The sequence below is a fragment of the Amblyomma americanum genome, chromosome 7, assembly GCF_052857255.1.
Source record: "Amblyomma americanum isolate KBUSLIRL-KWMA chromosome 7, ASM5285725v1, whole genome shotgun sequence".
In the NCBI taxonomy this organism is placed as follows: domain Eukaryota; kingdom Metazoa; phylum Arthropoda; class Arachnida; order Ixodida; family Ixodidae; genus Amblyomma; species Amblyomma americanum.
Window position 1 is genome coordinate 172389418 of NC_135503.1, and position 72089 is coordinate 172461506.

Below are 72089 nucleotides of genomic sequence, written 5' to 3' on the forward strand. Positions count from 1 at the left end.
CATTCGAGTGAGAGCGGAAAGCAGGGCAACGTCATTGACGCTGGCCTCATAGCGACTGTTCCAGCCATCGCACACGTAATGTGTGAAGCTATCGCAAGGCTTCACTGAGGAGTTGATGGACTCTTGCAGCCGCTTCGAGTAGGCGGCGAATGCCAGCGTGTCGCAAGTCTCGTAGTGACGCTCATGGGAGGGGGCTGGAAATGTCAGAAGCAACGTCATGATGATGGCCAGTAATACGCAGGATGTACCGGCGCAACATTTGATGCAAATGTTCCTCTTGGCGACATCAGGGCTCTGAAAGGGTGCGCCACAGCAGAATGAATTAGGCCTGCTCTATTTCGTACTCAAGCATTTTGTGCGTGCGAAATGTGAGAATGCACATGAAGCAGTATAACGGAATACATTTTTTGCTACACTGCTGCTTCATTCTTAATGTACACCTGACCAGCAAAATGTTCCGGTCAAAACGAGATCAAAAAAGGGAGAAGTGATAAATAAATCCAAAAAATAAAAAGATATTAAAAACAAAATAAATAATTCCAGGCGTATTTAAGTTTGAGAATTAAGAATTTGTTGCCGCTTCCCCATTTAAGACTGTATGAAACATGAGTCATATGAAATACATTTTAATGATAATCGAACTTTATATAGGTGTTTAACGTCCCAAAGCGACTCAGGCTATGAGGGACGCCGTAGTGAAAGGCTCCGGAAATTTTGACCAGCTGGGGTTCTTTAACGTGCACTGACATCGCACAGCACACGGGCCTCTAGAATTTCACCTCCATCGAAATTCGACCGCCGCGGCCGGGATCGAGCCCGCGTCTTTTGGGCCAGCAGCCGAGCGCCATAACCACTCAGCCACCGCGGTGGCGAAATACATTTTAATGCTGCAGGCGACTGAATGCTAGGGGAAGAATTGTAATCAAATCTAATCAGCACTTCTCTCTTGTCCCGTGTTTTACGCTGTTCCATAAATGAGTAACCAACATGCCCAAGCTGCTGTTCTGGCTGATTTCATTATGAGGGGCGGGTGGTGCAAAACTGAACGTGAATATGCAAACCGTTGCCATGTTTTCATCATTCTCTACCATACCGTTCACCAAATATGAAGGGCACTGAAGGAACACAGTAAAATATAATTAAACTTAAAATTTCGAAATGTTGAATTTTGCCCCACTCTACGGGGCAAAATACAGCAATGCACAGGACCAACTGAGTAAAATCGCCCCATTACTTGCAATGAATTAAGACATAGGGATTTGGCTCCATTGAGAGCTAGAAAATCTTTTATGGCCTATTCGAGCGATGGCCTGTGTACTAAAAGCCAACCCGGCGCTGTTTCTTTCCATCGCCCCACTGTCTACGAAGTTCTACCGCCGAGCTCTGCATGCAGCCTGGGTAACGCGATGTTTTTGAGCTTCGTTCCTTCAACGCATATAATTTCTATTAATGCGAAAGCGCTAATCCGGAGGTTCATACAAGAAGAGCTAGACAAAGAAATCACATAAATATCTACGACTGGGAGTCGAACCCGCGCCAGCGCGAACAGATCAGCCTCAAAGGTCGCTGCGCGGTACCACTAGGCTGTTAAACTACACCGTACTCTCGCGCTGTGCATTGAAGAACGTCGTCTTCATCAACTTCCAACTGCTCCTTCCCGCGGCGCGGCCCATTTATAGTCTTTTACGTAACAACAATCCGTGGTTTCGAATGTTGCAAACTTCCTGTGTAGTTTTCGAGCAAGAGCTCCACTACGTCATTTTTTGCCGAGGTCATCGGGTGTTGCAGTTCGACCTTCAGCAGAAGGAATGCCGTAGGAGGGACTGTGGCACCAGAACACGTGATTCGCCGCAGCTACTGCGCCGCTGCCCCAACACCGCCGCGCCACTGCTGTGGTGCTATAGTATAATCTAGGCACCAGAGCGGCGCGCTGCGCCGACCGCCGCTAGGTAGGGCGCTAGGGTGTCTTGATGCTCGCGCCCTTTTTCTCGGCGGCATATGGGAGCGCGCGAACCGAGGCACTAAAGTGCACTTCACCCTAATTGACGCTTCGCCAGGTGTGGTCATGTGACTATGCACGTGACTCTGCGTTTGCTTAAGAAGAAGGCGCCGCTCGCGCATACAGTTTCGCCATGGGCGGCTGACAGTGTGCCTGAAACTCCTTTCGAGCGCCTAACCAAGCGTAGCCAAGAATAATGTAGCTTTAACTCTGTCTATCTACGTTTAGAACAGTTACACCACTGCCAATTTTTTCCCGAACCTTTTTCTCAGTAGTTTCAATTCATGGTTACATCCTCCACAAAACTATTCAAACTTGCCACAAAACGGCAATGCAAGACTGCAGGACTATACTAACCAATTCTGAAAATACGCAGCTTCAGCCCACAATCTACTGGCAGCAAGCGGCAAGAGTGGGAAACAACAAAACCAGAAGATGTTAGGGCCTACGCATTGAAAGTGATCTTAGCCTATGTTTAAGTGGGCTCATTATAATATCATGGTGCTCCGTAAGCCTCCTTGATGAAGCGATAAGGTGCAAATTTTCAAAGCAATATTTTGTGAGGTCATGAACATATTGCCTTCACCGTAGAAAATAAACCTCACCTCTTTCAAATACAACAGCCTCTCCGTAGCGCTCTTTTTTGGGCTCAATGGGGTTCGTGGTGCAAGAAGCACAGCGCTATAGGCACGTCACCACTCATGAGAACTCATTGAAGCCTGTGCCACATTTTCCGGTGCACGTTGCTTACCATCTTTCGAAAACGCGAAGGCTTCTTCCCATCTTCAGGGCGCTCCACGGTGGGCTCGGCCTGCGTGCTCTGGGTGGGACCTTGGGTTTGACTGGTCTGCCGGGCAGCTTGGCTTGGTCGCTTCCTCAGCCTCGACGCCGGCTTGGACTCGATTCGCTTTGCGTATTGTGCGCGTCGTTTGATGCGGTTCTGCGTCAGCCCTCTGGACTTGCTCAACTTGAACGGTGATGAGGTCACCAGGAACGCCGCTCGGGGCAGCAGCTAAGCCGTCGCTCACTGTTGGAAGCAGCGCTTGCCCCTCGCTCGAAGATGGGATATTGTTACCCCCTGTATCCGTGAGGCCGAGAGGTTGGATTCGGCTCGCGGTGACGTCGCCGCGCTCAGTAGTCGGGAGCTGGGACAACGTTGGCTGCTCATCGGTTCTGGTGGTACCAGGAACAGCTGCTGCTTTAATTGGCGGTGCTTCGGCGAGGGCTTCATGCGGTCCTTCCTGGTCAGACGCCTGTTTTTGCTCACCGGCGACTTCTTGGGTTCTTGTGCCGCTGTGACGCTCGGGTTATGTCTCTACGCCGATTTTTCGCTTCTTACGCGATGTTCTGGATGAGTCCTTCTCCCGTTCCGTGTCTTTAGAATGTTGGGCTCCTTTCTTCTTCGCCTTCTTGGAGATTCTGGACGCCTTTGATGTGTTCGTGCTATCCATGGCCGTAGGGTCGAGGTAGATGCTGTAGGAGGGCTTCTTCTCCTTCGGCTGTTGTTGTTGTTGTTGTTGTTAGCCTAGCAAAAGATGGCCCATACCCACACTGGGGGTCAGCCAAGAATCGGGTGGCTATTCACCTGAGCGCAGTTAACAAAAAGGAAAAGCACATGGGAGCGCAACACCGGTGAATTTTTCGTCATGAACTGAAAAGGGATGAGTGTTTCGATTTTAAAATTTTAAGAAAAGTAATAAAGAGAGGGATTAAATATTAATGATTTAGTCAAAATGTAATAATTGATAGAAAAGAAAAGGTTGGAACAATTAGCAAGGCAGTCGGTGAGATTCTATCAGGAAATTTAGGACAGCGGTACAAACAGATCTGTGGCTGAACCCAAATGTGGTGGCGCCAAATGATAGCAAGAGCGGGCTGCTCAAACTAAGGCCAAGATGCTGCAAGGGCTCTTCCAGCAACCTTTTTCTCAGAGAGTTGAATCGGCGACAATACAGCCAAAAATGTTCAATAGATTCAGGCTCACGGCAAAATGCACAAAGGGGAGAGAGCGCCAAACCTGACTTGTGTAAATAGAAATTTAGAGGGGGGATGCGGCAGCGCAGCCTCGTCAGTGATACTTCAAGCTGCCGAGAGCAACAAATTTTCCTGTTCCAATAATATTTAAGGTGCTCATAATCCGCCGATGTGAAAAGTGATGTGTCTTCGGCTGCTTCTCCTGCGACGCTGTCTTCTTCTTCTTCTTCTTCTTCTTCTTCACCCCAGGTATATGGCACATACCCACGCGGGGGGATTGGCCAAGATGTAGTTGAATAAACAAAGTTTGCATGGAAGATGATGACAAAAATGTAGCACCAATCGTGAATTTTGAAAAATCAATGAATAAAAACAAGAGAACAATATTGACAGTTAAATAACAGACAGCATTTTGGTAAAAAAAGAAGAGCTCGTAGAACTTTAAAAGAATTAGCACATCAACCTACCAGTTGCAATTATGTAATCGTGGAGAAACCCACAAATAAAACCCAATGCAAATCCCTTGGCGTTCGCACCAAACGATAATAATACTGGCAAAGATAAAGGGAGCCCTAACCTAGAGAGAGGGACCTCCAGGTAAATCTTTCTCTGAAGTGCGAACTTTGGGCAGTAGAGGAGAAAATGGTCTAAAGATTCAACTTTCCCACATGCGTCACAAAGGTTCGTCGGTGTCAACCCACACCTGAATAGATATAAATTCACACTTGGAATCCTGCAACGCAACCGCGTCATTGTTACCTCACACAGCCTGGATTTACTCGAACGGACGTTGCAATTATATGCTAAGTGCTGATAGTCAGTGGTATTTAGTAAGGGATCTCGTAACCTGGCTGATATATGTGTCGGAGGGCTGCTTCTTCTTCGTCACGTGCGAATGTTTCTCGTGCACACGCATTCTTTTGACCGCGCGCTAAGGTAAAATAAAAAACAATGCCAAGAAAACGTACAATTCTAGATTGGCGCAATGCTACAGGTGCTGCAGAGGAGGGCATTTGCAAAAAATTTTTCCATACGGAGTTAACCAAGACTGCGTGACAGCAACGGGCGAGGCGAAATTAAAATGCTGCCCATGCAAATCTGACGATGATGAAATCACTTCCTGTGCTTGTCCGACAAACATGGAAAGCTCGGATTAGCAAGGGCAGGGTGCCGAGAACAAAGCGCACTGTTGTTAAGAACAGATATGTTGCTACGTCTCAGGAGCTCTACAGGAAGATAATCGTTTGTGTCCACTCACAGGTTATACAGGGTACCAGTGCCCTTCCATCTCTGATAAAAGAGCAAGAGCAGAAACGGAAAAGCCAGTAAAAGCTGCCGTCTATATTGGGGCCAACATTTACAAACGCCACTTGACCTGAGCAAGTGGAGAAACACAAAGCAGGAAGTAGCTACCTTAGTCGCGCGCCTAAATAAAACGCCACTGATACTAGTGTCCGTGTGCGCTCAACCCAGAACCACAGCAAGGAATCTTGGATAGGTTAAACATATTCTTCATTCACCCCTTGGAACCCCGATACTAATAGGTGGAGATTTGGACGCTCCGCACACTCTTTGGGGATATGATTATGATTCCAACAGGGGTGATCAAGTTCACATTGCCTTTACAGAAATGGAGTTTACACTGCTTAATCACCGAGGAAGCGCAACACTGCCTGCCACACAAACATACTCGCCAGATCTGACGTGGTAGAAGGGGCCTGGGGCACTATAAAGGCAAGCAAAATTAGAAGCGTGGAGTAGTGACCATGCCCCAAATAGGATAGGTTTTATTTTGGGACAAATGAACATTCGACGAAGACAGGCCATCCTAACGTTAAAAGACCGGAAGCGCGGGCAGAATGGGTGAGGGAACAAGCGCGGTTAAATGACATCGTAGTCGAAATCAAGACGAATAAATGGGATTAGGCAGGGCATGTAACACGAAGCGAAGATAACCGCTTGTCCTTAATGGTAGTGAAGTGGAGTGAAGCGGGGTGGCAGAAAGTTAGGTGGGCGGATATTAAAAAAAAATTTCTGGGAGGCCTTAGATATCTCTTAACTGCGGGAACGCGAAAGCCGTTTGCGACTCATTGCGCTGATTTCAATTTGCCCTACTTGAATTCATTTCACGACCGAGGAGAAGAGCAGCTTACGCGAGCGTGGCGCCACGTGACTTAGGTCACGTGAGCTAGGTGGCGATGTAACGAACGGATGGTCACCGCGACCTTTGTCACGTGACCTAAGTGGCGATGTAACAGATGGACGATAACCGCGAGTGTGAGCCATTAAACGTTCTTGCCTTAAATGTTTCCTGGGATGCGGTGGCTGCAGCTGGAAAAGGACAGGGTTAATTGGGGAGACATATGTGAGAGGCTTTTTCTATTTAGTGGGCGCAGTCAGGCTTATGATACACTGACGCAACATCACAACCGCAATTCCCAGGCATCCACACGGCCGCCATCTTGGACGCAGGCACTTCCTGAGGAGCAGCAATGCTCAGAACCACGACACCACAATCGCTGAATGCCTGGCCATAGCTATTTCTATCACACAAAGCTGCACCCTGCTCACATATCGCACTACAGTACAGACTCATAAGCAGCATAGAGACTCCTCAGTAAAGGCACCTTTCCTTGATCTTCAGCCCATCTACTATCTATGCTACCAGCACCACAGAAAAAGATCGCCGTAGATGACAGCATCCCCGGATGAGGGCATTCCTGGAAATAAGTGCGTTCATGCATTTACACGCTTAGCGTCCAGGCGCCGGTGGATGACCTCGCCAACCGGCAAACATGCACTGAGACCAAAAACGAGACCACTCCACACAATACCACTTGCAGAGCACAAATTGGCGAAAATTCCAACGTACACATTCCCATCCCCTCAGTTCGCTCACTTGTTTCAACCCATCCACTTTCCTTCATACTTTACCACCTGCGGAGGTAGTACCTCCCACCACTCTATCACAACATCTGGGCTTGCCCATATCGCATCTACGTACCGCCCATTCACACAACCAGTGCAGCCTCCTGGGAGACCGCCCTTCTGGCCACACGATCTGGCAAACAGTGCAGACTGATTGACTGGACTAGGCTGTAGGGGAGGCCAGAGGGCTCATGGCCTGAGGATCCTTCCAGGGAAGAGCCATCCATCCATCCATCCATCAGTCCGTTCAACCGTCCGTCCGTCTGTCCGTCTGTCCGTCTGTCCGTCTATCTATCTATCTATCTATCTATCTATCTATCTATCTATCTATCTATCTATCTATCTATCTATCTATCTATCTATCTATCTATCTATCTATCTATCTATCTATCTATCTATCTATCTATCTATCTATCTATCTATCTATCTATCTATCTATCTATCTATCTATCTATCTATCTATCTATCTATCTATCTATCTATCTATCTATCTATCTATCTATCTATCTATCTATCTATCTATCTATCTATCTATCTATCTATCTATCTATCTATCTATCTATCTATCTATCTATCTATCTATCTATCTATCTATCTATCTATCTATCTATCTATCTATCTATCTATCTATCTATCTATCTATCTATCTATCTATCTATCTATCTATCTATCTATCTATCTATCTATCTATCGTCCTTCCTTCCGTCCATATGTCTGTCTGTGTGTCCATCCATCCATCTGTCGGTCTCCATCCATCCATCCAGCCATACACCCACCAACCCACCCACCCATCCCATCGCATCCCATCCCATTCCATTCCATTCCATCCCATCCATCCATCCATCCATCCATCCATCCATCCATGCATGCATTTATCCGTCCGTCCGTCCGTCCGTCCATCCATCCATCCTTACATCTATCTATCTATCTATCTATCTATCTATCTATCTATCTATCTATCTATCTATCTATCTATCTATCTATCTATCTATCTATCTATCTATCTATCTATCTATCTGTCTGTCTGTCTGTCTGTCTGTCTGTCTGTCTGTCTGTCTGTCTGTCTGTCTGTCTGTCTGTCTGTCTGTCTGTCTGTCTGTCTGTCTGTCTGTCTATCTATCTATCTATCTATCTATCTATCTATCTATCTATCTATCTATCTATCTATCTATCTATCTGTCTGTCTGTCTGTCTGTCTGTCTGTCTGTCTGTCTGTCTGTCTGTCTGTCTGTCTGTCTATCTATCTATCTATCTATCTATCTATCTATCTATCTATCTATCTATCTATCTATCTATCTATCTATCTATCTATCTATCTATCTATCTATCTATCTATCTATCTATCTATCTATCTATCTATCTATCTATCTATCTATCTATCTATCTATCTATATATCTAATCTATATATCTATCTATCTATCTATCTATCTATCTATCTATCTATCTATCTATCTATCTATCTATCTATCTATCTATCTATCTATCTATCTATCTATCTATCTATCTATCTATCTATCTATCTATCTATCTATCTAACCACCTACCTATCCACCTATCTATCCATCTATATATCTATCCACCTACCTACTACATGCCTATCCACCTACCTAACTTCCTTCCTACCTGTCTGTCTGTCTGTATGTCTGTCTTTTTTTCTGTCTATCTGGCTCTTTGCCTATTAATCACAAATTATCTACTAGAATAAGCAGGCTCAACCATTTTGACAAACATTCAGTGAAGTTTTTTTTCACTTCACCCAAATCCCCACAACACCAGAGTCAAGAAGCCACAGGAAGGAATCACAAAAGACGGCAACGGTGCGAGGGGTTCATGTGCGTGACTGGCGCACATTGGAACGCATCGGCAAACTCGGCGACGTGCCGAAACGCCTTGTCGCACTGCCCGTCGGTGAAGCCCGGAGGTCCGCTGGCCCTCACACAGCGCACGTAACACGCGGCCACGAAGAAGAGCTGCTCTGGGGTCAGGAACTCGAGGCCCCGGACACGCACGTCCGTCGCGGCGTTGCGCGCCCGGAACGCGTACAGAGCAGTCTGTAGAGAGAGGGGCTCCAGGTAAGGCGCGTATGACTTCTGGTCGATCTGCGAGAGGGAGCATTCAAGCCAGAAACTTTGATGAAGCTCGGAATGTTACGGCCGACGTGACGGTGCAGACCACGTACAGTACATACGAGCGCACGAACGACGGCAGGTAAACACGCAAACAGAAGCTGTCTAACAAGAGCGCGTGTGCTGTCTACGTCTTTGTCTTCGTTCGTGTGCGCTGGTACGTGGTGTGCAATGCAACACCAACTAGCCCACCAGTCTGTACTTTTGACATTACGGTAGACAGCTGCTATAACATTTACTGCTCATTTACATGTGATTAAGAGCGCATGTCAGATATTCTCAGATAGAACAGCAGTAGATATCCACCACATTTGTGTGAGCACAATAGCAACAGGAATATCATTGTCATTATTAAAGCAAACCTTTTGTTGTCGTTTACAACACACAAATTAAGCAGCAGTTATCAATAGGTTAAAAACTATGTGAAAAAAAAACTGAAAGCTAAAGAAGCTTGAAGCTTGAAGCCTAATGAAGACAGCTTTCACACAATATTTCGTCCTTAGCAAAACTAAACCGTCAGAATTGTTCCTTTTTGCCTCTAAAGGTTACACCTACCATTTAGCTTTCCATAGCACGCCTTGCTGTAGTCAGGTAAACTAAATTGGTTTTTGAGGAAAGGAAAGAGCGCAGTAGCTGTCTCACATATTACCGTGAACGCGTGAACCGGGCCATAAGGGAAGGGAGGAAGGTGGCAGTAAATGAAAACAAAAAGAGGTGCTGTGGTGGAGCTCCCCAGAATAATTCCGACCACCTGGGGATCTAACGTGCACTGACATTGCAAAGAACAAAAACGCCTTTCCACAGACAAAAAATACATCCTCCCGCCCGCTACACTGTTAATAAAAATACGCCAAACTGGCAGTAAATGGCTTGTCCTCTAGCGCAAACCCAAAAGGAGGTCTTATTTACTCTATATAAATAGAGTACTTTGTTTACTCCCTTATTCAAGCGAGGTATTTAGGAATACCACAGGGTTATCATTTACTACCCACAAAAATGCAGCCCAAAAAATCCGTCTTACTCATTTATCCTCATTCAGCTCAGTCTTAAAGCAGTGCCAGTGGCGGAAACGGGCAGTAGCTGCGGGGACCACCGGCAACCCAACTTGGGGAAACTGCTCGGCCCTAAATTGACCCCGCGGCGCGCGTTCTTTTCGCCGTCTGCAAGCCCAGCGGCGGCGTAGGCGGAGACGGCAGGAGTCGTCTGTTTGCTATACGGGCTTGTCTGGCTTGCTGTGTTCGTAGATAAAGGAGTGTAATATTAGAATCAATAGTTCTAAACTCAAAAGTACTGGCGAAGTAGTTTTCAAGGTCATTTACCACGCTATATTCGACTAAAGATCTGAGCAGAATAAGTTGAAAATGTAAACACCCAAGAAGGTATTTCGTTACGGCAGTGTTTCCTTTCATATTCACTTCTCTAAGGCTTGCCATTTCAAAATAACTGCGGAAAAATGTAGACTCATCAGCTCAATCAAGAGCTCAGCACTAAAATTATGTTCTGTCGAAGTTCCATGTTCATATAACGCAATACAATCTGCTGCAACACACCTCGAAAACCAAACTGAAAAAAGTTGGGAGAATCAGGCCTAAGCGGGGGCTCTAGCGGGATGGCGCCACTAACAAACGAAGGTCAGGCATGGTTAGAGCCCTGGAGACTCCACAAGAACAGGTCAATTACATAGTTTAGTGTAGCCGAAAACGGCGACAAGCCGACAATCTTGTACTGCGACAGGCGCCCGTGAATGAGCAGTAGTGAGTAGAGATCCAGTGACGATGGTAACAAAGGGGTCGTCATCGCTTTTCTCAGACGACTAACCATAAGCAGGCGAGACGCTAGTGTGACGTTCCTTGTGTGTGCTACGAGGGTCCGCGTTCGACGGCGCGGCGTAGACGGAGCCCCCAGTGGCGGCAAAAGCACTCAAGTGAAAGCAATTCAGCTGGAAGAGAGGAGATCGGCGACAGCCGGTCTCGTTTTGGAAGCAGCCAGCACACATGTTTCTACTGTACATGGCTGCAAGCAACTTGAGTGGGATTGCTTTCGGGCCTGCCGCCATGGACCGCATGGAGAAGACCCAGGTGACAGCTGCGTCCAATTACCGAGCCATACTCGTTGAGAGTGAACGACCAAAACGAAGGGGTTTAAGCACAACTGGACCCCCTTTCCATAGTGTCGGCACGTGTCGAACGCCGCCGCCGCCGCCGCGGGGAGACGGGCGTTATCTTCCCCAATCGCCGCGACCGTGCCGGGGACAAAGGGCCTCGTTTCGGTGGGCCTGGCCCCGTGACAAGACGGCGGGCATCATCACCAACACTCCCGAGCACTTCCTAGGACAAGGGACCACTTTCCCGGCCTTTTAGTGACCTCGCGTTCCGGCCTTGAGTGGCGAGTGTCATTTGATGGAGAACGGAGGTCGGTGACCCGCGGGAACCGTCAGCGGGCCAGAGACCGTCTACCACAGCCGACGCTACCTCGACGACAATCTTCTTTCCCTCGGACTCAACACGTGACGGGGGCGAGACCATAAGTGCGGTGGTGTGTTTGTGCGCCCAAGTGAAAGCCCTAGGCCCCTCCCACTCCGGCGTGGGCGTCCTCAGCCTAGGGAATGTGGGGAATAAGGATATAAAAATCGACAAGGAGTACGGAAGAAAGAACGCTCAGGACGACATCGTTCGCCAAGGGGGCCTTCAGCGCCGAAGCCCGACGGCGTGCCGCTTCTGCCAGCAACCGGTCGAGCTCAACTCCAAAGCCCCTCCATCGTCCCCATGAAGTCGTCGGCACGTAAGCTCGGACACCCCAGCCTCTGATGTATAATCATAATCTTGTATAATTATTGAATATATCTGTTTGTTTAAACTGAGCCATACGGTGTCTCTTTGCCTCTCCGTCCCGTCTGGACCTGCGCATTATGGGGGGTCGTCACACTGGTGTCAGAAGTGGGGTCTCAAAAGCAAATGTCCTCTGAATGCTGCGACATTCATGACTTCAAAATTGTAATCAAAAGGGAATCACGGGACTGATTGTGGGACTTTTACCCCCATTTGAGAGGCTTGAGGCACCGGAGGGCTTGAGCGAAAATGTCTGTATCTGAGGGAGCTCCCACTCCACAGCCGTCGCTCGGAGCAAGCATGCTGGCATTAGGAAGCGTCATTCCCACGTTTACGGGAGATAAGACAGGGGTTCCAATCTGCGATTTCTTTTCCATGCTAGAAGAGATTGGGAAAATGGGGGGATGGTCCGATGCTGAAATGCTGGAAATGGCGAGGTGTAAGATGGCAGGAGCTGCTCATGATTTTGCATGGCGAGACGAAAAAGTAAAATCCACAAAATCATTTGCGGAATTTAAGAAGCTCGCGTTTGAGCATTTCGACACTGAACCACGTCACGTGCAGGTACAGAGGTTCCGTGACGCCGGACAGATGGTAGGGGAGGACGTGCGAACGTTTGCGTCGCGGCTTCAGCGCCTAGCACGCGATACGTTAAGCAGGGAGGAGGAAGGAGACCAGCTAAAGAAGAAATACGCGGAGGATCTACTTAAAGAGGAAATGAACGCTTTGTTCGTGGCTGGTCTGCAAGACCCCGTGCGCTGGTTCGTGCTCTCGCGCAAGCCGAGCAGTTTCGACCGAGCCGTGGCGGCCGCATTGGATGAGTAACGAAATGGGGCGTTAACAACAGCCGCAGCGAGAGTACGCGTCATAGAGAGAGCGGTGCTCAACCCTGAGGTCGCTTTCTTGACAGAGCGGTTAGATCGCTTAGAACAGCTGCTATCTCAGCAGGTGGAACGCCAGGTTGAAGCGCGCGCTCAACTGCGCCCATTCGCTGGAAACCGGAGACCGCCACAAAGCTACAGGCGCGATATGCGAGATTTTGAAGAAATCGTATGCTTCGCTTGCCAGGGTCGCGGACACATCGCCAGGTTCTGCCAAAACGTGCGCCGTGGGGAGCCACAAAGAGAAGCAGGCGAGACACGCCCTAAGAAAGCCTACAGCGGGGCTCCAGATACCGAGACAAAAAACTAGAGAGTCCTCCCCATCCTGAGGTGCGTGAGGAGGGAGTAGTTGATGATGAGGTGGTGGTGGTTTGTGTGGCCGACGAGGCATGCCCTGTTGTGCGTTGCAAGTTAAATGGTTGTTGCATGGAATTGTTGATAGATACGGGGTCAAAGGTGACATTGCTTAAGGAGAGCAGTTTTAACACGCTTCGAAGGAAGGGAGACCGCGAGGTGTTGGAAGCGTCTGGTGGTATGGCAACCAAATTTGTAGGCATAACGGGGGATCCTCTTGGCATAAGTGGACTCTACCGGTTACACTTCTCTCTCGGCGGAATTGCATTGGAGCACCCCTGCTACGTATGCCCGGACACGGTGTCTCTGCCAAACGGAGTGTCAGGTATATTAGGGCAGGATTTTTTGAGAAAAGGGAAGGTACTAGTCTCATTCTCTGAGGAAGAGGTTAATGCGGGCGGCTCAAAAGTTCCGTTTTTGAACAGGAGAGGGGCTGAGATTCGCATTACCGATATTGACACCCGTCAAACAGTGGGATCATTGGAGAAGGTATATTCGCGGGTTGCCGTCAGGCTGGTCGATGAGGTGGTCGTCCTTCCTTGGTCGGAGCACATTTTGTACGCGTGTGTGCCTTCAGATGTAGAGAGCGGCGCCGTGGGAGTGCTTGAGCCGGTCGACTCTCTCAGCAATGGCCTGAAGGCAGCCGCGTGCCTCGTGACAGTTAATGACGCCCACAGAGTGCCCCTACGAGTGGTTAACTGTAGCCAGCAGCCACTGAGCCTTCCCAAGAACAAAACATTGGCTTTCTTCACCTCTGCGATAGAGAAACGTGAGCCCACCGATACGGAACTCGCAACTGTAGAGCATGCTAGTCCTTCGGCTGCTCCATAGGCGTCGTTCGATCTTTCTCACGTACAATCCAGGGAGAGGGAGGCTCTGGCTGGTTTGCTGAACGACTACTCGGAGGTATTCGCCGCGTCCAACCTGGATTTGGGCTGCTGTGGCGTTATAAAGCACAGGATAGAAACCGGCACTTCATCGCCCGTTTACCAGCGTGCGTACAGGATTCCTTACTCCAAACGTGAGGAGATGGAGCGGCAGGTGCAGGACCTGATTGATCGCGGCATTGTCGAACACTGAATGTCACCCTGGGGAGCACCCGCACTATTGGTGGAAAAGCCAGCTGGCTCGTATCGATTGGTAATGGACTACCGCAAACTAAATGCCGTAACTCGCATCGATCCATACCCCATCCCCAATATACAGGAGACGCTTTCTCAGCTGGGCTATGCCAGGTACTTCACGGTAGTGGACATGGCGGCGGGATTCTGGCAGATAGCAATGGATCTGGCAGATGCCGAGAAAACGGCATTCAACACGCCCTCAGGGCACTATGAATGGAAAAGAATGCCGATGGGTCTGGCCAACAGCCCTGCTGTCTGGCAGAGAACCGCTGATGTTATCCTGGCAGGTCTTCTGGGGAGGCTGTGCTTCGTGTATATGGATGACATAATCATATACAGTGACAGTTTTGAGAACCATTTGCGCCATATTGGGCAGGTTTGAGCAGGGAACAGGGAACCGTGAACAGGGAACCGTCAGCGGGCCAGAGACCGTCTACCACAGCCGACGCTACCTCGACGACAACCTTCTTTCCCTCGGACACAACACGTGACGGGGGCGAGACCATAAGTGCGGTGGTGTGTTTGTGCGCCCAAGTGAAAGCCCTAGGCCCCTCCCATTCCGGCGTGGGCGTCCTCAACCTAGGGAATGTGGGGAATTAGAAGGAAATAAAAATCGACAAGGAGTACGGAAGAAAGAACGCTCAGGACGACATCGTTCGCCAAGGGGGCCTTCAGCGCCGAAGCCCGACGGCGTGCAGCTTCTGCCAGCAACCGTTCGAGCTCAACTCCGGAGCCCCTCCATCGTCCCCATGAAGTCGTCGGCACGTAAGCTCGGACACCCCAGCCTCTGATGTATAATCATAATCATGTATAATTATTGAATATATCTGTTTGTTTAAACTGAGCCATACGTTGTCTCTTTGCCTCTCCGTCCCGTGTGGACCTGCGCATTATGGGGCGTCGTCACACTAGGTGGCGGGGCGGATGGCGCAAATTTTTTTTTACTCCTTTTGGGACTTGGGAGCATTGAGACCAAGAAACTTTTAGAAATGGGAGTTTTAAGGCGGAGAATCTTCCTTTATATCTTTTTATTGAGTGGGACATTGAACTAGCTAATTTAGCACATTTTTGCACCGTATTGATGGAGCAAATATTTCTGCACAGGAATTTAAAGGAAGGCGCCAACCATTTAAACTTTCATTTGGGCTGTTTCTTGTTACAGTGTACGATCGAGTTTGCAGCCAGGCTCTCCACTCAGCACATAATATGTGGCAAATACAACGCGACATACTCGACCCGGGCCCCATCCGAGCCACACGGACTATTCTTGTCCTCGACGTTAGTAAAGCGTATTGACAGCGTATCACACGCCTCCATTTTGACAAATCTAGCTGAGATGAATGTAAGCACTCGTACCTGCAATTATATTGCAGACTTCCTACCCAACCGCACCGCTGATCTCCACATTAGAGAACTCAGCAGTGAGAAGATCAGCCTGGGAGCCATAAGAACCCCACAAGGCGCTGTCCTCTCCCCTTTCCTCTCAAGAGGTCTTACCCCCTTTTGAACGCCATAACTCACTCAAAACACTCCACTTGCACCGACGATATCACTCTCTGGACCAACTCTGGCTCAGACGGGGAGATCCAGAGCTGCCTCCAGAGACCCACTGACACCGTCCAGGCGAAGGTCCTCAGATGCTTCCCAAAATCAGAAATCCTTTCCATCCGTGACACGCTAGTGCAGCGCCCGTCCTTGTCGCCTCGTCTCTGTCCTCGTCTGTTCAGCGCTGCTTTTCCAGAAAACCCACGAAGCACACGAGCTCATCACGCTCCACATCGACACCATGCCCCATACCTTCCGTCCAGGCCATTCGTGTCCTGGGCATGCTGGTACAGAACAATACAGATAACTCAGAACCAATACAACGCCTCCGCACCACAGCTCACCAATTAACCAGCCTTATCTCCGCCCCCCCCCCAATCTCCAAGCGCAGTAGAGAATGAAGGAGGACGACCTCTACCGGCTAACACAGGCATTTTACGTCATCAGGATAGTATACTTCTACCCTTACTATCACTATCGCAAAAAGATGACGAGGAAGTAAACAGCATCATCCGCTCGGTGTACAGGGTGTCCCTAGGGTGACCAAATACGGCAGCACACATATCCTCTACCTCTAGAACACTCTCACGGAACTTGTATAGGCACACAAGACCGCCCAATTTCATCGCATTTCCAGAACCAATCACAGGCGTCTCATCCTTGACCGGCTAAACGTCAACGCAATAGGCGATCGCCATATCACAGCCCCCCTCCTCGCAGGCGTACGAAGCCGCCTTGTTGTCAAACCGCTACCCAAGAACATGCTCTCTGGCCGACACGACGCGCGCCGCCAGCACAAAGCCCGCGCATTGGATGATTTCTATCGTGCCCACAAACACGCACAATACGTGTACGCGGCAAGGCAAGACGCAACAACCTATCTGGTCTGTGCAACCACGTCGCAATCTACCCTCGTTGTTGAGTCCCTTTCGCGCTCTCCATAACAACAACAATATACTGATTGGTGTTGGCGTTACTGAGAGGAAGAAGGAAAAGAAAAGAGCACGGGCCTGCCTACTGGCTCAAGCCGAGCCACGCTCGCTGCCGCGTGCTGATAGTAGGAGGGGAAAGGATTGAGAGCAATGAGTGAAAGAAAAGACGCGCTGCGCTAATATGCCCTCGGCCGATCCCGGAGGCAGAACGATACCGGGCCGACCCGTGCCAGAGTGCTTCAAGCCAAGCACTCCGCCATATTCCAAAAATAAGTTTCATATCTTAGGTCCAAGGATCCGCTGCAGATATTAAATCAGGTATCAGGTATGAGGTATCAGGTATATATATGAAGGGAGCGAACAGTGACCGAAACCAAGGTGCATAGGGAAATATTTTTTTATCTGTTGTGCTTATCAGTGGGATATTATAGTACTTAGATTAATACAACCCTTAAAGAAAATTACTTATAAAGTAGCAGAAAAAGAACTATGCCACCGGTAGGATCCGAACCCACAACCTCCGAATATCGCGTCCGGTGCTCTTACGAACTGAGCTACGGCGACGGCTGTCCAAGCTGCTGCTCTCGTGGGTATTTATGTTCATTGGCTGTAAGCGAACCTTGAGAATGTTCAACAGTTGTTTCTTCTGCTGCTTTATAAGTATTTTCTTTGTTGTTGTTGTATGGGGTTTTATGGCGCATAAGCAACTATGGCTATCATGCGCCAAACACAAGGTTAGATGATGCTATGTCAAGTGTACAGAGGTTACATTATAATAGATTTAAAACACTGGCTTTCTTTAGAAACTTACAAACAAGTGAAAATTCGACGAGTGTTTGCTCGCCTAAAAGCAATGCGGGATGAAATGGAATGTGTTCATTGTAAAATACCGTAAAAACTTTTTGTCTAAGTTCTTCGAGATGCGAACAAGAAATTAACATGTGATTTACTGTGAGCTCTTCACCACACATTTCACACACAGGTTTGTCTTTTTTTGTTAATAAGAAGTTATGGGTGATGTGTGTGTGACCTATGCGTAAACGACATAAAATTACTTCGATAAAACGCTCTTTATGGTGGCATGATTTCCATTCTTTTATAATGGGCTTAATGGTATGCAGCTTGTTGTGTCCTTCATTTTCCCAAGAAGCTTGCCACTTGTCTCTTAGTCTGCTATGCACTAACTTCATGTAATCCCTATTAGGCAAATTCACATGTTTTATTTCCATGGTTCTAGTTTGTGCAGCACACATGTCGGCTCTCTCATTGTCCTGAATGCCAACGTGACTGGGAACCCAGCACAATTTTATAACATGTTTTTGTGTTGTGACCTTTACTATATTATGTATGATGCTTCCAATCAGTGGCTCCGTGGCATTTTTAGAGTTTAATGCTGTAAGGACGCTCAGTGAATCTGTATAGATGATGCTGTTTTTGATGTTTTCATTTGTTATTTTCTGCACCGCAACACTAATAGCATAACACTCCGCGGTGAAAACTGTAGCACATGAGGGAAGTCGTACTGCATTTTCATTTTTTCCTTGTATTACTGCGCTTCCTACATGAGCATGAGTTTTTGACCCGTCAGTATAAAATGGAGTGTAATTTCTGTATTTTTCCTGTAGTGCTAGATATTCTTGTATTATCTGGTCGTGTGGTGTACAAGTTTTCCTGAGGCGTGTTAGTGTGACGTCACACACTGTGGGAAGAGTGTACCACGGTGGTAGCGCTTCGCATCTTGGGGCAATATTTTTAATTTCATTTAATATGTTTAGTGCTTGGCATTTTTCTTCGAAGCGCAAGAGCAACGGCTTAATTGCGTGAGGCTTGTTGTTGAAGAGTATTCTGGATGGGCATTTCGTGACGATTGAGTAACAGAGATGTTTGGGGTGAGAAAGGATTTTGAGGATGTATGTACAAGTTAGTGCAGTTCTTCGATCTTCTAAGGAAGGTTCATTCGTTTCCACATACAGACTTGCTATTGGTGAAGTTCTGTAAGCACCAGAAGACAACCTTAAACCAAGATTGTGGATAGGATCTAGTCGTTTTATGTAGGACGGTCTTGCTGAGCCATATACTATGCACCCATAGTCTAACTTAGAGCGAACCAGAGAACGATATATATGTAATAGGCATGCCCTATCAGATCCCCAGCGTTTTCTTGACAGTAGTTTTAGCACATTGAGGGCTTGGGAAGCTTTTTTCTTTAAGGTGTTTATATGTGGCAAGAAAGTGAGCTTTTTATCGAAAGTTATCCCTAGAAATTTATGCTCTTGTTTGACAGGTAATTGGGTTTGGTTTAGATATATTGTGGGGTTGGCCTGTAGGCCTCGTCTCAAAGAGAACAGAACCGCTACTGTTTTCTGAGGGGAAAATCGAAATCCGTTTCTATCTGCCCAGGTAGCCAGTTTATTTATTGTTATTTGTATCTGTCGCTCACAGGTGGGTATGCTGGATGACGTGCATGCTATTTGGAGGTCGTCTACGTAAACAGAGTACATTATGGATTTTGGGATTACTTTTCCTATTGAGTTCATTTTGATGATGAATAAGGTCGTGCTGAGGATGCACCCCTGGGGTACGCCAGTTTCTTGTGTAAAAGTGTTGGAGAAGGTTGCACCTAGGCGGACTCGGAACGTGCGGTTGGTTAGGAAGTCATTCAAACAGCTCAGCATCCTGCCGCGGATACCTAGGTCTGCTAGGTCACGGAGGATACCGAACCTCCACGTGGTATCGTAAGCCTTCTCCATGTCGAAGAAGACCCCGATACAGTGCTGGTTGTGGATGAACGCTTCCCGAACTGTGTTCTCAAAGCGAACGATGTGATCGGTTGTGGAACATGTCTTTTTAAAACCGCACTGGTGTATATCTAAAAGTTGCCGGGACTGAAGTACGAAGGTTAGTCTGATGTTTAGAATGCTTTCGAATGATTTTGCTATACAGCTAGTGAGTGTTATTGGCCTGTAACTGGTGGTAGTAGTTGGTGGCTTGCCAGGTTTTAGGAAGGGTACTATGATTGCTTCTTTCCATGCTTGGGGGATTTCTCCACTCATCCATATTTTATTGAAAAATTTTAGGAGAGCCTCTATGGCAGTCTCAGAGAGGTGAGCAAGCATGGCATAATGTATATTGTCTGGGCCTGGTGCTGTCATTTTACCGGATGTTAGTACTGTGTTTATTTCCTGCATTGTAATAACCTGATTGTAGTCTTCGTGTATGCATGTTCTAAAGGGAAGTTTTTGTTTTTCTACTATTGTTTTGTGCTTTTGAAATGTTTGTGTATAGTTGGATGAGCTTGAAACTGTGGAAAAATGCTCACCCAATATGTTGGCCTGTTCTTCTAATGTTGTTTGAGTACCGGGTGTTGTCAAAAGCGGAAGTGTGAAGGAAGTATGGTCACCAGTGAATTTACGAACTTTGTCCCACATTTTCTTTGATGGTATTGAACTATTTATAGAGGACACATATTTCTGCCAGGAGGTTTTCTCAGCATTCCTGCGCACGTACCGCGATCTCGCCTTGGCCCTTTTAAAAATGAGTAAGTTCTCTGCAGTGGGGTACCGGCGCAAGGTGCCCCATGCTTTATTTTGCTGTTTTTTTGCAAATGTACATTCTTCTGTCCACCATACTTTGTGTTTCTTCTGTACGAGTCCTGTTGTTTGTGGTATAGCGAGTGTTGCAGCAGATATTATGCATGTAGTAAATCTTTCATTAATTTCATCTATGCTGAGGTCTTCAGAAAATTCTTTATCTAGAGTGGCACTTTCTGTAAAAAGTGACCAGTCGGCGAGGTGAAATTTCCAGCGCCGTGGTCTTGTGGGGATGAGTGGAGTGGAAGACGAGAGCCTGATGACAGTGGGTAGGTGATCACTTCCCAGAGGATCATTTAAAACATCCCATTTAAAATCGGTAAAAAGAGACGGTGATGTGAAAGCTAAATCAAGGAAGCTCATTTTTTCTGAGCTTGGGCAACAATATGTGGCCTTTCCTGTGTTTAAAAGACAGACATTATTTGAGAGTAGAAAATCTTCGATTATTTTGCCCCTAGAGTCACAGCGTTCGCTTCCCCAAAACGGGGAGTGAGCGTTAAAATCGCCAACTACCAGATATGGCTCCGGCAATTCATTGATCAGGCCTTCTAAATCTTGTATTGTTAATGTGATGTGTGGGGGGAGATATAAAGAGCAAATTGTTATTGTTTTGTAGGTAACGACGCTAACTGCAACTGCCTCAAGTTTTGTGTAAAGTTTGATTTCTTGAGCAGGGACGCCGCTTTGAAGGACAATCGCGACGCCTCCCGAGAGTCGATTTGCCTGCTCGCGATCGCGTCTAAAAATGTTATAATGTTTAAGGATATGCACATGTTGTGGACCAAGATTGGTCTCCTGAAGACATAAAACTGTGGGTAGCATTGACCCTAAAATATGTGTTACGTCGCTGTAGTTCCGCATAATTCCTCTACAATTCCACTGAATTAAGAAAGCCATGTTAATTTCTGGGGTGAGAACGCTAAGGCGTTTACTTATGCTCAGGGCCCGTTATGAGGGGTCTGTCTTTTTTGCGCTCAAGAGAGCTGTTCCGCCGCTGCAAAGCGGGCGGACTGGGAGTTGTATCCATCACCTCGCCAGAGGTGCTGGAGGACCGCGCAGCCGCGGTTGTGTTAGTTTCAGGCCTCCCCTGACGGGGGGAAGTCCTGCGGGATGCCGACCCATGGACCGGCGCTCCCTGCTGTGAAAATGGCAGGGCAGCTTTCGCTGACCCTGCCTGGGGCGTGGATGGCCCTGCCATAGGCTCGGTGGAAGTGGCCTCGGCAGGTGCCGGAGTGCTGTGTGGTGCTACGCCCCTGCGCACCACATCAGCGAAGTTTGGTTTCGCTGTGAACGAGAATGTGTTGTTTAGTGCAAAACGCCTCCTGGGTTCTTTAAATGAAATGTTTTCTTTGGTCTTTATGGTGATAATTTCTTTCTCCTTTTTCCAGGACGGACACGCCCTGGAGTACGCAGCGTGGTCTCCTTCGCAATTTGCGCAGCGCAGTGCTGCGTCACATTCCTCTGAATTGTGGTCCTTAGAAGCGCATTTCGCACAGGCTTTGCGGCCGCGGCAACTCTGAGAGCCGTGCCCGAATCTTTGACAGTTGAAGCATCTGCGTGGGTTAGGAATGTAGTGCCTGACATTAACTTTAAGGTATCCGACTTCGATGGTTTCAGGTAATGTGCTTGTGCTGAATGTGAGTACCAGGTGTTTAGTATCTATTTCTTTGTTGTCTTTGCGGATTTTAATTCGATAGACATCTGTGACATTTTGGTCGCTGAGACCTTCTAGCATTTCTTTTTCTGTTAGATGAATGAAGTCGTTTTCTGAAATGACACCACGGACGGTATTGAGGGATCTGTGGGCTGTTATGGAGACTGGGATGTCTCCAATAGAGAGAATGTCTGGGATCTTGGAGTTTTGGGTATGGTCACGGATTTCCAGTAATAAGTCGCCACTGGCCATTTTCGATAGCTTATATCCGGGGCCCAGTGCATCTGTTAGGCACTTTGACACAAGAAAGGGTGATAGTATTCTTGCCTGTTTTCCTTCTACTGTACTATGTATGACATGGAACTTTGGGAAGGTTGTTTTCTTTTTCGGGAAAAAGTCTGTTGCTTCGTTCCGCCCTCTTTTCAGAGAGCGATCAGGTTTTGAAAGGGGGGGAGCCATAAAGAAAATTTAGTTATTCGGTCATGGTGCCAGCCACCCACCACGGAGTCCAACAAGGGGACGGGACAGGAACTTGAAAGCAAGTCCTGCCCACGCCAGCTGTACACCTCAACTATAACCAAATATGACTCAACTCAGGGTAGTTGGTCACACAAGGTTAACCCTCGCCGCCAGGAAAACAGGAAAAACCAAGGAGTGAGTAGGATATAGGAGAGTTGTGAGACAGAGATAGGAAAGTGAAAGATGGAGAGGAGGATAGGAAAAGGCGACTGCCGATTTCCCCCGGTCGGGTCAGGCCGGAGGTGCCGTCTGCAGGAAGCTGGGGCCAAAGTGGTGTGTTGCCTTTGCCAAGGGGCCTTAAGGGTCCATACGCTCGGCATCGGCTCAACCACCAGGATCCCCTTTTCCCCGGACACGGCGATGCCACGCACGGCGAGGCGCGGGTGCTCGGGTCCGTGGTGATGCACAGTTCACCATCATCCCCTTGCGGGGATGTCCCTGCGGATGCTCGGGAACCCGCGGTGTCGCCACTCACCGTCGCGACGCCTGCAAGCTGCAGGCGCCCCCCTGCGGGGGTATTTTCTTTGAGCGATATATTAATCTAAGTACTATATCATCCCACTGATAAGCACCACACATTAAAAAAACATTCCCCTATGCACCTTGGTTTCGGTGACTGTTCGCTCCCTTCATAAGTTTGTCATACGGGCCCCTCATTGCCTTTAACTTATCTGCTAATAGCTTAACGAGGGTCGGTTCTGGTAGTCTTCATACCATAGGTAGCTTAAGAGGGCTCTCGCACAGTTTCCGCCCTCGCCGTTAGATGACGTTCCGCGTCACGCTCGCGGTATTACAAGACATGCTACGTCCGCCGCTATGGTCGAGGGTGGCGCTGGTGAACACTCTCAAGGTTCGCTTATGCCCAATGAACATAAATACGCACAAGAGCAGCAGATTGGACAGCCGTCGCCGTAGCTCAGTTGGTAAGAGCACCGGACGCGATATTCGGAGGTCGTGGGTTCGGATCTCACCAACGGGATAGTTGTTTTTTCTTCATTAAAGCTGCGAACTGGGCGAGTTGGTATTGACTCATATTTGAACAGCGCAATAAAATTTCTTTAAGCGATTTATTAATCAAACTACAATAATATCCAACTGATAAGCACAACACATAAAAAAACATTCCCCTATGCACCTTGGTTTCGGTGACTGTTCGCTCCCTTCATAAGTTTGTCAAACGGGCCCCTCATTGCCTTTAATTAACTGCTAATATATATATATATATATATATATATATATATATATATATATATATATATATATATATATATATATATCCCCGCGAGGCGACACCTCCTCTCCCTCTACCCAAGCGAAGCACCATCAGATGGAGCAAGCGGTAACGGCAGCGGCGTCGACAGCTGCGCCATCTGTTGGAGCGCGGCTGCGGTGTTGCTAGGAAACGGCGGCTCAAGGGCATTCGTCAGCCAAGCACACAGCATAAGGCATACGGCTGAAGTGCGCGACAAGCCGAAATGGCTCGCTGGTTGGCGTAGTAAAGCTTTCGCTTTAAAAGAATACGGAAACATCACCCATCCAAAGATGTTCTATAACTCCTTGCTAGCGGAGTTTTCATGGCGACACATACCACGGCGACGATTTGTCACGGTCAGTTTTTGGCCTACCTTAATACATGCTGATTTTTAACCTTAGCTCCTATTACCGACATAGCATAAAACCAAGGCGATGTAATATGCAAGAAAGAAATTGTCTACGATATAACGCTGGAAGGTGCTATAGGCCCCTCATAGGAAACGGGACGCTGCGTTAACGACAAATTGCGCAAGCATAGCAAAGCATGCCGTATTATACATTTCCAGGAAACCTCACCGCGTATTCTGCAAGCTGCAGTCATTGCCCCCATAGCTCGTGAAGACGACCATTTTCCCAAGATATAACTGTCACTTAAAATAGAGATGCCACGGAAATCACATCTGTCCTACATGGTGAATGTGGTGGTGCCCCGTCACCGCTGTTGAAGCGTGGTAGTGCGCCTCTTTCGCACCTCTTTCGCACTACCATGAGTCAGAGAAAGACTCATGGAAGAATGACTGCAACCACATGAGACACCGCCCCCTTCACCTGTTGTTTCTTCAGTATCGCTTGTACTTTCTTTCATCTGACTGTAGCGGTGCCCTATACAGACGGTTGTGTGAAGGAAAACTGAACCAGTTGACAGGGCGTAGGGGTTCTCTTGGTTGAGTCCTTTTGTCCCTAGTAAAGTGCAGAACAATAACCTCTACAAGCAGCCCGATAATGCGCTTGGGATCGCTCATGCAAGGTGACTCACATTTGCACAGAAAACTCTAGAAATCTCCTAACAACTATAAATGGCTTGGCTCTGGTCTCACCTTGTTGAATGTGGCGTTCACCATACAATGAAATTGGTTCGTGAAGGCGGGTCGTGCCTCCGGAGATGTAAAGTAGGCCCAGAGGAAGAGCCGGCTGAGCGCTTCCGCCACGCGACTGCCGGTCCCGGCGTAGTTGAGCACGTCAGTGGCTCCATGATTGAAGAACGGGAAGCTGAAGGGGTACGGCAGCAGGGACACATCGGGTTCCGTCGTGTCGGTGTGGAGTACGTAAAGTCCCAGCTCCTGGACGACCTTGGACAGACGCCGGGAAGACGGGTTCATGAACGAAGCTCGAGCGGCGAGTTGCCAGTTGGCCACCAGCGACTCGCCCATGTCCACTAAGCCTTCGTGTTGGACGTCCGTGGCTTCTGCACGCATTCCGGCACCCGAGAAGGTATAAATTCGAACCACGTGCGCTTGTGAACTATCTCGATTGCACTGCATACCGCCAACATCTACCCAGGATTCATTGTCGGAGTAAGCAGGCTCAGTGTAGCCCTCTCAGTTGTAGTATGTCGCAATACATAACCCTCAAGCGATCACGTGGTGACCAATGAAAATATCATCTGCGAGGGCGGAAGGTGAACGATTCAGAAAAGCATTCATATTAAAAAAAGCAATTCACCGCGAATTGTGAATGATTTTCGAAATCATATATTTGCATATATTCAAGAGGATCTTAACGAAAACTTTGTACTCTCTCATCCACGCCCTCCAAACCTAGTAATCCTACCCCTGTCATAAATGGTCTTTTTAACCATTATATACCATTTATAAGTCGCATTCAACGCCCCAGAGCTTTTGCACCTCCTTACTCTCATTGCCCTGCGTCGTGCAGTGTGTATAAACAATGTTTCACACGATATTAATGAAACCTTGATCGTCCTTCATGGCTTGCTTGTTTTTGCCTTTCTCTTTATTCCCTGTCTTTTTTTTTCTTCCTTGCGAGTGCTTGAAAGCTTCCAGACAGCCTTGTGTCGCCGCCACAACAAAGAGGCAGAGATTGTCGCGTGGTACGTGACAGAAGGTTCTCACACAGCTTCCGTGCTCCACGTTCGATCACGTTCTACGTCACAACCACGGTAATACAGGACGTACTACGTCCGCTGCTATGGTCCATGGTGGTGCTGCTAAACACTCTCAAGGTTAGGCTACACGCAGAACGTAAATATATCCGAAAGATTGGACAGCCGCCGGCATAGATCTCTTGGCACATCACCGGACGCGAAATTCGGAGGCCGTGGGTTCGGATGCCACCGGTGGCATGTGGTTTTTTTTTTCTTCTGCTTTCTACCCGATTACCTTTGAGCGGTATTATAGTTGAAGAACGAAAATAACGGTTGATCACCCCAGTTCAAAAAAAGAAACATCTTGTGAACCTAGGTTTTAGTGCCTGTTGGAAATTTCGAAAAACGCAGGAATTCCAATTCCATTCCAAATGATACTGTATTCAAGTAGAGGGAACGGACAAGAGAGCAACATGCCACTAATTCTGAATCTGGAGATGCAGACGGGATCAATCACTTATAACGAAAAAACGCAAAAGTGCTTTTCACGAAACATATGATGCATGTTTATCATATTTCAGGTCAGAGGGGAGTAGAACTGCGAAATTAATCTAGCGTATCACACAAGAAGCACAGAACAATGGAAAGTTCTAAAATATCTTACTAACTGCGGTACGCAAATACTATAAAGTACGTTACCTAGGCTACTAAACGAATGCAAGAGGTTAAGCATTGATATTATGAAATTAACCCTCTCTCAGTTTTTAACAGCTATTCAAAACCTGACTGTACATTGCTGGATGATTTATACTTTGTATGCATATGTGTGTGTTTAGAACCTTCTATGTTTTTGTTATACTTGTGCATGATTACGCGCTAATAATTGGATCTCCTTTGTTATCACTATGCTGTAATAATTCTTTTTTTCACTATCTATTTGTTTCTTCTGCTGCCACTATTGTTGGGGACGAGTGGCTCAAGCCGTTGTGGAACGGTTTTCTTCCTTTTTCCTTGGCCTCCTGTACACCCTGGTGTACGAATAATAAGCGTGAATGAATGATGCATTTATTCTTACACTACTTGAAGGATCGATTTTTCAAGTTGATGCATAAAAATAAGTGTTTTCTTTTTAATGAGGTAGTGAACATTTTTTATGAGATTCAACGCCATCTTTAATTCCCGACGTACTTTGCTGTTGCACTAAATGCATGGCTCACATTTCAGAATCAGAATATATTTATTTAACATCATGGCGATGTTGGGTGCACCGGCAAAAAGCCAGTGGCAAGGCTTGACGAGGCCGGCGCACCCTACAGAAGCTTGGCAGTGATATACTTGTTCACGTTAATAAAACAAACGAAAGAAACAATACGAGGGCACTTTCAACAAAAAAAAATGTACAAACATACAGGACATATAACAGTTTTTGGCATTATTTAGCTATATATTTATAAGGATTTCTTATTTAATAAATGTCGGAGAGTGAAGTTCAACATTTGATACCCGTAATTTGTGCGGGTCTTAGGTACAAACCAATTCAAAACTATTCGAGTAGAGTATTTAGACTCTTTGTATTTCAGTCCAGACAGCTGTAACATAAAGCAATTGTTTGTAACAACACTTGTTTCATACCGTCTTAAGAGCAACGTTTCATACAACTGGGGAAGGGGGGTGATGCCGAGTGCCTGAAATATCGGGCCACTATGCTCTAGTCGCGGAGCATTCACAATGCTACGAACAGCTTTTTTTTGAAGAAGGTGCAAACGATTATTGTTGGTAAAAGACGTAGTGCCCCAGACCAAAAAGCAATAGTTAAGAACAGAAGAAAAAAGTGCGTTATACAGCATTTGCTTAATACGCTTCGGCATAAAGTACCTTAGTCGACATAAAATACCGACAACCTTGGACTGTTTGTTTATTACCATTTCGACATGATCATTCCATAATAAGTTCTCATGAAAAATCACACCTAAACTTTTGATGACTGGAACAATCTGGATGAGTGACGAGCCCAATCTTAAAGAAAGTGGCGATCCGTTAATAGGCTTACTGCGAGGTCTGAAGAGCACAGCTTTTGTTTTCTGGGTATTAATGCTTAACAAATTGCATTTAGACCATTCTAAAAGCGAGTGTAGACAATGTGATGCTTGTTGCTGAAGATCTTGTAAATGTGAGGCTCAAAAAAATAAGGTGGTGTCATCTGCGTAAACAATGAAAGTTGGCAGCTTACTAATGCAGACGACGTCATTAACATAAAGGGGGAATAGGAGTGGTCCCAAGATACTGCCTTGCGGAACGCCTGAAGTGATATGCCTAAAATCTGAGAAGTCATTGTGTATGTTTACCTGTTGTACTCGAGAACCTAAATAAGACTGAATTATTTGAAGAAACTTTCCGCGAAAACCATAGTGCTCGAGCTTAGCTATCATTATTCTGTGATTCATGCGGTCAAATGCTTTGGAAAAATCAATGAAAATGCCAAGAGTGAGAAGTTTCTGTTCAAAGGACTCTAAGATTAGTTCTTTCTGAGTTAGAAGCGCGGTTTCCGTCGAGAAGTGTTTTCTGAAACCATGCTGACTGGGCGTTATTATGTTATGTTTGTCACAGAAACCAGATATTCGTCTAAACAGAATTTTTTCAAAACACTTTGAAAAAACAGGAAGAATGGATATTGGTCGATAATTTGACAGAATGTTTTTGTATCCGCCTTTATGTATAACCGTGACTCTGGCAATCTGCATTCTTTTGGGGAATACTGCATGTTCAATGCAACAATTAAAGATATATTCTAACACTGGGCTAATTACATCGGCTACATACTTTACTGGGGAAATTCTGAAACCATCAATGTCAAGTGCCTTGCTGTTGCGTAAAGACAAGAGGCAATTTTTAATTTCAATAGCATCTGTTGGCGATAGGAATGCACTGGAAACAATCCGTACGTCAAGACACTTCACATCCGTGAGATCGTCATTCCCATCCGCCTGAGACACAAAATGATTATTGAAATTATCTGCTAGCTTTTTCCCACTCACTAGCTCATTATCAACAAAAAGTTCAAGTACATCAGTGGCAGCATAACCTCGGTTTAAAATTCTTTTAATGTTTTGCCACACAAGATCGCTCCTTTTTAGTAAGTCTTGGTTGAATAGTTTTTCCATGTACTGTTTTTTTGCCTGACGGAGAGTAGACGTAACTTGGTTGCGATATGTTTTAAATCGTACAAGATCATCGGGTAACTTTGTTTGAATGAAGCGGTTGTAAAGGTGCGTCTTCTTTTTTATCATTTTAAGACATTCTGCAGTTATCCATGGTTTTCTGGCTTTTCGAGGTTTTTTGAAAGCGACAAAAGGAAAGCTTTGCTCATATATAGTCCTGAATATGGCGATGAAGGCACTGTAGGCATCCTCTGGAGCATTTTTGTTTCGCACAACGTTCCAGTCAACATTTGCAAGTGCGCCTCGAAAGAAATTCAGTGTTTCATTATTAATGCGCCGGTATTCTATCGCAGAAGGTACGCATTGTTTCCTAGATGTTTCACACTCAACAATCAGGTATATTGGAAGATGGTCACTGATATGGACATTAATTATTCCTGATTTAAGATGATCAGCTGGAGAATTAGTAAAAAACACATCAATTGACGTTGCAGCCTGTAATCGTGTTGGTTCATTTATGACATTAATAAAACCGTTGCATTGCAGTATAGACTCAACTTCTAGTTTGTTAGCAGAATGTGAAAGAAAATCTATGTTAACGTCACCACCTAATACTAGGTTAAGGTTGTTATCTGAGACCCATTGGAGATATTCATCAAGAAAGCAAGCAAAATTTGAGAAGTTGCTTTTAGGAGGCCGGTATATAACAGAGAAGACATTTTTACCACTTTGTAAGGACAGTACTTCGTAGTCATCATGAATTTGAGTGAAATCAGCGAGAATACTGCATTTAAAACATTTTTCTATTGCTATCAAGACACCTCCGCCTCGTTTGTCATTGCGATTTTGTACATGCGTGTTGTAGTTCGGCAACTGCAGTATTTCACAACTATTTTGATACCACGTTTCAGTGACCATGACAACCTTGAAACGGAAGTTAAGTGTGGAAAAAAACGCCTCAAATTCGTCGCCTTTATTTCGCAAGGATTGTGCGTTGATATGAAAGCAAGAGATAGTTTTTGTTTTCTGCGAGGATGCAGCGTATATATCTGATGGCAGGAAGGAATGACGCGCTGTCTGATTGAAAATGTTATTTAACGTGTTAGCTGTCATGTTCATGCAATCTTAGCTAGGTCCTCTTCTTTATCTATGCGTATTACTGTTCCCCCTTCCATCTTCCTCATGTATATCCTTCCATTGCGCACCCAGACAAAACGGTACTGTTTTTCTTTGGCGGCACACTTTGTCAACCAGTGCAGCTTTTTCACAGAGTATGTGAGATTCTCATTGATGAAAATGTCCTCATCTCTTAGGGCTGTCCTTTTCTCGATCCATTTTTCTCTTGTTGCTCTCTTGAAAAATTTGACCAGTATTGGTGGTTCCTTGCTCGGTTTACCTTTGATTCTATGCACCGCGTCGACTTCATTTTCATCAGGAACGGGAAGTTGGAGTTTGTCAGCAATAGATGCCAAAACTACATTCAGGTCTTCATTAGCACTTTGTTTTATTCCATGGATTTCTATATTGTTTCTACGGGAGTAAGTCTCCAGTTTATCCACCTCCGTTTCCAACTGCTGAAGCCGCGCGTTTGACGTTGCTAGTTGATCTGCTAGGTCGCAAGTCTCTTTTCTTATGTCTTTCAGCTCGGTTTTCTGTATTTCTAGCGACTGCAGGACAGTGTCGTAATGGGAAGAAAGTAGGTCTAGCGATGCTTCCATACCTTGCATTGTCTGATTTTGATGCTCTATACTTTTGTTTCTAGTATCTAGTTTCGTCAGCTGTTCTTCCTGCCTTCTTTCGAGTTCGTCCAGGCGACGCAGTACAGCATCTAACTTTGACATGACACTTGCTAAAGAAGGTTCATCAGGGTCACATGACGATATTTCACTCAATGAATCAGTGTCCCTGTGACGTGCGGTTCTTGACCTGCCCGCTTTGCAGGTCGAGCATGCCCATTGTCGAAGCATTTCCTTCGACATGCTTTTGAGATTTGTTTTTGTAACGCCCGAGCACTTTCCAACATGATAAGCATCCTTGCATTCGGTACAGATAAGACTTTTGCCATCAGGTGAGATCGCTTTTAAACATGCAAGGCATTCTTTACTTGACATTGCCAAAAAAAACTGGCGGGCAGTCCAGCGGAGGGAAAAGGCTAACAAAGCAAGTGTGAAAGGCAAAATATTCTCACCTACACAGAAGAAAATACACAAGTGAGCGATGCCCTCGTAATCCGCCGGACTGCAGCCTTCGAAGAGAAGCGGCGGCTTTTATAGCTTGTCGATCCGTGTTGCTTGCGCTGATTGGCCTCGTCCTGGATGACGTTCCACCATCGTAGTTCGGCAGGCCTCGTGGGTAGAGCAGGGTGCACAGCTGATACCACAGTGATATCGCGGTTCGAAGACACTCAGCTGTCAATCGATGGCCATACGTTCGTCAGCCCAGAAATCGGTCCCTACACAGAAGAAAATACACAAGTGAGCGATGCCCTCGTAATCCGCCGGACTGCTGCATGCGGCCTATTTTTTTTTCTAAATACTGCAGCCCCTGCAAATATTTCCACTGTTGCGTTGACAATTGACAGAGGGTTTTTGATATAAACAAAGAATATACTGGGTCCACAAGCATTTCTCCGGTACGTACTGCGCGCCAGACGTTACCGAAAGGCTAGATGCACGACCTTGAAATTGCACTTCTGGAAGATATTTCATGCAGTTTGTAACGTATGAGAAGAAAGGACGGGTTGAAGTTTGAGCATCAATTCTGAGAGCGACACGTGATAAAAACATTTTTGATACAGAATGCGACGTCAGCTTGGCTATGTTCATCAAGAGCGATATATGAGGTCATGGATTGTTTCAAGCAATAAACGTTGCAGTCAGTAGCCCTTTCCTAAACCCGCGTTGGTTGGGATCAATTAAATTATTTTTATTGAATGTCACCTTGTGCTTTACGACAGTGAAGGGTCTTCTATTCAGTACAACTAAGTAAAATGCGGCGGTATAATTCTGTGCATTTATAGTGCCACCGGATTTCGTAACAAAAACAAATTTAATAGCCATCCGTCTTTCAGAGAGAGGCAGAACGTTGGAGTTTAAAGAATCGATTGATTTTCTTTGACATATAATGCAACATGATTGCCTGCAAGGCAATTGTATGACTAGTGGGAACTTCTTTCCGGGAAGTACTTGTCCGGGTGCCTGTCCGCGCGTACGTACCTGAACTGCCGTCGTAGTCCTCTCCTCCCGGTACCTCGAAGTACTGCAGCGCAACAGATGTGGAGTTCCAGTCGTGGAGCACTGTGAGGTTCTCATCATAAAACTTCCAGCGAAGAAGGCGCCCATGCGGAGACTGACGAACGTATAAAATCAGTGCCCGGGCTTGAGGTCGAAGATCGGCAGGAAGTGTTGTCTCGCTGAACCTGCAAATGTGCGCTGTGTGTAAGTTTCATCTCACTGTTTAATGTTAAATAGAAGCTGAAGGTCCGTGAGGTTCAAGAAGCAGACTGCAGTTTAGTTCAAATTTCATAAATCGTCACATCCCGGCTGTAGCGCAAAGCAGATCTCTACACATGCCTGAGGACACAACGGCGGTTGATTCTTCACCGTTCACCGTGACACAGCGCAATTAAGAACGGATTGGGGGAAATGGGAAGAGAAAAGCTACTTTTACTTTTATTTTACATTCTTTCTGTCTTAATTGAGACAATTTCATGCAAATGTGGCTCTGGGAGCATAGCAAAATCCCAGAAGGTGCCTGACTAGGCTATGCCACTCTGAGAGCGCAGGCAGCAGATGTTTTTTTTTTGTAGCGTAAGCTACACTGGCCGAAGTTCAGGAGTTTCGCATGGCTCCTGGAGAGCCGTGCTGCGCATGCGCGAGGAGCAGTGACGTCACACGGCGCACAACTGGCGCGCCGGAGCCGCCGCCGCCGCGCGCGCCTCGCCGGTCTGTGCATTCTCTGGAAACCGCACCACGTGGCCAGTCATGTGACTGGTGACCAGGCATAGTCACCAGCCAGCCACGGCGCCGTCCCGCCGGCAGCTGCTCCGCACCCCGTGTCCGTCCACGTGAACAACAACGTGGTCAACCCGCCGCAGGCTCACTGAATAAAGAAACCCTGTGTCAAGGCTGGGAATCGAACCAGGGCCTTTGGCGACTGAGGAGGAGACGCTACCACTCCGCAACGACGGCTCACGGTTTAACCGTGAATAAAGGCGCATATAGGGAATGCGCCTTTCATATATTAACTCCTCCGAAGCAGGAGTCGCCGCGCTTACGCTACGTATATCCTGTCCTAACAGAGCCACGCCACCATCAACTTTTTTTGGAGAAAGCTGCACATCATATGCAGAACAAAACAGATCAGCGCAAATAAAATAAAGGTACAATTTCATCAGTAAAACTGTAATCTTTCTTTGAAAGTACAAGGACTAAACTGTTAGACAAAAGCCGCGAACCATTGCTCAAGCCAGGAACCAAACTATAAGAGCCAAACTATCAGGAACCAAACCCACCTGTGAAGCAGGGCGTCGCCAGTAACGACGAAAGTTTTGCTGAAGCAAAACGCGCGGTGTACGAGCTCCACCTTCTGCTCGGTGTCGTAGAAGTTGACCAGCAGCTCCTGGTTAGCAAACCATGCCGCCACCTGCACCGTACACCAGGACAGCAGAACGTGCATCCGTTCCTCCCCGTACTTCTTCCACATATTGAAGAAGGCGTAAAGAAATGAAATCGAATCGCTCAGGAACACGACATGTTCATCCTCGCGCAGCCGCGCTCCGTAGTCTCGCAAAACAATCTTCCACCGCTCCGGCGTGAGGTTCGGGACGAAATTGTAGAAAAGGTCGTCTTTCATAATGAACGTCGGATGTACGACAGCTTTATTCCAAAGCACGTCCCATATCTTTAGTTCAATATTTCTTGTTTCTTCAAATGTCACCGAGTCACCGTGAACTGCAGCGCTACTTGCGGCCCTGAGGTTTGTTTTTGATACCTCGAAATAATGTTGCCTGCTGCCAGGGGAACGAAGTTGCTCTTTTGCCCTCCGGCCTAATATGTAGAACTCTTGTGGTGGTCGCAGCAGCACGTATTTTTTTGGCCCAGTAGCCATTACCTCGAAAGCAAGGATGCCTGCCCAACGAAGTTGGATCGACACCTGCAGCAGGGTGTGTACAAGATCGGGACGCTGCGCCTTGATGGGCCACACTATATTCGTTGCTTCCAGAGCCAGCGCGACGTTTAGTAGTTAATTGCAGCGTGCTTTCCCAACGCATTCGCAACTGAGGTAGAAAGCTGTGGCGCGTTCCATCACATTTTGCTCACTCTTGGGTACGTTCATATCTCGAACGATATGGTACATTCGAGTGAGAGCGGAAAGCAGGGCAACGTCATTGACGCTGGCCTCATAGCGACTGTTCCAGCCATCGCACACGTAATGTGTGAAGCTATCGCAAGGCTTCACTGAGGAGTTGATGGACTCTTGCAGCCGCTTCGAGTAGGCGGCGAATGCCAGCGTGTCGCAAGTCTCGTAGTGACGCTCATGGGAGGGGGCTGGAAATGTCAGAAGCAACGTCATGATGATGGCCAGTAATACGCCGGATGTACCGGCGCAACATTTGATGCAAATGTTCCTCTTGGCGACATCAGGGCTCTGAAAGGGTGCGCCACAGCAGAATGAATTAGGCCTGCTCTATTTCGTACTCAAGCATTTTGTGCGTGCGAAATGTGAGAATGCACATGAAGCAGTATAACGGAATACATTTTTTGCTACACTGCTGCTTCATTCTTAATGTACACCTGACCAGCAAAATGTTCCGGTCAAAACGAGATCAAAAAAGGGGGAAGTGATAAATAAATCCAAAAAATAAAAAAAAATATTAAAAACAAAATAAATAACTCCAGGCGTATTTAAGTTTGAGAATTAAGAATTTGTTGCCACTTCCCCATTTAAGACTGTATGAAACATGAGTCATATGAAATACATTTTAATGATAATCGAACTTTATATAGGTGTTTAACGTCCCAAAGCGACTCAGGCTATGAGGGACGCCGTAGTGAAGGGCTCCGGAAATTTTGACCAGCTGGGGTTCTTTAACGTGCACTGACATCGCACAGCACACGGGCCTCTAGAATTTCACCTCCATCGAAATTCGACCGACGCGGCCGGGATCGAGCCCGCGTCTTTCGGGCCAGCAGCCGAGCGCCATAACCACTCAGCCACCGCGGTGGCGAAATACATTTTAATGCTCCAGGCGACTGAATGCTAGGGGAAGAATTGTAATCAAATCTAATCAGCACTTCTCTCTTGTCCCGTGTTTTACGCTGTTCCTGGACAACCGGCAACATGTCTAAGCCTCCGATCCTGCTGTTACAGGTTCTGCCGTGGATTGCTGCCGCAAGCATTTCCACCTGTGGAACGGATGAAAAACCATTTTTCTACGCGACCCATCACGACAGCGATATCAGCGATAACCTGTTCAAGGAACGTCTTCCGTCGATGACAGTGATGTCACCAGTGGCTAGCCTACAAAAGGAACTGCTCGACGCCGGAGCATTCAGAGGGCACGGCACCTGGACAACCGGCAACATGTCTAAGCCTCCGATCCTGCTGTTACAGGTTCGTTATTTGACTAATATTGGAAGTGTTAGGAGTGACAACCGCTTTCTGTTAGGTCTGCCGTGCCCTGGAAGATTGTTGACTGCTTTGACTGTTTTGAGTGACACTTGGTCTATGTTATTGTCTTTGTTGGTTTCTGGTGATATTGAGGAAAACCCGGGGCCAAAGACTGCTGAAATGTTGCAGTTAATTCTAGAAAACCAGGCCACGTCGGATGCTAAAATAGATAAACTGAGAACAGAAATGACCGAACTTAATGCAAAATGCGATAGGATGACAGGATTTCTTGATATTATCGAAGAAATGAACAAACGAATGCAAACTTTAGAGCCCCTTGTTCGTCAGCAGGCAGATAAGTTGACTGAATATGAGAACAGGAGCAGAAGTAATAATCTTTTGGTTTTTGGTGTCAAAGAAGCAAAAGACGAATCAGATTCCGATCTGAGGGAAGCTGTGGTTCAGAAGATATTTAATGAAAAATTGGGCGTTCAGGCGAAAACTGTAGACAGAATTCATCGTATAGGCAAGAAAAAAACTGGTAGCCATAGACCTGTCATTATGCACTTTTTCGACTCTAGAGAAAGAAAGTTGGTATTTAAGAATTGCGGGAAGTTGAAAGGCGGCCCGATAAGTGTAAGCCCAGACTATGCGAAGGAAACAGTAGCAGTACGAAAAAAACTGTGGCAAAGTAGTAAAGCAGAAAGAGATAACGGAACAAAGGTCAAACTGATACATGATAAACTTAAGATTAACAACACCATTTACGCATGGGACCATGAACGACAAGAGCGTTGTCTGTACCGAACCCACCAAGATAAGATAGGACGACCCAAAGTTATCGATGAGTCTGCTGGTCATAGTTCGCTATCCCCGACCAAATCAACTGCAGATTCTGATGATCATAGCGATTGCTCGCAAATATAGCTCAGAATTATTCTGTTAAACGCCCGCAGTGTAGCAAACAAAACAACTGATTTAGAACATTTGCTAATTTTCGAGAACCCTGACTTATTGTTAATAACCGAGACCTGGTTACATGAGGGAATTAGTAACGATAGCATTTTCCCACCAGGCTACCATGTTTTTAGATGGGATAGAAATTCTAGAGGAGGGGGGGTGGCTATTGTTGTGAAAAGCACAGTAGCTGCAGTCGCTCTTAACTGCAGCCTTTCTGAAATGGTGTGGTGCAAGGTTTCTTGTGGGAGCCTTGTACATTTAGTAGGTGTTGTGTACAGGCCGCCTTCTACATCTCCTGAATTTTTGGATGAATTGCTTTTGTTCCTTAACTCTCATGTAAATAAGAACACCAGACTGATAATGGCTGGCGACTTTAATTTGCCACATATTAATTGGGAAACTTTGTCAACAGGTAATGTAGAAATAAGCAGTGCGAATAAAGTAATGGAAATTATGTTTGCTCATAACCTTAAGCAAATAGTAAAGGATTTTACAAGGGTTACATCGGGGTCCCAGTCATTGTTGGACTTGGTTTTCTTATCCCCTAAAGTGGCAGACCACACTAAATCTGTCAAGCCGGGATTATCTGACCACAAGATGATCTGTTTGAATGTGCGGTTGAACACACAAGTTCGCAAAAAATCGCATGTTTTAATACGGGTCAAAGATTACAGCCGGGCAGACGATACGTCTATCTTAGACGTCTTAGAAGAAAACTTGAATCAGTTTGCAACTGCATCACACCATGAAAGTGTCGAGGAATTGTGGCAACGTTTTAAGGGCACACTAAAATATTGCATTGATAGGTTTGTTCCCACTCGCTCAAAGAAATCGAAGCAGCTCAATCCTTGGATCACTAGAGAGATCATTCAGTTAAAGCGCAAGGTAAAAAGGCTGCGAAAGCAAAAAAATAGAGCGACAGAACTTTCAAACATCAAAAAGAAGCTGAAAACAGTGTTATTAGATTCGAAAAAAACTTACTTCAATACAACACTGACTAATTTTCTCACAAGCTCACCACAAAAGTTCTGGCGATATTTTTCAGCGAAAAAGAACGCAATCACACAGGTAATGGATGGGGACGATGAGGTGACTGATAAAAACGATATTGCAAATCTGTTTAATGATTTCTTCCAGTCGGTCTTTAGTAGGGATGACAATGATATTGAGAGTGATCATACAATAATTTACCCGTTGCCATACTCAATGCACGAGATTCGCATCAATAGGGAGGGCATCTGTGAGCAGCTGCTGTCTCTGGACCCGAAGAAATCGAGCGGTCCCGATGAAATACCGACGGAATTCCTTAAACGGTATGCTGAGTGGTTATCATATTATTTGCAAATTTTATTTGAAAAGTCATTGCGGGATCATTCTTTACCTCGTGACTGGCGCAGCGCAATAGTAGTTCCGGTATTTAAAGGCGGTAATCGACTTCTTGTAAAAAACTACAGGCCAGTTTCACTCACTTCCGTATGTTGCAAGGTTTTTGAACACATAATAGCTAAACACATCCTTCATTTTTTGGAAATAAATGACCTATTGTGTCCATTTCAGCATGGTTTTCGGACCGGCCTTTCGACAGTAACGCAGTTAATTGAAACAGTGAACGACTTTTGCAAGGCTATAGATGAACGTCAGCAGGTAGATGTGGTCTGTGTAGACTTCTCGAAGGCTTTCGATAAAGTTCCGCATCATAAGCTTCTTTTTAAACTACGCAGATCAGGAATCGCTGAAAATATAGTACTGTGGATTCAGGCCTATCTAAGTAACCGCTGTCAAGTCGTCAAAATAGAAAGTGCAGTATCGGATAGGCGTGAAGTTCTGTCGGGGGTGCCACAGGGCTCCGTTTTAGGTCCGCTTTTGTTTTTATTGTATATAAATGATATTTCTGCTATCGTCGAATCGCCTGTCAGAATGAAACTTTTTGCCGATGATTGTTTGATTTACTCTCCTGTGGCTTCCCCGGCAGATCAGATGAACATAAATAGGTGTCTTCAGTCGTTAAACTCGTGGTGCCTGAAATGGGGTATGGAAATAAACTACAAAAATCTAATTACATGCAAGTAACAAGGAAGCAGAATGTTATGATGTTTCGATACAATATCGGTGAAAATTCCTTAGATCAAGTAAAGTGTCTCAAGTACTTGGGAGTGACATTAACAAATAATCTTGACTGGCGCACCCATATTGAAAATGTCTATTTCCTGTTTCCTGAGGAGGAAGTTGCCGAATGCGACTAGAGAAATTAAATTGATTGCGTACAAGACGTTCGTGCGGCCAATCATAGAGTACGCAAGTGCAGTGTGGAGTCCTCATCAAAAGGGTTTAAAACGGCAACTGGAAAGATTGCAAAGGATGTCAGCACGTTTTATATGCTCTAAATACCGCCGCACTGATTCAGTCACAGCAATGCTAAAAGAGTGTCAGTTAGAATCACTAGAAGTAAGAAGAACAAAGCAGAAATTGAAACTTTTTTTTCTGATAATGAATGATAAAGTCAAAGTTAATAAACATCACTATGTTACACCTCCCCTGAAGCGTTGCCCTCGGAAAAATCACAGTAAGGTATTACAACCTATTATTACACGTACTGATGTCTATCGCTACTCCTTTTTTCCCGATGCTGTAGAAATTTGGAATCAACTACCAAGTGACGTTGTGGACCAAACAGATGTAGAAAAATTTGTGATAGGTGTGAACGCGTTCCTGGAAGATTGCTGTGCAAATCTGTAATTCTGTGCATTTGAGTGTTTCTTTTTTTTTAGCGAAGAGAATTGCACTTGTGTCTATATATGTTTCCCTCCCTGTAATGACCCTCATGCAGAGGGTTAACAGTATGAATAAAAAAAAAATGAGTAACCAACATGCCCAAGCTGCTGTTCTGGCTGATTTCATTATGAGGGGCGGGTGGGGCAAAACTGAACGTGAATATGCAAACCGTTGCCATGTTTTCATCATTCTCTACCATACCGTTCACTAAATATGAAGGGCACTGAAGGAACACAGTAAAATATAATTAAACTTAAAATTTCGAAATGTTGAATTTTGCCCCACTCTACGGTGCAAAATACAGCAATGCACAGGACCAACTGAGTAAAATCGCCCCATTACTTGCAATGAATTAAGACATAGGGATTTGGCTCCATTGAGAGCTAGAAAATCTTTTATGGCCTATTCGAGTGATGGCCTGTGTACTAAAAGCCAACCCGGCGCTGTTTCTTTCCATCGCCCCACTGTCTACGAAGTTCTACCGCCGAGCTCTGCATGCAGCCTGGGTAACGCGATGTTTTTGAGCTTCGTTCCTTCAACGCATATAATTTCTATTATTGCGAAAGCACTAATCCGGAGGTTCATACAAGAAGAGCTAGACAAAGAAATCACATAAATATCTACGACTGGGAGTCGAACCCGCGCCAGCGCGAACAGATCAGCCTCAAAGGTCGCTGCGCGGTACCACTAGGATGTTAAACTACACCGTACTCTCGCGCTGTGCATTGAAGAACGTCGTCTTCATCAACTTCCAACTGCTCCTTCCCGCGGCGCGGCCCATTTATAGTCTTTTACGTAACAACAATCCGTGGTTTCGAATGTTGCAAACTTCCTGTGTAGTTTTCGAGCGAGAGCTCCACTACGTCATTTTTTGCCGAGGTCATCGGGTGTTGCAGTTTGACCTTCAGCAGAAGGAATGCCGTAGGAGGGACTGTGGCACCAGAACACGTGATTCGCCGAAGCTACTGCGCCGCTGCCCCAACACCGCGGCGCCACTGCTGTGGTGCTATAGTATAATCTAGGCACCAGAGCGGCACGCTGCGCCGACCGCCGCTAGGTAGGGCGCTAGGGTGTCTCGATGCTCGCGCCCTTTTTCTCGGCGGCATATGGGAGCGCGCGAACCGAGGCACTAAAGTGCACTTCACCCTAATTGACGCTTCGCCAGGTGTGGTCATGTGACTATGCACGTGACTCTGCGTTTGCTTAAGAAGAAGGCGCCGCTCGCGCATACAGTTTCGCCATGGGCGGCTGACAGTGTGCCTGAAACTCCTTTCGAGCGCCTAACCAAGCGTAGCCAAGAATAATGTAGCTTTAACTCTGTCTAACTACGTTTAGAACAGTTACACCACTGCCAATTTTTTCCCGAACCTTTTTCTCAGTAGTTTCAATTCTTGGTTACATCCTCCACAAAACTATTCAAACTTGCCACAAAACGGCAATGCAAGACTGCAGGACTATACTAACCAATTCTGAAAATACGCAGCTTCAGCCCACAATCTACTGGCAGCAAGCGGCAAGAGTGGGAAACAACAAAACCAGAAGATGTTAGGGCCTACGCATTGAAAGTGATCTTAGCCTATGTTTAAGTGGGCTCATTATAATATCATGGTGCTCCGTAAGCCTCCTTGATGAAGCGATAAGGTGCAAATTTTCAAAGCAATATTTTGTGAGGTCATGAACATATTGCCTTCACCGTAGAAAATAAACCTCACCTCTTTCAAATACAACAGCCTCTCCGTAGCGCTCTTTTTTGGGCTCAATGGGGTTCGTGGTGCAAGAAGCACAGCGCTATAGGCACGTCACCACTCATGAGAACTCATTGAAGCCTGTGCCACATTTTCCGGTGCACGTTGCTTACCATCTTTCGAAAACGCGAAGGCTTCTTCCCATCTTCAGGGCGCTCCACGGTGGGCTCGGCCTGCGTGCTCTGGGTGGGACCTTGGGTTTGACTGGTCTGCCGGGCAGCTTGGCTTGGTCGCTTCCTCAGCCTCGACGCCGGCTTGGACTCGATTCGCTTTGCGTATTGTGCGCGTCGTTTGATGCGGTTCTGCGTCAGCCCTCTGGACTTGCTCAACTTGAACGGTGATGAGGTCACCAGGAACGCCGCTCGGGGCAGCAGCTAAGCCGTCGCTCACTGTTGGAAGCAGCGCTTGCCCCTCGCTCGAAGATGAGATTTTGTTACCCCCTGTATCCGTGAGGCCGAGAGGTTGGATTCGGCTCGCGGTGACGTCGCCGCGCTCAGTAGTCGGGAGCTGGGACAACGTTGGCTGCTCATCGGTTCTGGTGGTACCAGGAACAGCTGCTGCTTTAATTGGCGGTGCTTCGGCGAGGGCTTCATGCGGTCCTTCCTGGTCAGACGCCTGTTTTTGCTCACCGGCGACTTCTTGGGTTCTTGTGCCGCTGTGACGCTCGGGTTATGTCTCTACGCCGATTTTTCGCTTCTTACGCGATGTTCTGGATGAGTCCTTCTCCCGTTCCGTGTCTTTAGAATGTTGGGCTCCTTTCTTCTTCGCCTTCTTGGAGATTCTGGACGCCTTTGATGTGTTCGTGCTATCCATGGCCGTAGGGTCGAGGTAGATGCTGTAGGAGGGCTTCTTCTCCTTCGGCTGTTGTTGTTGTTAGCCTAGCAAAAGATGGCCCATACCCACACTGGGGGATCAGCCAAGAATCGGGTGGCTATTCACCTGAGCGCAGTTAACAAAAAGGAAAGGCACATGGGAGCGCAACACCGGTGAATTTTTCGTCATGAACTGAAAAGGGATGAGTGTTTCGATTTTAAAATTTTAAGAAAAGTAATAAAGAGAGGGAATAAATATTAATGATTTAGTCAAAATGTAATAATTGATAGAAAAGAAAAGGTTGGAACAATTAGCAAGGCAGTCGGTGAGATTCTATCAGGAAATTTAGGACAGCGGTACAAACAGATCTGTGGCTGAACCCAAATGTGGTGGCGCCAAATGATAGCAAGAGCGGGCTGCTCAAACTAAGGCCAAGATGCTGCAAGGGCTCTTCCAGCAACCTTTTTCTCAGAGAGTTGAATCGGCGACAATACAGCCAAAAATGTTCAATAGATTCAGGCTCACGGCAAAATGCACAAAGGGGAGAGAGCGCCAAACCTGACTTGTGTAAAGAGAAATTTAGAGGGGGGATGCGGCAGCGCAGCCTCGTCAGTGATACTTCAAGCTGCCGAGAGCAACAAATTTTCCTGTTCCAATAATATTTAAGGTGCTCATAGTCCGCCGATGTGAAAAGTGATGTGTCTTCGGCTGCTTCTCCTGCGACGCCGTCTTCTTCTTCTTCTTCTTCACCCCAGGTATATGGCACATACCCACGCGGGGGGATTGGCCAAGATGTAGTTGAATAAACAAAGTTTCCATGGAAGATGATGACAAAAATGTAGCACCAATCGTGAATTTTGAAAAATCAATGAATAAAAACAAGAGAACAATATTGACAGTTAAATAACAGACAGCATTTTGGTAAAAAAAGAAGAGCTCGTAGAACTTTAAAAGAATTAGCACATCAACCTACCAGTTGCAATTATGTAATCGTGGAGAAACCCACAAATAAAACCCAATGCAAATCCCTTGGCGTTCGCACCAAACGATAATAATACTGGCAAAGATAAAGGGAGCCCTAACCTGGAGAGAGGGACCTCCAGGTAAATCTTTCTCTGAAGTGCGAACTTTGGGCAGTAGAGGAGAAAATGGTCTAAAGATTCAACTTTCCCACATGCGTCGCATAGGTTCGTCGGTGTCAACCCACACCTGCATAGATATAAATTCAAACTTGGAATCCTGCAACGCAACCGCGTCATTGTTACCTCACACAGCCTGGATTTACTCGAACGGACGTTGCAATTATATGCTAAGTGCTGATAGTCAGTGGTATTTAGTAAGGGATCTCGTAACCTGGCTGATATATATGTCGGAGGGCTGCTTCTTCTTCGTCACGTGCGAATGTTTCTCGTGCACACGCATTCTTTTGACCGCGCGCGAAGGTAAAATAAAAAACAATGCCAAGAAAACGTACAATTCTAGATTGGCGCAATGCTACAGGTGCTGCAGAGGAGGGCATTTGCAAAAAATTTTTCCATACGGAGTTAACCAAGACTGCGTGACAGCAACGGGCGAGGCGAAATTAAAATGCTGCGCATGCAAATCTGACGATGATGAAATCACTTCCTGTGCTTGTCCGACAAAAATGGAAAGCTCGGATTAGCAAGGGCAGGGTGCCGAGAACAAAGCGCACTGTTGTTAAGAACAGATATGTTGCTACGTCTCAGGAGCTCTACAGGAAGATAATCGGTTGTGTCCACTCACAGGTTATACAGGGTACCAGTGCCCTTCCATCTCTGATAAAAGAGCAAGAGCAGAAACGGAAAAGCCAGTAAAAGCTGCCGTCTATATTGGGGCCAACATTTACAAAACCCCACTTGACCTGAGCAAGTGGAGAAACACAAAGCAGGAAGTAGCTACTTTAGTCGCGCGCCTAAATAAAACGCCACTGATACTAGTGTCCGTGTGCGCTCGTCCCAGAACCACAGCAAGGAATCTTGGATAGGTTAAACATATTCTTCATTCACCCCTTGGAACCCCGATACTAATAGGTGGAGATTTGGACGCTCCGCACACTCTTTGAGGATATGATTATGATTCCAACAGGGGTGATCAAGTTCACATTGCCTTCACAGAAATGGAGTTTACACTGCTTAATCACCGAGGAAGCGCAACACTGCCTGCAACACAAACATACTCGCCAGATCTGACGTGGTAGAAGGGGCCTGGGGCACTATAAAGGCAAGCAAAATTAGAAGCGTGGAGTAGTGACCATGCCCCCAATAGGATAGGTTTTAATTTGGGACAAATGAACATTCGACGAAGAATTTCTGTAAAACAATGGGATGGCGTACGCCATGCAGGATAACAGACCTGATGCTGTCAGTCCGAATACTGGCGTGCCCACCCCACAAACGGTTCTCAGGGATTGCACCTTCACAACGGTCTACAGTGAACGAAGATCAGCCATGTCCTGACCTTCACCTGCTACAACCTTGGGCACGCCGAAATTAGGCGGAGATACAGGCTGTTCGGCATCCTGAAGACTCTCATAGAAAAATTGAAGTGAACCGAGTGACGGCATAGGCCCGCCGTTATGAAAAGCCGCTGGCTCATAAGAGGTGGGACATATGGTGCAGTCGTTTGCGCTCTGGAACAATGAAAAGGGCCCTCCGGAGGACTTTCCGCGGCAAGAAAAAGGGACAGCAGATAAAAGGTCACGCAGAGAGTATTAGACCCACCTTACAGCAAATGCCAGAGGAGTTTGCCGATCAGGCTTCTGTCATTTTGTTCCCGAATAGTCCACAGTGTACAGCTCGTCCACGTACAAAGGACGCAGTTGATAAAACGGCGATAACATCAGAATTTACCAAATAAGAGTCATTGGTTGCTATTGAAGAAGCAACTGGTAAAACTGCGCCTGGACATGTCGATGCTCCTTATTAGATGTTAAATAACTTAGAAGGAGTTGATCTCAACTGAAGCAATACCCTCAGTCATACATGCAAAGTTACGCCCATTTCCTGTCCATACATATCGCAAGTGAAACTGGCGCTTTCTTTCAGACAAGGGCTTTCTTTCAGAGTTCTTTCGGACTAGGGCATAAGTGCTCACTGGCAAACACAATACGATCATTGCTAAGAGAAGTGTCTTCAGCTTGGCTCGTGCAAGGTGCCAAGCTAAATGAACCACTTACGAAGCATTGTTACCTTGTTTCCGCATTTTTTCGCGAATTGGTAACGCGTCCCCGACTTTCCGAAGGGGAACGCTATCGCAAGCAGGTTCGAACGAAACAACAAACGGATCTAAGAAAACATAACAAAGCCGTATTTATAAATTAAAAGAGAGGGGCCAATAAGAAACGGAAACGAAAACAAGGAAAACACACACCCAGCACGCGTACAACTCCACAGAATACAGGAGAGATCCCAGGCGAAGCGGGGATGCCTTGCGGACAGGGCGGACGCGGGTGAATGTAGCACGTCGCGTCGCTGGCGTTGTGTCGAAGGAAGCGGCGGAAGGGAGCCAGGTGATAGTAGGAGCGGAGAGGACTGCAGGAACACGCCGGTGGTCTCCAGTCAACAGCCCCAAGAACTTTGCAGCAGCAGAAAGAAAAACGCGTAGCCGATACCCGCCGGCGGCGTCCGGAAACGCCGGAGGCTTAATGCAGGCTATCCAAGAGTGCCGCAGCACGGACCCTCAGTACATCGGCTGCAACCTCTGCGCTTGCAGGAGGCTTGCGTAGGAGATCTAAGGGAGCTCCACGGCAGCACGGACCCAACGTCGGACGGCTGCCACCTCCTCGCTTGAATGACACGACCTCCGCTGCGCTGTCTCCCATCACACCTCGGTTTCCTGACACGTGAGCTCTCCGCTCCTCGTGCTCGCCACGCTCTTCGTCACCATCGCTTCGCATACACCATTCGCACGCCCACACGCGCAACGCTGGGCTGGCACGCGCAGCGCTCTGCTGTCCGAAGCACCACTGTCAACGCACCGCGTTCGAAAATCCCGACGATTTCGTGTGCACATAACCTAAGCCCCCCCCTCGGAAAGTTTTTGTAGTGTGTGCCACACTGGCCGAGGTTTGAGCAGTTTCGCAGGCTCCTGGACAACCGTGCTGCGCACGCGCGAGGAGCACTGACGTCACACGGCGCACTGCTGACGCGCCGGAGCCGCCGGCGCCACGGGCGCCTCACCGGTCTGCGCTAAAGCCCCTGAATTGACTATAAGGAACGACACCTCCTTCCTCCTCCTCCTATGTCGGCGCTCCTCCTCTCGGCTGCTCCCATGCGCCGACGGTGGCGGCACCTTGGCAGGGGGATGCTAGCAGCCGCTCCCAACCCTCGCTTTTTCGCGTGCAGCAGACCACGCGCCCCAATCATTTTGTGTTGCGTTTCTTGCCTTGCCTTCGGCCGAAACGACATGATTACATGAAAGATCGAAAAATGAGTTACTGAAATAATTACCGCGACCAACGCTGCGCTGCTTTTTCGAAACTTTTTGTCCTGCGATCCCTTTTATTGCGGAGCATACGTTGGAAGTGGCCAGCGCGAACAAGTTCGCGGCACTACAGTGAATATACTCAGTGCGTTGTGTACCCAACGCTCGAACTTAGGCGCGCAGCGGACAGCGCGCCCTAATGAATTTGCTGTTGCGTTTTCTGCCTCTTATTCGGCCGCATGGCATGGCAGGTACAAAATTTACTTGCCCCGATCCACGTTGCACTACTTTGCGGAGCTTTTCTTACTGCGATCGCTTTGATCGCGGTGCACACGGTGGAAGTGTAGTGAGCTCGCGAGCTCGCGGCACTACAGTGAATGTCTTGCAGTCGTGCTTTTCAACCGGCGTCTTTTGCCCAATTTTATTAAAAATTTAACTCCGCAAAGAGAAAATGGACCAACATTCGACTAGATGTGCGGCGTAGGCTTTATTTGAAGGGATGGCGGTTTGATGCTCCTATAATATATTCTCTCAAGGGCGTGTTTGCTCGTGCAACGCCGGGCTGTGCTATTCAGTGAGTAGGCAATTTTTTTTCTGAATTTAAATTATTTTAGTGCAGGAAAGCTTTGAGATTATTTCGGAGTTAATATATCTCGGACACCTCGCAAGCTACCATTGAAAATATTCGACTGACGGTAGCGACGTAATGTTTGTAAATAGGCGAATACGAAGTCCTATAGTTGCGCACTGTAACACAGTTGTGACCAGAATTTTGATGTTGGCTTAATAGTTTAGGTTGATTAACGAGAACCAAAAAAGGTATTTAAACGCTGTTTTGTGAGCAACTACAGCGCCTTATGAGTCATTCGAAAGCTGCTTGTTTAGGTGATTATCATCTTGAGTCAGCATATGCACTAATGGCTTGTAACAGAACATTGCCTTCCGTCTCCATGCCTAACGTGCAGTAGTAGCCTGGACTGCCGCAGTTAACCGCTTCCGGTCGAAGTAGCGTGCAAAAGAAAAGAAAACTCAAATGCTGAAAAATCAAAACTCGAATTAACTCAGTTCTCTGTGAAGCAAACACATTGGTTCGTTTAGGAATCGTGACCAGCATGAAAAGTAGTGGCTTTAACAGCGATAACCACCCTTTGGTGTCGAGTTCGTGAGCGACGGAGTCCAACTGCAACAAAACAAATACGTCCAGCGATGCGCCAAACATGAAAGAAAGACCTGCACCACGAGCAGCATGAACACCGTAGACTCGAACGGCAAGAACCGCCCTTTCACTGTTGAATTTGTGAGCGAAGGAGTCCATCTCTAACGACCCATACACGGCAGGTAATGCGCGCAACATAAAAGCTAGATGTATATTGCATGCGAGCAGCATGTACAGCGGGTATCAAACAGCGAGAACCGCCTCTTCAGTATGGGGTTCGTAAGCGAAGGACTCCACAACTGCGACCAAAATTCCTGCAGCAGTGCGCAAGATGAAAGCTAGCCCTCCAACGCGAGAAACGTAAACATCGGGACTCAAACAAAATGAAGCGTAACTTTCGAGTCGAGCCTGCGAACGAGTCTGACTGCAACCACGTCGATACGCCACGAAATGCGCGCAACATCAAAGCTGCACCTGCAGAATCTGGCAGAGCTGGAACAGTGTGCATAAGACAACAAGAAGCACACCTTTCGGAGCATACGAGCGAACGAGTCCATCTACAACTATGCCAAACAGCATTGATTCCGAAGAAAGACTGCAGTCGTACGCGCTTCGCATGAAATCACCCCCCCCCCCCAAAAAAAAAAAAACACGATTGACAACTGAAGAACGCCCACTCACCTCACAAAGTGGCAGAACCAGTACATTGTCGAAGTTTGCCCGGCCGATCCTGCGCATCCAAACCTTTCGGCGAGCCGCTTAGCTTTTTTCCGCACGGAAGTAGAAAAAATCTTTCCCCGCTGCGTCCTCGGTTGTCGCATTCATACGCGCAACAGAAGCTCGGCATCACCGCAACACGTATACGCCGTCAAAGATGGAAAACCAATTTTCGCCAAAACTGTCCCACAAAAAGAAAACGAAGCTCTACCCCGGCAATGGCGCCGGCGTCTGCTGCGGAGCAATAAAGCGCGCGCCACCACGTGACCATGGCGCCTCGGCCAATGGGAGGCTCGATTATCCGGCGGCGCCCTAGGAGAGGAGGGAAGCTGGCGAGTTCAAAGCTTTGCGTTTGTTTTGCTCCATTGGGGTTTTAATCTGCGCATTCCAGAGGAGTGCTGTCATAGAGCCGGCAGACCCACTTGCGCCGGCGCCCGTCCAGCTCTGCGCGGTAGGCAAGTCTCACATTGTGCCAGAGCCGCTTGATAGCGCCTCTCATTTTTTCTGCATGTCTCAGTGGGGGTATACATATAGCGGAGCGTTTGCTAGTCTGGTATAGCCATGGAGAAGGAGAGCGAAATTCCTGCTCAGAGGCTCAGCGTAGCTCACGCGACGTATATCTTGGCATTGCTGAGCTAAGCCACTGCTAATTTTTTCACATAGAGAAAACTGCTGTTGGTGCACACAACGCTTATGTTCATGTCTGAAATGAACAAGTTAGACGCGGCCGAAGCCACCGAAGACACTTTACACAGTGACACATGCAGGCACAAGGAAACGCGCACAGAGGGAACATGGGGTCAGACATCACACATCTGGCAAAAGGAAAAATAAAAACAGTACAAAAGATCAGACACAAACTTTAAACATGTCTTTACCATAAAGGTGAATATGTACACACTGAACAACGTGTCACCTGATAACCAAAGAAGAAGAAAGAAAAACAACCCACAAACAGTACCACACTGCATTTGCACAGGTAACAGTTGCAAACACCGGATAGTAGGATTGTACATTGGGCATCACCCTCCGGCAATTTACAAACGACTCCTGCGTTCGGCGCTTACGTTTTCGGATCCCTTGATGTACTCTACACGAAAGGTATACTCTTGTAAATTAACGCTCCGATGCAGTACTCTACTGTTCAAGTGCTTTGCCTTTGTTAAATATTCCAAGGCTTGCTGGTCAGATTAATTTATGAAGAACGTCAGTACAAGAATATGTGGAATTTCTTAATTGCCCAGACTATCGCCAAACACTCGCGTTCAATCGTTGAGAAGCGAGATTCGCGAGGTAACAACTGTCGACTCGCATATGATACTGGATGGAGGATTGCATTATGCTCCTGCATGAGAACGGCGCCTATGCTGACCTCGGAAGCATCTGTGCGAAGCACGAACTGCTTACCCAGAATTGGAGCTCTTAATACGGGCCTTGAGGTTAACGCGTTCTTGAGATTGTCAACAGCGGCTTGCCGCTGTGGTGTCCAAGAGACATGGTTTCGTTCATTTTTGCGTGTCAACTCCACGAGCAGTTGGACTTTATCGGCATAGCCAAGATGAAATCACGGTAATATCCGGCAAGCCCTAACAAGGAACGTACTTGGTTCTTAGTCTTCGGAAGTTGTACTTTGAGAAGCTTTTCCACCGCCGTTTCCAGTGGATGGATTGACCTTCGCCAAGCTGGAGTCAAAGAAAAGAGATAATAGTGGCTCCGATTTGTCTTTCCTGCTGTTTGATCGTGAGGCCGGCCTAGCGTACCCTTCTAAACAGCCTGTTTCAAGTCCAAACACGTTCTTCCCAGGAAGAAGTCGCTACGAGAACATCGTCGATGTTATGAACGACATTTTCTCTGCTCCCTAACAGAATGCGCATCAGGCGCGTAAAGAAAGCCGATGATGTCTTAATTTCGAAGGGCATGTAGACGAACTGATAGTGACCGGATTGGGCAGAGAACAGTGTTTTCGGTCTCGAAGCTTCCTCCAAGGGTACTTGCCAGTAGCCTTTGGCAAGGTCAAATTTTGAAAAGTACACTTCGGATCCCATCTCTGTAAATATTACAGCTGTTCCTGGTTTGGGCTCTGGATCAGAGGCAATAACATCAGTTATGAGGAAGAAATCGATGCAAGTCCGATAGGTGTTGTCCTTATTTTCCATCAGAACCAGGGGGAACTGTGTGGAGATTTGGTACTTTCGATGACCTCTAGTTTCATCATCTCGTCTATCTCCTTTTCCTTCATAGACCACGTCCATCATGGCAAAAGGCAACGGATATTGTGGGGTATTCACGACTTCAGAAGCCGAGAGCCTGGTTGACACTCCACTAGTTTAGTCTTCGCGGAAATCTCAGAAAACATACTTGTCAATACGCTCCTAATCTCCTGCTGTTTGTCTTCAGCGAGCTTGGTGGAGATTTGCACAGCTTCAATCCCTTTGCCGTGGTCCGTGCTAATGGTAGTCAGTTGTTCTTCGGAGTCACCTTCTTTGATTACGACGAACGATGACGCCTGCACGGTCTCTTGGGACGCACGCTCTTCGTACCGTTCGAGCATATCGATGTTGCATAGCTTCTTAGTGTGGAGCAAATCGACCCAATAACCCACTTCGTTCTTTTTGCCAGAAACCAAGAATGTACCTTTCAACTGCATCAGAAGTTGATTGTGGCTACTCGGTAAAAGAATGAGGGCACAACCTCCAACCCTTAACTGCCAATCTTGCTGCTCCTGTCATAGTACCTCTTCTGAGACAGTGGGGCACGAAACACATTGTGATGTGCCGTTCTCACAGTTTGCTCGAGACGTTGTATTAGATCGAGAACGTAATCATACGTCGCCTTCGTGTCTTCTCCCAGTTTTTACCTCGTCCAGACCTCTCTGAGGACTGTGAACGGTCTTCGCACATGTCGTCCGAATGTCAACTCAAACAGAGAAAACCCCAGACTCGCCTGCGGTACCTCTCTGTGTGCGAACCGAAGCGGAGCGATATAATGATCCCAAGTTTTGAGATGATGCTGACCGAGCTTCCGCAGCATCTGCTTGAGAGTGCCGTTAAATTTCTCTACTATCCCATTGAACAATGGGTGGTAAGGGGTTGTGCTGAGACGTTTCACTGCAAAGAGACCATTGAGCAATCTCATCATTTCGGAAGTTTAACAGGGGCCCTGGTCAGAAAGGATCTCTCTCGGAAGACCTATTCGTGAAAACATCACCAAACCTTCTGCCACGGTTGCTGAATCTTTGGCAGAGCCACGGCGTCGGGATACAGTGTGGCTAAATCAACGACAGTGGGAGTATATCTAATTCCTGGTACTGATGTGAGCGACAGCGCACCGAAAATACCGACAGCGGCCCCATCAAATAGTGTCGATGAGAGGCATGCGTCCCAACGGAGCTTTCTCTACTTTGCCTTTCGGGCACGTCCTTTGGCACGAATTGCACGACCTGACATACCTGTTAATCTCCTGCTGCACTCCAGGCAAGTAGAATTCTTCCAGAATTCGATCTGTAGTCTTCTTAATGCCCCGATACCCCGCCAATGGGCTATCATGGGAAAGGCTTAACACCCGGGATCTACAAAACTTTGGAAGCCCTATCTGTTGAACTTCTCTGCCAGAGGCGTGATGATAGAGCTGATACCGCAACCGCTTTTTGCAAGAATACGAGTGTGAAGTGCCGTGCTTGAATTGGAACACCTTTCCTTCATTCACCCAGCACGCCTTCAATGACTCAACGTCTCGTTGTTCTGTTTCTAGCATTTCCTAGGTGAACCTGATGGAACCAACGCTCAACGCAATATGTTCACTCCTTCGTCCTGAAGCTTCCTTTCCAGCCAACACCACTTTTGGGCCTTAGCCCTAACTATTTTCACTAGCAACCGTGGCATTTCGTATGCCCGGACATAATTAAGACATGGCGTCCGATTTCATTGAACTAATATCTGGATTTGACGGCTCGCGGGCCTCTGGCATACTTCCAATTATGACATCGTACAATGGTTTCTCCATACAATTTACCAGGGTCGTGCCAGTTAAACAAGGGAAAGTTATATAGCCTTCTGCCTCGAGACTTCCAGACGACTGCCACCAGCAAGGAACGCCGTATATTTCGAGCCGGTGAGAGCTGCTTCAGGAACTAGGGCTCTCATCACAACCGCCGTATTGCTCCCCTTGTCCTGCAAAAAAACGTACGGATAGGCCTCGGAGCTCCCCCTCTAGGACAGGCATGTGTTGTGCGTCTGCAGGCTTCTTCCTGACAAGTAAGACCACCTCCTTATCCTCAGCTACATCAAGCCCACCTGCTGTTGTGGACACCGTTTTAGGCGCAACACACTCTGGATGAACACCACAGGACGATTCCTTCTAGTTTTCGTGCTTAATTGAGCTGGAACTTACGTCATGTCCTATTTTTCGGCAATAAACGCAATAAAGTTGTTTCGGCTTAGAACGATAGCCGGCAATCTTATCTCCAGGTCGAATACAAATGAGGCACAGTGCTAAGTGTCTTCTTGATGGAACATCATTCTTTCTCGTGATGCCCACCTGTAACGATTTTTTGAACAAAGACAAGTTTCTTTGTCGCTGGGCCTCTAGAAAGTTGTCTGCAGTCTCAGCCATTTTGTCCTGCGTCTTGCGCTCTTTCTCGAAGGAAAATTGCCAGACGACTTTGACAGTTCCTCATGAACTGTTCGGCCTCCATCAAGTCACGTAAATCTTTGCACGTTGTGGCCGATGCCGACATCTCTACCCATCGATCGAAAAGACTGCGCAAGTGTGTTGCGTATTGCTTGGCTGTTTCTTTATCAAGTTACTTACTTTCACAAAACCCTTCTCAACAACCTTCTGCTGTAAACCGAAAATGTTTACAGCAGAAGGCTAGTTTTGCCTTAGCAGAATCCTTTGAATCTACTGGGGACAATCGACCGAACGCACGGAGGCCTCCCCGGTAAAAGAGACACGAATTTCTGTAGCCCATTTTTCCTTGGACCAGCTGTGCCCTTCTGCAATACTCCCAAAACGTTTAAGGTATGCATCTAAGCCATCCCTGCGATCGTTGAACGGCGGTATCAACTCGAGTGGGCTAACTGCTACTGAGGGTCCCGGTGCGGGTTCTCGATTAGGCCCACCAGCTTGTGCGAGCCATAATTGGAGCGGTAATCTACGCTCTTCAGTCTCTGATATCCAATTTGCATGCTCGCGATCAGCGTCGGCGAACGACTTTCCAAGCTCGCGTTCGGCTTGTGCTTTGCGCTTCTCAGGCCCTGCTCGCGCCTTTGCGTGCTCGCGTTCGGCTTCTGCTAGGGCCTTGGCGTGCTTGCGTTCAGCAGCACGTGCAGCGCGTTCCTTCTCCTGCTCAGCGGCGACCCACGAACGCAGCTCGGCGTCTCGCAACCCTATTCGTTCACCCAAATCAACCAAATCGTTTAGTGTTGCCATCTTTTCATGTTACGGGCCCACGAAACGAAAAAAAAAACATGGCTTCGTCCCGTCGCGCAGACGCCAATTGTAGCCAGTTGGTAACGCGTCCCCGACGTTCCGAAGGGGAACGCTATCGCGTGCAGGTTTGAACGAAGCAACAAAGAGATAAAAGGAAACAAAAGGAAGCCGTATTTATTATTTAAAGGAAAGGGGCCAATAAGAAACCGAAACAAAAACAAAAAAAACACACACTGAAAACGCGTACAATACAACAGAATAAAGGAAAGAGTTCAACAGGGACTGAGCGTCCCAGATGAAGCGGGGATGCCTTGCATGCAGGGCGGACGCGGGTGGATGTAGTGCAACGCGTGGCTCGCGTTGTGTCGAAGAAAGCGGCGGATGGAAGCCAGGTGGTAGTAGGAGCGAAGAGGACTGCAGGAAGACGCCGGTGATCTCTAGTAAACAGCCCGAAGAACTTGGGAGCAGCAGAAAGAAAAACGCGTAGCCGAGACCCGCCGACGGCTTCCGGAAACGCCGGAGGCTTAATGCAGGCTATCCAAGGGTGCGGCAACACGGACCCTCAGTCCATCGGCTGCCCCCTCCGCGCTTGCAAGGAACGCAGGAAGCTGGTGTCGGTGTACCAAGGGAGGTCTACGGCAACACGGACCCAACGTCCGACGGCTGCCACCTCCACGCTTGAATGACACGACCTCCGCTGCGCTGTCTCCCATCACACCTCAGTTTTTTGACACGTCAGCTCTCCGCTCCTCGCGCTCGCCACTCTCTTCGTCGCCATCACCTCGCACACACCATTCGCACGCACACACGCGCAACGCTGGACTGGCGCGCGGAGCGCTCCGCTCTCCGACACACCACTGTCGACACACCGCGTTCAAAAATCCCCGACGATTTCGTGTGCACATCACACCTGGCCCTTTCGAGAACACGGTCAGTCAGCTTGAGGCTTTGGAATTGCAGGAGTAATGTTCTTCTTTCTGTGCCTCATGTTGCCACGCGATGACAGGCCTCGATGTCAGCACGAGATACCGCCTCAGCCACGGCAAACCTCCATTTCCGGACAATCGCCTCAAGGTTCCCTTGATCTGCTACGATAAATCCCTTTATTTCCAACTTTCACCGTCGGGAATACAGCTCGCTCCGTACAAGTTAACTTTAAAGTGCAATAACACTCTTTCATTCTCCGTGCATTTTTCGTGAAGACGATCGTTTTTTTTTTATAAGTCCTGTGTCCTTCAGAGAAGCGTTAAGCTGGTTTTCGAATTTTTCAAATACCTCATTTATGAGCGTTAAACTTTCCTTAGCTTCCGTCGTGTTGACGCGACAGTCATGGCTTTCAGCGCGGCTCTCTGTGTCGGTGTCTTGAGCGCCATTTTTCATAACAGTGCCTCAACGAAAGGAGAACAAAGACCAAGGCAGTTTCCGAAAAACAAATGTTTGACGGGATTAGGTTTTGCAATGAGTGCTGTCGCTGCTGTCCATTCTGCTTTTTCAGTTCGCCTGTTCATCCTCATGAGCTTGGATGGGACAACCAACGACTTCTGTAGAGACATGATTGGTTTAGCTTACTCAAAAAAATGCTTTACGCCTGCCTACGAAGCCAACTACTCAAGCGCGCTGTGGTTTAATAATTAAGTACTAGAATTGAAGCTTTTATCTGAGCGCAAGCAGTTAAAGGTTTGGGGTGTGGTTTAGGGTGCTGCCCCCGTTAGAGAATTGTAGGGGGGGGGGGGGGGACCACCGCCCTTGCCCCTGGTTCCTAGGTACCTGCAGTTGAAGTTTCTGCTTGCAGCTTTGGAAGACACAATTTGTACGCGAACGCTATCGCGCCATTCATTAGAGAGTTTTACCTGTGCGTACGCAAGTGCTTGCGTACGCAAAGCGCTACGGCGCTGCGTGTGTCACGCTGTCCCCTCCGAAGTACAGTTTTAGCTGGCCGTGCGTAACGTTGCTCAGCGCACGCGTAAACAATAGAGCCATCTATATTGACAAGACGTCAAAACACATCAACGCTCGGTTGAAGAAAAATTTCATCCATAATTACTGATAACTACGGTGAGTGCATTGCGAGCCTTTTTTGTTGCAAGAAAAACTATGCAAACAGAAGAAAATGTAACAACTGACTAAAAGCTAGAAAATGGTTCGCCAGGTGTCTATGCTACGAGGAAAACACACTGCATTTTGTTAGGCCTAGGAGCTTGAAAATCGACAAATTGTCTGAAAAACAGGGGCTAGTTATCACTTATACCGCTAAGTGTGGGCAAGAGTAGGCGAAATAAAAGCGAACCGCTACCATTTGAACGAGCTATTGCGTCGGAGAATCGAGCGGTGACATTTATTTCGAAGCGGGCGAGCAGGGCGCTGCCATATTGACAACTTTAACCACACAAGCCAGGCAAGCGCACCTGAACATGGGGAGAACAAACTCTGCAAAACTCCACATACGCGCCCAGAGCAGAAGTGGAAAAAGGGGATACGGAAGAGGGAGTGTTTTTTGGTTGCCGGATGTGACGCTTGTGTTTGTGGTTTGTGTTTGTGCGACAAATAAGTCTTAAAACCTCTCAAACCCAGACGCGAAAATAATGCTCCATAACTACAGCGCAACGAACGGGACGTAGAAGAAGGACACAGACAGGGACACAACATAGCGACAAAACCTATCCTGCCATACTCATCAGCCCATTGGATGTTCGTGAAAAGAGCAATCGTGCATTCAGTTTTTGAAAATGTTTTAAAGAAATCATGTGACTACAGGTTGGAACAAAGTTTCCACAACCAAGTAGACCGTTTGACGCTGGCTGGTTACCCTTCGGAAGTTCTGCTTTCAGTCGCAGAAATATTGCAGAAAAAGTTGACGTCTGGTGGCAATAGCAAAATTAACAAGGAGAAAAAGAGATAAGTTGCCGTTGTGCTATATCTGCATCAGGGCTCACTCAACCTGAAGAGAATTGGAAGGCATGTGCGGGTTGTTGTTATGTTTTCGGCACGTAGTCGATTGTCCAGCCTGGTGAGGCAAGTGAATTCGGCCAACAGTAAACCATACGGCTGCTTGAAAAGACATGCAAAACAATTTGTCCCTTGCCAGGAGGGAGTCATCTACTCTTTGCCGCTATCATGCGGGTAGCAATACAAATGCGAAAACGGCCGATGTATCAATGAAAGATTAAAGGAGCATGACTATAATGTCTCACGTGGCCCCATAATAGGCCATGTAGCCAAACACTGCAGAAACTGCAAAAGTGATGAAAATGATGACGGAGATGACATCGATGCCTGCAAGCCACTGTGCAACGAGTGCGTTGTGATAGGTGGGAGCCGCGACTCGCTGACAAGAGTAATTGTAGAAACACAACTGATAGCAAGGCTCCCAAAAGATTGTATAAGCTCACCCTCCGTATCGCTATGAGAAAAATAAAAACGTTACCTCGACCGCGAATGCTGACACGCATGTGATTTATTTCGAGTTTTTTTTATATATTTGCGACGTGTGCATGGCCTTCCATTTCTGGCCGCCAGTCGGGTACTTATTCCGGCTGGCAGCTACTAAAGATTTCAGTCGTGAGTTAGCGCTGTGTTGTGTCCCTGCATGCGTCCTTCATATACGTCCCGTTCGTTGCGCTGTGGTTATGGAATATAGAAACCAACGCGCCCAGCAGCTTACCTTGACAAATAATGCTGAGGTCGAGGATGGCGCGCGTTTCAGGGAGCGGTTATATGGGCCAGCGCAGCGCCTTCTTTGTGTCCGCTATGCGAGCTCGGTGAATTTTGCTTTCAGTTCATGGTTTAGGCAGTCCTACATTCAGCCTTTTTCAGACGGAGGTGAGTGCTGTGAGAACACTTCGTTGTGCACACGCGATGTTGTTGCGTACTTGCTCGCCAACTCTAGATAGTGTTCTTCGTCGCTCCCTCATCGCCCAGCAGCTTGTTGGCAGAGCTGCTGCACGACAGCGCAAGTGTGCGATGGTCTTGATTATTAATGCGGCGCCTTCGGATGTAACAATAGTGCGACAGCCGCAAGTGAAGGCGCGCGAAGAGACCACGGAGTGGCGTTGAAGAGGTCGTTTCTTTGTGACTGTTACATGATTGCTGCTGTGCACCGATCGATAGCCGGTGGCTTCTAACTAAAGTTTTGTCTTTTTTGAGGTTCATTTTCTTTGCGCATGGCCTCTTTATAACCTTTGGCCGCACCCGTTTTGTGCGTGTGTGCCAGCGTAAACGCGCTGACTGTGGGATTTTATTGCATTTCTCGCAGCTTCAACAGACGCGGTGCGCGACTTGCGCTATGAAACCGTTGGGCTTGGCGACAGGTAGGCGGCACTTACCTGTGCGGACCACACTTGTTTATTATTTTTTACGGGGTGGTGCAGTGCAGGAAATCAACTTCTTTGTTGCACTGCGGCATCCTGGCTTCAATAAAATTCAGTTGTCAGAATAGCGCTTGTGTCTCGTCGTCGTTCGTCCTTGTGGTTTCCATGGTTTTGGCGCTAGGTTTTCTCTAATTCAAATTGTTGCACTGCCGAAGGGCGAAAGAAGGGGTTGCTGCCAGCGGGGAGCCGAAGCTTAAATACAAGTTGGCTCATTGTGAAATAAAACTTGCGTACCTCGCAGTGGCCCCGACCTTCTGTAATGCTTGAGAATGCAGTAAAGTTTGTGCTGAGGACATGTATGTAATGCATTCATTGTGTTTACTCGCTCAGGCCTGTCACTGCCAAGTAACTCATTTGTAAGGCGATGGACGCCTCAACGAAGTCATTTTGCATACAGAGCTGACTTCATTGGCCTTCAGCTGGCACCAAATTCGAGGTCCGTGGAAAAATTTGTGATTTTACAACCGAAATAACTGCAATCGTATAATTCCTTGAGCTTGTGTAAACGCCTTGATTTAACATTTCGGATGCCTGTTCCTACCACACTTTCTCAACATTTATTCTGCATGCTTCAATGCATTCGACGAAGCTGTGGGAAAGATTTTCAGAAAAAATCATGCATCCATTATTAACAGACAGTGCGAGGAGAACTAGCGGCCGCTGCATGGGCCTCACGTGACCGTCAAGCAACAAGGCAGCTGCTACTAAAACAGCTTTCCAGTGCAGTTCAATGCAAGCAACATTTACGGCACTTAATATATCGATGGATCCACTGCAATGTTGTTCTTTGTTGCTGATTAATTGTCTTGTAAATTCGCTAGATGTTCATGTGTGCCTTTACCAGTAGCTGCCAATGTAGATACTTTGTTTTTTGGCTGCTGCAGAAGCCCTCACTTGTTTTACTCAATCTGAGAGGTAGGTTGTGGAATTTATCTGTGTAAACTACCTGCAGTTGTAGGATTACTCTGACCTGCAGTGTCCTTATCTATTGCCTCCTTTTTTATTTCCCTGTGAAGAGACAGTGAGCTCTTGGGGCTGATGTGCGAGTTCTCTGCTCGATTCTACCATGACCGCAGTTAGCTGGGATTGGTATGAAAATATGCATACTCTCACTGTTTCCAGAGGTTCAGAGTGTGACCCTGGTTAAGTTTAAACAGTTTGTACTTTTTAAAAGCTTATTCACTTTTAATTTTATTGTGGAATGTGTATTTTGGCATCTCTGCATTTCCTGGTATGCTGCTGTTTGAAAATTATTCTGAGCACTTTCAGCTACATGATTTGCAGAGAGGGAAGTTGTTGAAACACCATCGTGCCTGTGTAATTTCTTGCCAGGTTCGGAATGAATGGAAAATTTAGGCCAGGGAAAATCAACACTTGATTCGTAAGCAAACAGTGTGCCATATAAAACAAGCTAGACTCAAGTTTCTTATACAGCAAGGGTCCGGAAAATCGGCTCCTTGGGATACTTATTTGGTTCCCGAGATCCCTCTCCTTTCTCTGGACTCTTTCCTTTGCAGACATTATTTCAGGACTGATTAATACTATGATTGCTCATAGCAGAATATTTCACCATTAATCCCGTTGTTACTAAATGCATTTGGGTATATTTGTCCTCCGTGTCTGCATGATATTTTTTTTTGTCCACGTCAGGAAGGTATGAAGTTGCGGCACAGGGTTCCACAGCAACTTGAGAACCCTTTTTCCACAGGCATGACCCTTGTTCGGTATGAGCACTTTGTCAACAGGTGGGCGTTTTGTTCAAAGACACGCATCATGAAATCAGCCACGTCTGTTTGTAGTCACTTGTCAGTGTGTGCTGCATTACATATGAAGCAGCATGTGGAGTGGGCTTAAGAGCAGCAGGCTGGACACAAAGCTCGAAATTATACCCTACTTATGTATACAGAAGTGATAACATTTTTTTCTTTTCGTGCTGCCCTGATCCCTCGTTGTCAGAAATATCAAATATTTGTCATTAATTTTTTTTATGTTCTGCGGTATCGAGTCAAGCCCTGGTCAAAATGGCAAAGATATGTTCTACGTTATGTGGTTGGTCTAAGGAACATGAGATCCTCTATTAGTAACCTAAAGCAAAGGAAAGGCAAAATAAAAATAAAACATCTCGTTTGAGCAAAAACAGATGCAAATAATTAAACAGAAAATGTTCTACGCCAGCAGAAAACAGTTCATTTGATCGCGCCTGAAGCGGTAACAGCATGAAGGGATGTTCCTCGCGACGTGCCATGCAATTATGACAGCCATTGCCTAACTCTGCCACTGCCGCTAGTACACCCACATGAAGTCAACCTTGGCAGCAGAGTGGTGCTTTCAGCAGTGTTGATCGATTGTGGCTGCTTCAATGTTCATTCACCTTGTGTTATCAGATAATAAGATGTGCACTAGTGCATTGCACAGTGGTGGTACACCCAAATGAAGTGAAACTTGGCAGCAGAGTGTTGCTTTCAGCAATGTTGCTTGATTGTAGCTGCTTCAGTGTTCAGCCACCTTGTGTTATCAGATAATTAGATCTGCACTAGTACATTGCACAGTGGTGCCTGATTACATTTCTTAAATGCTGAGACATGCAGTGAATGAGAGATGCACCCTATATTCTTTTCACAGCTCCACAGCTCCAGCCAAACCTTCAGTAAATTGTACATGCATGTTGGCAGCTTCATCACTGAAACCACGCAAAAAAAAAACTTTACTTGCAAAATATATATTATTGCAGGGCTTGCCTAAGTGAACCGTGGATGCAGCGAGGGGACAGTGAACCAATGTCTTTATTAAACGCAGGTACTTATAGCGCACTCAATATGTAAGAGAGAGAGTGTGTTATCGTGCATCCGACAGCGGCATGCTGCTGATTGCTGAAGCCCATGTTTTTTGCGCATGCGTGCGCAGCGCAAGCAGATACGATACAAAGTAGGTCAGAAGTCACGTATGCACCTGCAACACCTTCTTCTGTAGGCTACTTTTACCAGCCGTTTTGGGCGACGGATGAAGTTTTCTGCAAATCGAGAACCTGAGAGGTTCAACGGCCTTCAGCTCACTGATGCAAATCATCACCTCAAGCCGTTAGCTCTTTGCGATATAGTTGATGAACTTGGGAATAGGACTCCAAGAAACAACTTGGTCGCACATAGAGCTTGGCTTTTCAGTGAAAAGCAGAAGTTTCTAACAGTACGCCAAATACATTTTTTAATTTATATAAATGAAAAGGTCACATCAGAATATTGACATGGATGCCAGCCATTGGGCACCATTTGCACGCAATCCTGAGAGAGAAAGAAATGCAAAAGCCATGGTTGTATAGAGACGATGGGATTGTTGGTTTGAAAAGCACCATTTTACATTTAGACACCGTGCACCACAACCTCTCTCACACACACACACACACACACACACACACACACACACACACACACACACACACACACACACACACACACACACACACACACACACACACACACACACACACACACACACACACACACACACACACACACACACACACACACACACACACACACACACACACACACACACACACACACACACACACACACACACACACACACACACACACACACACACACACACACACACACACACACACACACACACACACACACACACACACACACACACACACACACACACACACACACACACACACACACACACACACACACACACACACACACACACACACACACACACACACACACACACACACACACACACACACACACACACACACACACACACACACACACACACACACACACACACACACACACACACACACACACACACACACACACACACACACACACACACACACACACACACACACACACACACACACACACACACACACACACACACACACACACACACACACACACACACACACACACACACACACACACACACACACACACACACACACACACACACACACACACACACACACACACACACACACACACACACACACACACACACACACACACACACACACACACACACACACACACACACACACACACACACACACACACACACACACACACACACACACACACACACACACACACACACACACACACACACACACACACACACACACACACACACACACACACACACACACACACACACACACACACACACACACACACACACACACACACACACACACACACACACACACACACACACACACACACACACACACACACACACACACACACACACACACACACACACACACACACACACACACACACACACACACACACACACACACACACACACACACACACACACACACACACACACACACACACACACAGGGAGCCGGTGCCAGAGTTGTACGTAACATGTTACGGGTAATTTATTACTTGTAATTTTGTACTTATTCAGTTTCTTTTTTGAAGTGGTAACGTTCAGGGTAAATCAGTTACTTTTTCTTTAATTGATTACTGGTAATCAGAAGCTGTTTTTCCAAAAACAACTCGTAACCAAAATTACAGCTTTGAGAACCTCTTCTTAATGGAAGGTTCTCGCATTCTTTTCTCTATTTGCTCTTTCCCTGCAACAATACTCCCTTCCCTTGTAGATATCTTGTTTGTGCTGCCTATATCGGAGACCAAAACGTGCGTTCCTTGTGGTGAGTGATACGTAATGCTTTGCCTGCTGGCTTATTACAGGATACATTTGCCGTGAGCTTGACTAAATACATTCTAACTGCTGGCAGCAAGCTGCCACTTTCTTGTGCCTTAGACCAGTAGACCACAAAACAAGCGCGAAGTAACATGCATCCCTTATATTTTTTATGCAGACCCGTACCTTTCACGGTACCGCACACTATACATAAAACTTAGGGTAGAGCTAGCGGGAGTGTTTTTCTCTTCCTGACAGAGCGACCATGAACCGACGGCCGAAAAGCGTCGCGCGCAATTGTGTCTGGACCACAACCGGATCACTGCAATCTTCTGCGGCAGTTCTCGTCCCTACAAATATCAAGTGACCACTCTGTATGGCTGCTCCCCCCCACCTCCGAGCCTGTCAGACGGCGCCGCAGCTTACCTCTACACCGAGCTTCCACACAGAGCATGGAGGCGGGGATATCGCTCAAGAAGGCGCGTAAATAAAGGAGGCTATTGAAACCAGCACTATTTTATTTATTTGTTTATTTACATAACACTGCAGACCGAATCGGTCCAAGCAGGAGAGGGTGCATACATTTGTTAGTAAGCACTATGCCTTAGGATCAGCAAGAATGGTTGTCACAATTTACATCAAGAAAATATAATAACAAAAATAAACAACAACAAGGTGAGAGTACATGCTCCAATCACAGGCGCAGACAAAGAAGCAAACTATGCACTGTTAATAAATAATCATCATTTATAACCATACAGTCAGATATATAGGCTCTCAGAAGGTTGAAAAAAGGAGAGGTGAATCATGAGACAGGAGTTCCAGTTGGATATTGTTTTCGGGAAAAATGAATATTGGTAAAAATTCGTGCGGGCAAATATCGGCTTGATGCTATGACTGTGTTTACGTCGTGAAGGTCTTGTTGTGTCCCTTTTGAAGTAGTCCTGTGGCTGAATGACTAGTTTTTGAAAATACAAAGAGTGAAAAAACGCAGCCGGGCAGCCTTTCTTCTTCCAGCCAATAGATAAAGGGCTGCCTTGTGTAACATGGCGGATGGAGAGTCCATTCGCTTATACCGATACACTTATACCTGTACGCTTATACTGGCACCGGTGCTACATTGTTTGATATTATCAGAAGGAAAATTATATGAACCATGTCGGATTCTATTGTGGCTAAAATTACAGCATAGCAAGGACGAAAAGACACAAGCTTGGCGGTGCTATGTATGTGTCTTTCGGTCCGTGCATTTCTTGCATTGTTCTACTTTTTAATCAGTATTTACAACTAACCAGATTGAAATTTGACACTCTGTGCGTTTAAGGTTGTATTGTAGAAGCACCCAACAATGCAGCCAAGAAATCAAGAGCCCGGAAATGGCTGTCCGCCAAATAATCAAATCCCTCCTGACAGCATGAACTTGGGTTGTGATATGAAGTTGCAAGGAAGACAAATTTTAATCTGCTTCCACGGCGCACCTATTTCTCTTGTGGCTAGTATACCCATAAATGTGCGGAACGAACATCAGCGGCAGTGTTTTGAGAATACAGTCGTGCCTCGTTAATGCATCCTCCATTAATATGTACAACTTGAATTATAGACAGTTTTCCTAGGGACCACATTTTTTCAAAGTATTTAGGCTTCATTAATATGGAAACTCACTGTCCGGACAATGCACTAGGTAAAAATGCATGGAGCTAATTGAGATTGGAGCCAATTGGGATCCCTGTATTTTTGTCAAACCGTTAAAGAAGCTCTGAAACACTTTCCGAGGAGAGCTCATCAGCTTGCTAAATCACTGCATTGTGTTGTCATGGAAATCGGAGCGTTCAAAAGTCACGAGAAAAGAGGGAAAGGTGCGAAGACGTTGAAATACAAATTTCAACTACAGATAACTCAGCTTCTACAAGGCGCATTAAAAAATTCTTGCTGGACAATATTCATGAAGTGGCGTGCTTTAATATCCCAGGCATACCGCAACTTTATCAGAGCCCCTTTCAAAGACCATTGAATATGAACAGTGATAAAACAATATCTCGAGTGCCAAAGCCAGATGTTGTGCTCCTTATAATTTGTGTGTATAACACCTGCGGTAAGCAGTGTGAAGGTGCAAATGCCATACTTATGGACTTTTTATGTGTGCATGGGTTCATGATTTTCAGTGGCAAGGTGATCGGTCAAAGCAACTTGCAATTTACCGCATTGTATGGATGGCTATGAGAAAAATTCTCTTAATTTAAAACCATATTCAGCACTGTCCGTCTAGTAACTACAGAGTTTTGTAGCGGTGGCTACATTACGGTAATATTTCAAGCCTTCAGCGTGGCGGCGCCGTGGCAGTGTCCGCGCCGCCACGCTATCACGTGGTTGGTCACGTGGTGTGGAGCAGCAGCCGGCGGCGCAACGCCACGGCTGATCACGTGGTTAGTCAAATGACGTTGTTATACTCGACCAGCTGTAGCTATCGCGTCATTCCAGGTTTAACCATAGCTAAACCACCGCCAATTTTTTAGGGGCATGTGCATAGTAGGAGATATTTCATCATATCAGGAATCACTGTCGTGTGCCTCATCGACTACTAGGTGCTTCAAGCATGCTTCAACCTACACCGTGTGGTTTTCAAGATAATGGCGACCAGAATAATGCACCTTGAGCTGCTAAGATTGCCCAATTTCTACTTCACCACCCGCCGTTATGCACAGAAGCGGTCTGTAATCATAAAATGGTTTTTAAAATATTTTTCTTAATCATTATTTATAACGGATGACTCGCTTTATTGACACTTTAACTCGGGAACAAAAGTGTTCATATTAACGAGGCACGAATGGACCTTTTAAAACTAATGAGGCATTCGGTACTTGTGATTCAGTTTCATAGAGAGAGGTAACATTAGATTTTGCCACTGAGCGCGAGTTGGCCTAAAACCCTTTTCCCAAACGCTTCACCCCAAAAGAGCCGAGCACCACATCAGGGCAAACCTTGTACCCATTAGAAAACTGGGGGTTACGGCGGGTGCCCTGGCCATTAGGCTACCTGTTATGCACTCCACTGACCCAGGTAGCAATTAAATATGTACAAGCTATGGCCAGGGCTGGTGCTGTGGTTTCTCTGGTGCAAAGATTGGGAAAGTACCCTGTGCCTTCAAATCCCGCCACTGTGAGGGGGCCTCGTGCCTCATGGATGTTTCAGTTGCTGGCTCATTGTCTGCTTCTCAGCATGTCCTTTCAACATGGCAGGAGTCGCAGTAGTGTATGGGCATAGAGTTCCTTAGGCTACCCTAAAGGGAAGGCTGGCGGCTTTTCACTTCATCCACCATGGACACCCGAGGCATGCTGGGAAGACAGCAAACTGGATTGACATCTTGTGGCTTGTTGACTGTGCTGCGGATTGGAGTTTTTTTGCTGTTTGGTTTCGCTTTCGCTACTGCAGGTTTCACTGATGTTTCGTGATCTCTGTGGCTGTGTACTGCAACTACTCACGCAGTTCATTTGAGATCAAACATTCGAAGGCACTTGACTCGAACTTAGCTGAACACAGTGTCTGGTACCTGGTACGGCTAAAGTTCATTTTCCCACTCACTGGGAACCATTTGCGCAGCAAACTTGGTTTTTCTCAGCGGGAGCCTGTGCTACCTGTGCATTAGAATGTGAAAGAAGGGAACAAGTTTGTTTTGTGTGAAATGAGAACGCAACAGTCCGCTGCTGTGACCACTCTGCCCATTTCTCGTGGAAGATTCGGAGAAATTGTAAAGCGCAAAATTAAGTACATTCACCAGCGCAACTGATGATAACCGTGCTCGCCGAGGATTGCGTTTGATTCGTTTTCAAGACTGGCGGCGGCCGCGCATTGCATGCAGGAACTACTTCCACTTCATGAATTCACATAAATAACCGCATGTTGCACTTCTCAGCATGAACACGGCTGTCACTTACTTGTCATAGGAGAGGTTTCGCTTCCTAATTCATGTTTTTCTTGTCAAATCCGTAAATGCAGCACCATTACATGCCGAGAGCCGGCACTTTATTAGTGCGCGCAAAGTAGTCTGTCATAGAAAAGTGGTGAGTCAGGTAAGTTTCTTGCGGCACGAACATATGCTATGCATGGACACAGGGCGCGTCCAGCAATAGCAGACTACACAAATGAAAAGTTTCTCTTTTTCACAATACAAAAACAAATGCTTCAAAAACATAGTATTTTAAGCGCTAGCAATTTTTGTGGTAGAATTTTGACCCTGAAAAGTGTGTCTCTTAAACGCAAAAATTATTTTCCGCGCTCAGCTACATCTGGCGGCATGAAGAGAAAGTCATGATCAAGCCATGATAAAATTCAGTTATAGTTTGCTTTTCTGCTTATTTATTACAATGTACAGTAAGCATATTTTATTACAGGAAATATTGAATGAAAGCCAACGCTTCCTTGCAACGTGTAAATTACAAAAGTTTCTATTACTGCAGTCGTATTCACGTTTTAAGGCCTAGCCAAGATGGCCTTGATGTCTTTCCGGCATTCCCATGGTGGATGAAGTGCTCTTTCGTGGCCACATCAGAAACTCGCATAGAGGGTGGCGCCAGCTTTTTCTCTAGGTAGTATTCAGGAACTCTACGTGCATGGGTGTTCGGCTTGCAGAGCGGAAATCAGCTGCAAAATATCACATTTCACGCAACTATTTTAAGAAGAAATTGGCTCCCGATTTACTTGGGTAAGGTAAGCGCGACTTGGATGCTCGAGAACGTTTGCCTTCGTTTGGCTTAGTTTAGCCACTTTCGTGTGTAAATTCGCCTAGGTTCTCCCGGCATACCCATATAAGCGGTATTGGTTGTTCTCTACTTTACATTCATAGATCCAGGGGGGTCATCGTACCACTCCTAGCGCAGTGGCGCAACAGTAAAGCGATGCGCCCCTGCCCAGGAAGGTGACTATTTCGAACACAGCCACTCGCGGGGCTTGCGAGACCCAGGCTGCTCTCCCCTAGCAACCTCTCGCGTGCAGTCATTAATTTAACAGTCGCGTGCCACGGTGAGCAGTTTGCTTGCAATCTGACGGGCAGTTTTGCACCTTCCACGGTGGGCAGGATGTGCACAAGGTCACGAGACCTAGGTGGCAGGTTGGCCACCTGCATGCTTCTCAGGCTTCATTCGCAGACAGGACAGCTTTATCGCTAGCGAGTCATCTAGAGCTGGCGCACTAATATTGCAAGCTCCTTCGCAAGTTCTGGACGCGTTGGCCGCAGCCCACAGCATTAGAACACGTGAAGCACACGCCCACAATCCACCACAATCATCGATGCCCGGGTAAACATAGGCGCAAAGGAATATTGGCAGGCAGCATTATGGCAACATTGAGTACCCTGCAGTGTCACTGGCGGTAGTGGCCGTTAAGCAAACAAAAAATATGATAGGGTTTTAATATAGTTAAACTAAGCAGACTTGCCAAAGTGTCTAGCCTGGTTGGCTCGTGGTATTGCTTTGCTGGGTCGTCGCCACATCTGGCGACAATATTAGTTGATAATAGGGAAGGGTGGTTTATTGGAACTTTAAAAGCGCCGGTGACAAAGACTCTTCCAGAAGTAATCGATGAAGCCGCAGGGCGATAGCCAGTGTCACCATGAGCAATTTTCTACCAAGAGTTTCAACCAGCCACCTTAAGAGCTTTATTGTCATTTGTGTCAGCGCATGATCGCCTTCTTCGTTCTAGTACTATTAGTTGATGAAGATGACGACGTGCAATGCACAGCGCGAGAGTGTGTCGCACTAACCGCCTGCGTCTTGGCCACTCCCCCGTAGTGGGTATGTGCCAGCAACGTCTGAGGCCTTCCTTCCTTCCTTCCTTCCAGTTAAACACGAGGCGTGTTCTGCAGCGGCGATAGTGTAGTGCTCTCATGCAGTGGCCAGCAAAGTTGATCTGTTCGTGCCGCGGCAGCATTTATTTTATTTATTATTGGTTTGGCGAAGGTCACCTTCAAGGTCAAGCTTCAGTCAAACTCGTTGAGCTGGTTTGACCTCGTGAAGTGACGAAATAAACCCGGCACGCTGCTGCAGCTCTTAAAAAACAGGTTGCTCTCGGTTGTTGCCGTACAAGCTACGGGCATGAATGTACCAGTGGCCGTCATGTATACGCCACTATGAGCTGGCGCGGAAGGTTTTAATACATTATAATGCTGCCCTTCCCTCCAGCGCATACATTGAGAGAGTGTTCAGTGTCGCCGCTGATCTTTGATGACAACTTTAAATAACAAGCCCTCTTGCAAATTAACAGCATGTAACAAAACATCAAGTGAAAAAAGGCTGTAGTTTATTGTACTCTGATTAAATTTATATTATGGCAATAAAAGCTGGAATGCAAATAACGCAATAGTAATTGATTACTTTTATGAGGCAGTAATTAACCACTGTATGAGAGACATTTCAAATAGAGTAATTGTAATTAGTTACTTATTTTCTGTAATATGCAAAAGATGGCCAGCGCAAATTAGGAAGTTCCATGTTCTCATCAAACATAGTCTTGGCACTGCCCAGTCGGCCGTGTCTTACTCTCCGTTGCCATCATCTCTGCGCTGCTTCCCTTTATTTTTTTGTATTAATACTAAAAAAGGCCACCATAGAGTGTTTCAGTGGATTCTGGGACACTGAAGAAAAGAGTGCCGTCAACAATGCCCTCAGAAAATTTCTGCTATTTTCAGGCTGGACGACACCTGCCTTCTTTCTGGTTTCAGGGGGAGTGGAAGAGCAAGACACAGGGCTCAACTAGAGACTCTACATATTAAGCCTTTTAAGAAGGATACATGGCTTTTCCTGGTATTCAGTAAAACATGCTGTTGGGCTAGTTGGCACACTGCATCAAGAAATTAAACCAGCCAAGAAGACTCGCACAGGAAAACTGAGAAGAAGGGGAATATAGGGAAGAGGCCCCTTCTTCTCAGTTTTCCTGTGTGCTTCTCTTTTGGCTGATTTAATTTCTGTCTGGTATGTAGATGTTTGTCTAGAAGCGAAATACGTATTCATAGCTGAGAAAGTTGCCGCCACTGGATTCAAGTTTGCAACATCTGCACCATGACGCACTGGTGTCTGCTGTTTTCAAGTAAATCGAGCTGTATCCTGGCCTCCGGGATTTACGGCCAATTGGGTGTGGATGCATGCAGGTTACTTTCAAAATTGGTTGGTGATAGTGACACCGGTATTTCGTATTTTAGCCCCTTTTCCGTTTTCAGTGAAACTAGCGTCTTTGTTAGTGTGCGAAATCCATTGATATAGGCCATTCAGTTTGTCTTCCTTGTCTCTTTAAGAGCTGTCACAGCCATATTTCGTTGCACAGCTATAATCATGAGTGTCTTTGAGTTCTTCAACCACATAATTCTGTTCCTTAGAAGGACTGCGGACTGAACTACAGGATACAAATTTTATTTGGCACAATGTAATGCTGAGTACAAAAGGCACCCAATTCGACAATGGTTTTGTTAGAATCATAGCATTTTACGGGTAAAGCTTTGATCAGTGCACACACTCTCCATTTGTACCTCAATGTGGGAAGCAGTGAATGGTGAGTGCAGTAGCAATGGCACGGTGGCAAAACTGAGGAATCAGAAACCGATGCGGCCCTAGCCAGCCAGACAATACTTGTATGATTGCAGCATCAATTTGCCTCTCTGCTTTGAAAAACAGTACAGCACACTCGCGTATGTCTCGATGAGCTTTCATCATCATGATCCGCATGACTACGCCCACTGCATGGCAAAGGCTTCTCCAGTTTACGATGACTTGATAAACTTTTTAATGTTCGCTGATCATGCCATTTCACTAAGTGTCTTTCTGAGACATGGCTGTCATCCGATGATGATAGGCTATTTGCTTTTCCAGGCTATCAAAAATGGAAGCTATTATAGGTCAACTGATCGACATGATAGATCTGCATTCTTTATTTCTAATGCTACATTATACAAACGCGATATCACATCTCAAACCGAAAATTGAAAATCAGTCCAGCTCGAATTTCAGTATTCTATTTTGCTTCAAACAGAAAAACTATCATTGGTAGTATCTACCGCTCACCTTCCGCATCTTACAAGAACTTTCGCGATGAACTAGACGTCATCCTCAAAATTGTGAATTATGAAAATAAGAACATCGTCGTCTTAGATGACATTAATACTTACATAACAGACATTTGTGATAGCTCCTGTTCGCTATGCACAAATTGCTTGCTCGGCTACGGATTGGATTCAGTATTAGTGTCACCTGCACTCATTGCTCATCAAGGCTCTAGCACTCTCAATGATCATGTATTATCTAATGTTATTACGCGTCTGATCGCAGGAGTCATCAATTTTGATATCACGGACCATTACCCCATTTTTCTGCTAATTGAACGCCCCAACAATGCGATCCCCAGAAAACGTTATAAGCATTCACTTGATAAGTAATCACGCGCGCAAGCCGTACACATTTCTTTGTGTGTAAATAGTTTGCGTATATTATCTGTAGCCCTATCCTCTCTTCCTGACCCCTCATCGCTTTCATTTTATTTCTCTATTCTGCCTGCTATCCTTTATTTCCGCTGCCCCAGCTCAGGTGCTTCAGTTTCGATGGCAGATGCTGCGGCTAGCAAAAATCTTCTCCTTACTTTTTATTATATTTAATAAACCACTACTACTACTGATAGAAATCGGTTTGTTGAGATAGTATCTGAGACTAGCTGGGATAGTATACTACAAGAAACTTACGCCAATATTGCGTTCAGTAAATTTTCTGAGGAGCTCAAAGAAATATTTAGGTCATGCGTATCAGTAAGTTCGATATCTCATTAGTATTCAGTTCCCTAGAACCCGTGGATCACTGAAATCCTTCTAAACTGTATAAATAAAAAAATCACCTTGCAAAAAGGTTAGAACACCGCCCTTTAACGTTCACCTAAAACAGCGTTTTTAAAATTACTCGGATATTCTTTCCGCAGTACTAAAACGCTCTAAACAAGAGTACTACCACAATGGAATACTTAGAAATGGGTAACAATTAAGGAATTCCTGAATCTAGGTGAAAAAAAAACAAGCACAACAAAAGTTTCTGATGGCGAGAGTACTTTAACCAGTCAAACCAACCTTGCTAATGCATTTAATTTCTTTTTCTCGCATTGCGGTTCCTTACCTCAAAGCAGTTTCTGTGGCCTTCGACGATGCCCTCATTCCTTTTACTTCTCCAGACGAAGTCTTTCTGGTACTTTCTAGTCTAAAATATAGCGCTCCTGGGATCGATGAAATTCCTTGTTTTAAAATAAAGCTGGTTGGTTGTGAATTGTCCAATGCTCTTAGTCGCATTACTAATTTAGTATTTAGGACTGAACTTTACATGGGCAACGTAATACCAATCTTCAAGAAAGGTGACAAAGAATACCTAACGAACTACCGCCCAAAAACTATATTACCTTTCTTTATTAAAA

At 46.5% G+C, this 72089-nt stretch overlaps 2 protein-coding genes across 3 annotated transcripts; both read right to left on the minus strand.

Moving 5' to 3' along the window:
* Window positions 1-8436: 8436 nt before the first annotated feature.
* LOC144097584 (endothelin-converting enzyme 1-like) lies at window positions 8437-31291 on the minus strand. The gene is made up of 3 exons (XM_077630254.1): window positions 31160-31291; window positions 24807-25174; window positions 8437-9001 (listed from the first exon to the last, which is right to left on the minus strand). Exons 2-3 carry the CDS (start codon window positions 25137-25139, stop codon window positions 8702-8704), a joined length of 633 nt encoding a protein of 210 aa, XP_077486380.1. The 5' UTR covers window positions 25140-25174; window positions 31160-31291; the 3' UTR covers window positions 8437-8701.
* LOC144097585 (uncharacterized) lies at window positions 31292-48388 on the minus strand. Of its 2 annotated transcripts, XM_077630255.1 has the most exons (4): window positions 48154-48388; window positions 33485-33615; window positions 32187-32389; window positions 31292-31423 (listed from the first exon to the last, which is right to left on the minus strand). In XM_077630255.1, the coding sequence occupies exons 1-4, from the start codon at window positions 48208-48210 to the stop codon at window positions 31383-31385; spliced, it is 432 nt and encodes a 143-aa protein (XP_077486381.1). In that variant the 5' UTR covers window positions 48211-48388; the 3' UTR covers window positions 31292-31382. The 2 variants fall into 2 exon arrangements, with proteins under 2 accessions (XP_077486381.1, XP_077486382.1); XM_077630256.1 differs by lacking the exon at window positions 33485-33615.
* Between the last annotated feature and the right edge of the window lie 23701 nt (window positions 48389-72089).

What these genes read in the sequence shown, in the direction of transcription:
- LOC144097584 (XM_077630254.1), bottom strand. Translation starts at nt 25,139, where the DNA reads ATGGGCGAGTCGCTGGTGGCCAACTGGCAACTCGCCGCTCGAGCTTCG. An exon ending in TGAACGCCACATTCAACAAG is followed by an intron (nt 9,002 to 24,806) that starts GTGAGACCAGAG and finishes TCCCTCTCGCAG; the next exon opens with ATCGACCAGAAGTCATACGC.
- LOC144097585 (XM_077630255.1), bottom strand. Translation starts at nt 48,210, where the DNA reads ATGCGCAGGATCGGCCGGGCAAACTTCGACAATGTACTGGTTCTGCCA. An exon ending in TGGTTCTGCCACTTTGTGAG is followed by an intron (nt 33,616 to 48,153) that starts GTGAGTGGGCGT and finishes TGTACGGTGCAG; the next exon opens with GTGGCGGCATGGTTTGCTAA. An exon ending in GGCGACGCCCTGCTTCACAG is followed by an intron (nt 32,390 to 33,484) that starts GTGGGTTTGGTT and finishes GCACATTTGCAG; the next exon opens with GTTCAGCGAGACAACACTTC.